The sequence below is a fragment of the Epinephelus lanceolatus genome, chromosome 16 (genome assembly GCF_041903045.1).
Source record: "Epinephelus lanceolatus isolate andai-2023 chromosome 16, ASM4190304v1, whole genome shotgun sequence".
Classification (NCBI taxonomy): Eukaryota; Metazoa; Chordata; class Actinopteri; order Perciformes; family Serranidae; genus Epinephelus; species Epinephelus lanceolatus.
In genome coordinates, this window is record NC_135749.1 from 33,782,246 (window position 1) to 33,854,334 (window position 72,089).

The window sequence follows — 72,089 nt, forward strand, 5'->3', positions numbered from 1 at the left end:
GTGTATGTGTGCTGTTGGTTCTGCTATCCCCATCTTCATGATGTTAAATGTGAGGGCCTTTCGGTTAATTACCAAAAGGATTTAGATTTAATAATGCAGTCTAAGAAAAAAATATAAAATTCTACTCCCCATGTTTTAGCATTAGCTAGATTTTTGAAAGATTGACTTTTAATTGTCCAAGATAATTTCAACTTCATAGCCTATTTGTTTACTGTTAAAACAAATTGTTTGGCCCCTCAAAGAAAAGCTGTTATTCTGCACAAGCATTAAAGCCTAGTCATGCGTCTTGAGGACATTAGGGGTGCTACAGGAGGAAAAATCTACATCCACAGCTTTGTTTTCCAAAAGGGCTTCACTGAGTGATGTGATTCATGACCTATAAGTGTTATGCTGTTAAACAGACTACAGAGGGAGCTAAAAACCAGACACCACAGTTCATGATGTATGATGATAGCTCCAGAAAAGGTAATGTCACCAGAGAAACAATGCTCCATATCCATGTACATATATATGTTGCACATGCAATAAAAAGTAGGACATATCATTAACAATCCCAAGTCAATTTTTAGTTTATTTTTATACACAGCAGGTCAAGACAGCACTCTTTTAATTTACGCAACTATTCCAACCAAGAGCAAGCAGCGTGATGATGGCAGCAAGGAAGGGTTCCTTTTAAGACGCTGAAACCTCAAACAGAACCAGACTCTATGTGGGTGGCCACCTGCCTGGACCGGCTGGGTTGAAAGAGACTGAGACAGAGGGACAGGGATGCACAGCAATCAATAATAATAGCAATAACCTTTGATATAAAAAAAGATATGATGAATAATATCAATAATAGAATGATATCAATAGTAGCAATAATAACAGTCAATAGAAATATGACTAATAATAATAACAATGACAGTGGTCACCAAGCAGGACCACAGCAGCAGGCGCTACCACAATCCAGGTGTCATTATGATCCAAGAAACCTGTATGGTGAGAAAGCACAAAGACTCCAGGGAGGAGGCCGAGTTAGTAACGTGCATTAGTGGAATATGAACATCTGCAGATGGAGAAACAGAGGACGTCAGAGGAGCTCAGCTGGGCAAACTAGTGCTGCGTTCAGATGGAACTTGTGAGATTGTGTTTACAATCATGTACAGGAAGATGTGAACTCGGAGCTCTCGTAAATTTCCATTTACGAGATCATTAAAACCACAAGATGGGGGCGTTCAACAAAGTGAACCCCATTTGAACGCAGCATAGGCCTATAGCAGCCTAACTGGGAGATGATCCAAAGCAAGAATGAGCCAGTCCTAACTATAAGCTTTATCAAAGAGGAAAGACTAAACCCTACTCTTAAATCTGAAGATGGTGTCTACCTCCCGCACTGAAACTGGAAGATAGTTTATCAGGGATTTCATACCATAGATACGGAAACTAGAATTTTAAAGCTTATCACATAAAATCTTCTGCATACATTATGCAGTATTCAGAAATCTATTTTTAACTGGATTTTCACGGCTACACATCTGATAAAAGGAAATCCTTTGGGGTTTGGACAGAACTGAAAACAATTCTATGTATCATAACAAACAAGAGTGCTTCTCTTGCATTCAGTACAGGGTGATCACTACTACAGTGCTGTTATCTGTCACCAGGATGAGTGACTTTGAGGGTAAATTCTGTCTTCCCATGACCCTCTCCTCTCGCTCTCTTTCCTCTGTTATCATGCTAAAGTTAATCCTAATTATGTATGCCGTCTCACTGGTGCAGCATGAGACCAGAGCTAATGCCATTTTACACAGGAACATTTTCAAAGCTCATCTTTTGTTTTGGTATCTAATCATGTTTCATTGCTTTGTGCTGTCACAGGCAAACAAGGATAGGTTTAATTAACAAGTGAGTGTGAAATGTATGCATCTATCCAAACTGGTCGACTATGGCATTTCTGCATGACACAATTTTTACTTAAATGTGCATCTTTGACACAGACAGCGTTTGTTTGTTGAACGATCCTGTTGATGTTATATTAATTATAACATGAAGCATCCCTCCATTTCTCCATGCTTGTGTGACTAACAATACAAAAACTCAACAATTCTGTCTTTTGCTAAAGAATTCTACGTCCTGTGCAACACAGTATTCATTGTTATTATTGCATCAGCAGTAGGAGATGTGGACCGTGGCAGCGGTTCCAGCTGAACAGTAATAGCTGTGGGTTGGGGTGTGTTGCATTGTTGGATGAGATAGATAAGTGCCTGACCTAGTCTCTGCGCTATAATTCATCTGTGTGTCACAATATGAAAGAGGCTTAGGCAGAGGAGAAGAATGACGATTAGGGGTGTAAAGATTCATCGATTACATCGATGCATCGATTTATTTTCCTACAATCTAACTGCATTGATAGAGCCTTGGCAAGTTGTCCCTCACTGATGACGATATCACTGTGAAATCGATTTACAAGGTCAAAAATCGATTATATCGATTACTAAGCATTTGTGTGTTGTATTTAAGCACGACAACGTTTATATACATGTATTTTTATCACTTCTAATCGTAAAGTCGCTCGATTCACTTCACTCTCCCTGATTGTGACGTCATTGGCATGTGCTGGTAGTGCCGACTCAAAACAAAACGAAGCATGGCTAACAGCAAAGAGGAGGCGGACGAGCTGGAGATTTTCAAGCCAAATTTGAAGTCCAGTGTGTGGAAACACTTTGGTTTCTGCAAAAAAGGAGGTGTTCTGGACAAGTCGGTGGCTGTCTGTCGAATGTGTAAAGGCCAAATCAAATATAGTGGCAACACAACAAACCTCTCCAACCACTTAGCAAGGCAGCATGGGATTATAAACGACGCAGCAGCAGAAGCGGCACAAGGTAACTTTAACGTTAAGGTGAATGTTTTTGCCATTAATCGTTGTGTTTACTTATTTATATCCAAAATTATTTAATCCCTGATTCTCTTTCAAGAAAAAACTCCCCTGCACTGTCCACAGTACTCAGGTATGTATTTCACAGTCACACTTGTTCAGTTTTTGGCAAAACAAAAAAAGTTACTGAATCGATTTCTAGCCCTGGAATCGAATCGAATCATAAACACTGGCCTTAAGCTACTGTACTCAGGTGTGTTCCTCCTGTCTGTGTCTGCAGTACACTTTCAGTTTATTGAGATGCATTTAGACACCTGTCAGTGTGTGTGACAGGTTCTTCTCTGACCACCTGTTTTTTTGTCAGCGCACACACAAAATGAACCACAACGGGACTGTGAGGAGATATTTACAGAATTTTAAAAAAGCTACTGGATCAGAATCTTACAGAATTTCTAAGTAAAAGAAGGTGGTCTTTGAGATATCTTTGACGCTCTGATCTAAAGGGAGGCTAGGATCCAACGTACTACCAAAATTTGTGGAAGAAAAGGTCTTTAGGAGAGTCTCACCCTCCCTAACCCTTTGGCAATGTATCATCAAAATACAGTTTATGTTTCCTATTGTTTATATTACAATGTTATGGCTGAGAGCTAGTATCAGTCTGAATGTTGCATTATTTCATTTATTTTTTCATTTGTATTAACCAGTGAAAAATCTGATTAAAAAATCTTCTACTAGTTTGAGCTACAAGAGTTCAAGAGTGCACAGTCTATGGTCAGACTTTCTACATAAATCTCTGTATCAAAATGAGCATTAGCATTCCTGACAGTAATGATGAGTGGTTTGGAAAGGTTTAGGTTTGCTAGTTCTGCCTGTGACTCTGTTATATGGCTCACTATCCTGATGACATTCACATCCTTCTGACTAACAACTAGATATGAATGCTTGTATTAGACTTTGATTAAGTGAGCTCAGGCTTTTGGATCCATGAAATAACATAATCAGATCATCAGAAATGATCATAGTACAAGTAAAAAAAAGAGTAATCACAGGAAGTAACAAAAGCTTTCCTGGTGTTAAACTGCATAGAACCTCAACGAACTGCTCTACCCTAGTTTTCAAAAGTTCAGTTCAGGGTGAGGAAAATTCCAGCCTAATAAAGACGGAGGCCACAAACTGAGAAGAAAGTGTGCTAATGAATTTTACATGTTCTTTTAGACAAAGACTATGGACATTATTCAGGGAATTCAGATAGAAGACAGTGAGGTTGTCCAGAAATTTAACAGTACCGTCCAGCCACACAGTGTCTGTTAACACATCTCGAGATAGAAACAGCTACTTGTAAAGCAACAAAAACTTCGACAAAACATCTGCAAACTACATTTGATTTGTGGCTGCTGAGGAACAGATGCTCTACTTCTAAAATGTTTCCTGTGGGCACTCAAAACATGATGGAGCAGGAGCTCAACCAGAACACAACGCAGCCAAACATTGTGGACATGGATGTAAAAAATTTTTTTACTTTCCTTAAAAGCTCTCTAGTACTGCTGTTGTTAATGCACCTGACACAGTATTAATAAAGCTGATACAAATATTATGACATACTACTTCTACTCACATAAATCGCAAGTAGAAGTAGTCAGTCGTACATCTTAACTTTTTGTATTGTGTTATAATGAGGTTAGTGCTGCTGTTGCTTATGCAGCAACAACAGTATTATCAAAGCTGATACAAATATTACTACATACTACGTCTACTCATGAATGAATGAAATGTATCATCTGAACTTTTTGTGTCGTGTTACAAGAAAGTCCGCCTGTACTGAACTCTTAATAACAGAAGGAATGGTCTTTAACAGGGTCTAACCCTCACTAATCCTGACCCTTTGGCAAAGTTTTATCCAAATATATGTTGCAAAGTCATGATATAACAAGACATTAGTTTAACAAGATAATAAACAACTCATTTCAGGAATTGTTTTATATATTATTATATATATAATATGTTTAACACAAATAATTACGCTACTAATTAGAAACATTATGAGAGAATAGTTTTCACATCTTCTAAAGTCTATGACTGCTGCTGATGTCAAAATTCAATAACTGTGAGATGCATTTTAAGATCTTTATTAGACTATTGTTTTTAGATTTTAATACATTTTGTGAGATTGCAAAAACAGTATTTTTAAAGCTGACACAAATATTACTACATACCTCTTCTCCTCCTGAATGAATGAAACATATCACCTTAACTTTTTGTGTCGTGGTATAATCAGTTTGTCTGTGTTCAACTCGTTATAATAGAAGGAAAAGGTCTTTAAGAGGGTCCCTCCCTAACCCTAACCCTCAACAATATTCCATCCAAATATTTAATATGTGACCTATTGTACATATGTCATGATATAACACATGTTTAACAAGCTATTAAATGCCCATTTGAAGGGAGTTGCTTTCAACTGTACATAATATATGTTTAGACAAAGCCAAATAATCATAGTAACAATCAGACACATTAAGAGAAAATAGTTTTCATGTCTTCCAAAGTCTGTGATGTCTGCACTACAGCAAAAAAAAGGATTTGAATGGAACATTGCCTACACACCCTCTTAAAGCTCTTTCCTTCATCTACAATGTCAAAACAAAAGAGAGAAACATGAACTATTTTGGCTGATCAAAATAATTTTGAAAATAATCTTGAATTTGATGATCACTCCTGATTCTGACACAAGTGTTACCTTTTAAATCCAATACACTTTGTAGCATGCTATTTAAAGATCTTTTTTGATTTTTTATTTTATTGAGTTTTCTATCTTTTAAAAGCTATTTTGTTGTTATGCAACAACTACAGCATTAGTTAAGCTGATACCAATATTACTAGTGAGATTGCTACTCATGAATAAATCTAATGCTCCATCTAAACTTCTGTTGTGTTATACTGCAACAAGTGCTGCATTAATTGTTCATCTTTTCTACACTCGTCTGAATTTTGTACCTGTGAAAGATTTCCAGGAACTCTACAGCGAACTCAAAGTGTTCCACTAGTTTCGGCCCCAGGAGTTCAGCAGATATGAACTCTCGGCTTGAACATCTCTCTGATAAGTGCAGACTGTGAGATTCATAAATTAACATCATCACTTTAAAACTCAGCACTCCTGCCCTCTGTTGGCTGACAGCAGTGTAACATGCTGTCATGTAACACACCTAATACATGTTATAACTTGTTCAGTTAATATACTGATTTAATCAATTCCAGATCCCACTTGGTGAAACACAGGATTCAAAGACCAGGTGAACATCATCAGTAGACCTTCCTAAAGCCTCAATAGATTTACTATTAGAAAGAGTTTAAATACTTAAACTATTTGTTACCTATTTTGTAAAGAAAAAATATTCTATGGTGGGTTTTTTTTTAGAGTTTAAGTGTCAGTGAGTGTCAATAAAATCACTTTTATATTCAGATAAATTTGTTTTAAAGAAGACTTTAAACATAACTACAAAGTTAAAGCAATGAAAGCATTAAAGGAATACTTCATCTGAAAAATGACTATTTGTATATGAGTTACTCACCATGCCTTACACTGAATTTTGTTTCTCTAACATGCCTTCTGAGCGAACAGAGAATCCAAAAATCAGTCATCCACGCCATGATCATCTCCACCACTGCCTTAAATGCAGCAGGTGGGAGACCGCCAGGCTGAGGACCATCGATGGGGGGCCAGAGGAGCTGGGCCATGACGTCATCATACTCGACATCATCCACAGACTGCTGGAGGGGTCTAGACAGGGTCCCCTGCTTTCCTGAACAGTTTAGAGAGACAGAGAACGGTCAGGGGTAAGAGGGTAAGTAAAGGACCAGGTCAAACTAGCTCAAGTCCTTTCAGACTGCTGCTGTAATGTTGCTGGTTTCCATGTGATCACAGGAGGAAACAAATCTATCTCACTTCTAAACAGCCCCTACCCTTATTGGGCTGCTCTATTCTGGGTTGCAAAACACACACACACACACACACACATACACACACACACACATAAAATACATAAGAAGAATAGAAAGATAAGAATAAAAACACACAGCAGTGAAATGATAGTCTAGTCCCAGGACTAGAGCTGTTACTACAGTAGATATGCTTATGATAGGAGCAGAGGGGGGACTCGAGTCACGAGTCAGGGTAATTTCAGGACTTGAGACTTGCTTGACTAACACTGATGAAAAACTCAACTTGACTTTGACTTGGTATTCATGACTTGAGACAGATGACTTGAAAGGACTTGACTTTTTAATCTAATATTTGTATTTATGTTAGATATTGATACGTGACGTTCAGTGACGGACTGGGACCAAAAAGAGGCCCTGGCATTTTTGACACAGAGGCCCCATGGCAGCGCATCAGCCAGCCAGGAGTGAAAAAATTTCAAATTATTTTACAAAAAAATATGCATTTTTACATCATTTTAGATCATCATTTCCTTATTTGTGCAGGCGTGGTGTCTCATATCCCCCCTCCCACATATTACTAGGTACTATGACTGATGATTTTACACAAAAAACACTACCACTGGCGGAACGTTTCAGAGTGCCACAGAGACACAGACTGTTCCACAACTACCATAGAAACTCACACACTCACTCACTGCCTTGATGCACAATAGAAGAGGAGATATACAGACACAGTCATTATGAATGATAAAATTGATTTGTGGCTTGCATGGGAGCATGTGGAAAGCTAACCGTATGATGAGAATGCAGAAATTCAGAACACACACCGCACAATCAACTCACTACAATTGCACTGGTACAGTAGACAACAATGCACAGCACACAAGATAATAAGGCAGCAGCAGAACCCCCATAAATTCAGGCAAGTTCAAAGACCAGACTAATAACCTCAGTTAATAATACTAGCTCTATGTCTACCAAAACACGAAAATCTGAAATCAAACACCACACAACTTCATCCTAAAGGCTTAGCCTACTTCCACCATTAACCATAGGCGCCCCCTCTTGGACAGAATACAGCACAACCATATTATAACAACAGAAACCTAAATCTTACACCAACCACAATGCATATTACAATAGCTTCACCAAAACATGAAAAGAGCACTGCACAGCCACAGTGCACACTTCAATAGCTCTATCAAAAGCACTAGTTAGAACAGAAACAAGAAGAACCCTATGTGTTATAAGCCATAATAAATGTTACAGCAGCCACAATGCATATTACAATAGCTTCAGGAAAACATGACAAGAGTACTGCACAGCTAGAGTATAAAAATAAATATGTGTCTGTCAGTGTCTTCTTTTAAATCTCTTCTTACTCACATTTATCGTATGGTCTTTTCTTAATTGATGGTAATTAATTATTGTAACTCTTTTTAAATTATTTGATGTTTTATTGTTTTATGTACTAATTGTTTTTATTGTGTAATTGTTTTTATTGTTAAGCACGTTGTAACTCCGTTTTGAAAGGTGCTATACAAATTAAGTTATTATTATTATTATTATTATTATCATTATTATTATTATTACTATTATTATTATGTCTTACCTTTAAGTAGCCTAGTTGGCAGGCTGCGAAGGAGTTTGCTCTTCTCTGAGGCAGAGGCCGTACTGCTAGCTGCATTTGCTGCAGAGGTGCTCGGTCTGTCGCCGCCGGGTAAACACTTTTTTGTAAATATTTTCGAATACTTTTCACTCTCCACGAGCATAGCTTTCCTTTTTTCGCTCCTTTTCTCCGCTCCACCCTTCTCCACCCGTCTTTTCGTGCCTCGATCCATTTTCTTTTCTTGTTGTGATGTTCTTGTTGTTGATGTTGATGTGACGTTAAGTGATTTACCCATCATTCATTCGTCACTTGTCAGATGTCAAATGTCATCACTCAATGATCGCGAGAAAATGCTTGATGACCAAAAACACTTTATATTACCGGTAGCCCCATTTTACTCATATTTATTTAAAATTATATTTAGGCTATACTACTTATATGTATATTGTGGCCGATAAAAATGTTTTGGGCCGCCAAGAGAAGATGTATTTATTTATTTTTTTATTTATTTATGTGTTTTTGCCTGGTGGTCGCCAGACAATGTGATGGCCAGTCCGTCACTGGTGACGTTTTGTTAGTAAAATGTGATGACGCATATGGCAGCGGGAGAGGAGCCGCCAGCTGATGCTCTGTCCTCCTGCCTGCAGCGCTCCTCAGAGGAATGGCAGTATGTACAGCAGCATCATGAGCTTCACCGTGTGCTTTTATTCACTTCTATCTGCGTGACACATGTGAGTTAAGTTTTTAATAAGTCATTCAGTATTGAAGGTGCTTTGCAACCAGCGACACACTGTCAGCTCCAGGCCGTTACACACACACAGTCACCACTGTGAGAGCTGATACATGCGCTGCCAGCTTTATGTGCTCAGGCTCTGCTCTGATTTGTACGAGCTTTAGATACTGCCACAGTGTGTAACAACTGTTCCTGCCTGCTGTCCCAACACAAGTTCATTACCTGTCAGTGTGTGTATGTGCGCTTTGCGTGCGCATCCGTGTGCCATGAGATAGTTTCCACAGTGACTTCTTTTGGCCTCCCGTTCCTGCTTGGCTCACGTTTGGGGTTTTAACAGTGTGATATTATCTCACCTGCTCTCTGACAGCAGCATGTAGGGCTATGTGAGTGGAGTCTTTCACCCTGACCAGAGGGCTCGGAGCAGGAGAGGAAGTATTTCAATTCTTTACTCTAGTAAAAGTAACTAATACCACCCTGTAAAATACTCTGTTACAAGTCAGAGTCCTGCATTTTAAATGTTACTTCAGTAAAAGTAGGCTGTAAGTCTAGTCAGGAAAATGTTGTTAAAGCATTACAAGTTAAAATGTCCCCTATGACTGTTGTAATCTATTACTATATATATGATCTCATTAGATGATTCTGACTCGTGCATTAAGATTTTACTGATGTAGCTGGTTGAGGTTTAGCTCATGTTGAACTATTAACTAATGATTATTTTCATTATGGGTTAATCTGCTGATTATTTTCTCCATTAATCGATGGATTGTTTGGTTTGTAAAAATTCTAGAAATAGTGAAAGATAGCGTCACACTTCACCAGAGCCCAAAGTGACACCTTCATAGTGTTTGTTTTGTCCAACCAACAGTTCAAACCTCATCATGAAAATTATTAGATCATTTTTTTAAAAGCAAAAACAAAGTGACATTCAACACCTCACAGTCCAACTGTACTTGAATATTTTCACGTTTTGAGTACCAAATCTTAATTTGTGAACTGTCACATAAATGTAGTAGAGTAGTGGCATGATCTGATGATTACAGAGAGACACGAGTGCAGGTATAACCCAGGGCAGAAGTCATCATATACATTGGGGGACAAGTCCCCCCCAATGTTCAGATATGCTCAAAATGTCCCCTGAAACTGAAAAACAACAACAACAAAAAAAAACCATTTCTTTTTTTTCATTGCAATTCTACAATAGGCAACCACATACCACCATCCGAAATGCAGATTGCCCCCCCCCCCCCACCCACAATGTTGACTCCATGGCTACAGCATTTGTCAAGCAAATTAACACACTAATGAAAAAAGAGTAATTATATTTCTCCTAGACTGGTTCCCAAAGTAGCCTACCGCATTTCGTCGAGGAGGTTGTAATCTTGTACAGTGTGACTGACTTCAAAAGTCATTTCAGACTTTCAAGGGGACAGGTGGAGGTAGGCTTATCTAAAGCATGTCAAGACCAAAGTATCATCACTGATAGTTGCATGTTTTTTGAATAATTTTCTCTGTTAACCAGGACCTTATGACCACATTGGGACCTTTCTATTCAAACACACAACAAACAAAATTACCCGTGTCAACCAGTGTTCTTGCCTGTCTATACACTCTGTCCAACCAAGAGTCATATAAGGGTGTGGCAGACAGATTCAACATCTGTAAATCTACAATGTCAACCCATCTCAATCAGTTTTGTTCCCTGGTGAATCCACATCTGTAATTCATGGCCCACAGGAGAAGCAATACGCTTATCTCAGTAACAGTTTCAATCAGCCAGATTTCCAAATCCAATCTGTGCTGTCGATGGATGTCACATTCCCATCATAAAACCCCACTGCAACAACCCCATAGCCTATTATAACAGGAAACAGTTCTATTCAGTCATCCTCACCGGCTTCTGTGATGTGAGCAGCATTTTTGCCATGTTAATGTAGGTCACCCCAGGAGTTGGCATAATGTGAGAGCATTTCAACACACAGATGTTGGGCGGCTACTCGAGGAAGATCCCCAAGCCCTGGTCCCACAGGGAATGCACATCATTGGCGATTCAGCGTACCCTCTATTGCAACATCTAATGAAGCCCTACAGGGATAATGGGCACCTAACGGCCGGGCAGAGGCACTTCAATAGGAAGGTAAATGCAGCTCGCGTGGCAGTTGAGCATGCATTTGGAATTATGAAATCAAAGTTCAGGAGGCTCAAGTGTCTGCACATGAAACAGTGGCACACATCAGTGCAACTGTCACAACATGCTGCATTCTCAATAATATCTGTTTGAATTCTGGTGACCAACTAGATGAAGAGGAGTAAGGTCTTCTTCAAGTCGGAGTGGACATTGATGATGTACACCCACCACAACGCAACAATCACATGCATCTCATTATAGAGACAGGATTTGTGCACTCATTTAAAGACAGGATACACTTTTACATTCATCCCCTTTTCTTTGCAGTCTTTTCTTTACAAGTTATGAGCTGTGTGCAGTATGCCACAGGGTGATGTGAGGCACCTCAGATCAAATGCCAAGTTTATCATAGAAATCAAATACTACAAATGTCACAATGTCCTAAGACATTAAGTTAGTTACCCTTTGACTGAAGTGCCTCTACATCATCAAGACTTCTGCTGTGCCTCCAAGTGGCAGCTCATGGTAACTGGGTGTTAAGAACCCAGGCGAAATCAGCAGGGGATCTCGGAGTATCAGTGGTCCCCAGAGGCAGTCATTTCATGGTTGTGAATTTGAACGAGCCAACCACTGCTTCCTTTGTGGAGTGTTTCAGTTTACAAACATTTTTTCAGTTTCTTCCCAACATATCAAAAACACAGACACATAAATTTTATTCAACATTTTTATTTGGTATTGCTTTCTTTTAGTAAGTCAATTATTTGTTCTTGCTGCCTTCCAGTGTCTTTTAATTGGGTAAGTATTTGTCCCATGCATGAGATATTTTTTTTCTCAAACTTTCTTCTTCATCTCTCCTTCAGTCTCTTCCATCTTGCCAATTCTGGCCTCACGAGTGACTCCAGAGCAGCTGTCCTCCACTCAGCATGGGACTCGTAAGTGTCCTGAAATTATTATTTATTTTGGGCTTTTTTTGGCAGATGGGTTTGTTGTCTGCATGGCAGTCACGTTGTTCAGGAGTTGACTGACTGAGTTCAGATGAAGTTTGACTTGGAAAAAGTAGTGTGGAAATGATGGTGCCTGGTGGTGCACTCCCCACCCAGGAGCAGAGCTGGGTAAGGGTTACTTTAAAAGTAATCAAAGTAGCCAGTTACTTTACTGCGTTACTCCCTGAGAAAAGTAACTCAATCATTTTTAAAGTACCTTTGAGTATTCTACATTTCCTATTGAGCAATGGACCACAGGGCGTTTAGCCTAAAGTTTTTGTCTCCAAAATTAAAGTTATGGACCACTTGCCCTTCACTGAGATCCAGTTCTCCCATCACAGCCGTCACTTTGACCAGTAGAAACACAGAACGATCTGCTGCCGTAGACAACTGTATGACTACAACATCCCAGCGTTTTTAATATTTCCTCTAGGGATGTTACCACACAGAGTAAAAGGGGGAAATGATGGTGTGAAACAGCAGAGGCACTTTGTCAACCCGCTGAGTTAACGTTACTGTCATAGGATCAAGCTAGCAAACAATGGTACATCCTCACGGTCGGACATAAAGTAATAACATTAACAAATAGCGGCGGGGCTTTTATGCACCACAACTGCAGAGGCTCCCAGCTTCATTTGAAACAAACTACATTATAGACGGTCCGTTATTTATTAATCCCTCTGTGTGTTTATATATTTACTTTTTATCCACTCCGTTGTCTTTGTAAAGTTAACATATTGCACTGTCATTTCAACCTCAACACTTCCTGATTTTCCTTCATATTAAAAGCCCCTTATAACCTCGGCTGAGAGAATCCCTCCATTTTCTAAATAGGCTTTTATTGTGAAACATTTGTAAGAACTTGGTTGTGGAGGATACAGTAGCTTGAATGTTTGCGTATGGTACTTCAAATGTAGCTCCTGCCATCTGCTGACGCTTTTAGGTGACTACAACAACATGTCGGCTGGCACATGAACAGACACAGTGACTCAGATGATAGTAAAAGTAATAAAAATAGGACAAGAATAACCTGATGACATCACACACGTCGTGAAAGACGACCGGGGATAATTGGTGAGTACCATCGTGTAGTGTGTCATGTCTGTCGGCCAAGTCACGGCACGATTTTATGATTCCACAATCGTGTAATTCAGAACGGGCAGAAAAGTCGTGTAGTGTGTACCAGGCATAATGCAAGTCCTGAGTCTGACCTGTCTGTCAGCGAGTCCTTCTCCACCGTTTTTAGACTCCATCTTAATTAACGGCAGCATTTCTTCTACCACGTAGCTAACCACAAGCTTCATGACTTCTTTCGGAATGATTGGTTTGACATTATCTTCGTTATTAGAACCAAAAGACAGTCATTGCTGTTTTGGAGCTGAAGGACCAGTGTTCTAAAAGTAATGGAAATAACTGATGGCTTATAGAAAATGTACTCAAATATTTGATTACTCAAACAGCAAACTAACACGTTAGGTTACTCGTTACTGCAAAAACTAATCAAAATTACTTTGTAATGCATTATACCCAACTCTGCCCAGGAGCCACTAAATATTTCATCCATTTGCTGTAAGAAAGGAGAAAATTTCAGTTAAAATAAGAGAAGCACAAGTGTCCCAATGTTTTGAAGTCATACAAAGTGGAATTTCCTAAAACAACATATTTACTTTACACAGTGGTCACAAGTTTGTTTATCATAACTTGGGATTTGAACTTGAACTGCTAAGGAGAGAATAAGAGAAAAATTAGGCAGATTGTAGGCCTTGGAAGTCATATTGTCATATGACCCAAAATGTAAGAAAAGGAATCTGGACGCACTTTGTGTCGTTCGGGCCCATAGGGTTAAAGCTTTATTGCACAGAATAAGACTAATGGCCTACAGTGTTAAATATTGCAATAACACTGAATGGTCTGATTTAATGAAAAAGATGGTGTTTGTTGTCTCAATTAAGAGCCAGTCATGGTGGTAGCCTATCTCAAGATTCAAGATTCAAGATTAACTTATTGTCCCACCAGTGGGAAATTTGCCTTGGGCCTGTTCACCCCTGCTGCAGCCATAAAACACACTGGTGGTAACACAACATAAAAACAGGTACTAAATAAATAGTGCAACATAGTAAGTAGATAAATAGTGCAGCAGGCAATAAATAGTACAACATAGTAATGAATAGGAAATTAAAACAGTAAAGAAACATTATAAAATAAACAGCATACAGCAATTTAAAACAGCAGCCGTAGTGCTTGTATCTTGGCTTTATCTGCCACTGCTAACAATTTTAATAGAAGCAGAGACAAAGGAGTTTTTGAATCTATTGAATGTGCACCGGGGAACTCTGAACCTTCTTTCTGAAGGTAACAACTCATACTCTGAGTGCAGGACATGAGACACATCATCAATTATTATGTTTGCCTTGCGCAATGTGGCCTGTTCGTAAATGCTCTGCATGGATCAGTGTTCTCTGACGCCCATAATTTTCCACGCAGTGTGGATTAAACGCAACAGCTTATTTCTCAGATGTGCAGAGAGGTTGCCAAACCGAGCCGTAATGCCATATCTGATTAGGATCTCCAGAACTGCCTGATAGAAGATCAGCATGATCTTTTTGTCCACTTCATGAGCTTGTAAGTGACGCAAGAAATGCAAGTGTTGTTGCAGTTTGCTGCAGAGGCAATCAACATGTGTGCTCCAGGTTAGTGTTATCAATAAAGACACCAAGATATATATTGCCCAGGAGTTAACCTGGGCAATAGTTAGGTTGTGGATGACCACAGGCCTGTGGTCACTAATACCCCGAGGGTCAAACACAATCTCTTTTGTTTTGTTGGCATTCAAAACAAGATGATTGTCATCACACCATTTGACATACCTCTGTATTTCCAAAAAATATTCGGATGCGTCACATTTCTCTTCCAATAGAGATAAAATAGTGGTGTCATCAGAAAATTTAATAATGTGATTTCTCTGATAGACACACACAAAATAGTTTAGTGTTAATATGCAATAGACTATGTGCAGTTTATGATCTGTGATATGAATCTCAATTAAACGTCACCATCAGCCACATGTTTTCTATTAACAGACTAAACCTTCAGATCTGAAAATCAAACTCTCTCCCATTCATCAAAAATAGAGAGTTTATATGAATCGTCATCTTGTTGAGTCCACATCTAAACCAATCAGCTGTTAGACCAGGTGAGAGCCAGGCATTTCCCATCATGCCCTGGGTCTTGCAGTCGGTGGAGAGCAACTGCAGTGCCTGGCTCTAAAAACTGCGGCTGCCTCGCTCTCGCGATTTTATCGCCGTCCACTTTTGTAATACGTCAGTGCAAGTTGGGATGAAGTCGGATACAAGACTTACCGGCATGCATTGCGCGCCGATCACTGGTGATCGAATCTGCGCAGGCCTGGCTCATCTCAAATGAGCCTAATGTCAAACAATCATATCTGTTTAACACAAAATATACATCAACGTTACAATAGTCATGAAACTGGAACTCTTTTGATTTTTTTAACTTGGAAGGTTCATCGTTCCAGTGAGATCCGAGCACATTCTCTTCCTGGAAAAGATCACACTCTAACTAACAAAGTCTCTGAGGTGAGCAGGTTTATGTCTTTCATAGACTGAACAGGTGAGTCTGTCCTGGCCGGGACATCTGGGGCAGACTGCTGCTCAGGTGGCTTAGCTGAAGGAGATCCGTCTCCCTCGCTCATCACTAGAGGCACTAGGCCTACAGAGCCTTGTTCAGTGTGCTCCAACAGCAGCAAGTCTTTCTTGGGCTCCAAGTTTGGCGCTGCTTCTGTCAGTGTAGCTCTAACTTGACCCCCATGTCTCTTCATGGTTTGACCACTTCCCACGCTGACTGTGTATGACACAAGACCTGAAGAGCTCTGGATGACTGCTGGGATCCATTCAGGGCTGTGAGAGTAGTTTGTGATGAGAACGTGTAGAAGCGAAAATCGGTGCCTGGAAGTGGGCCAGATGGCTCCCGACCTCGTCTTCTACTTCTCTTGCAGATTGTCCTCTGAGTTGACGTTAGCAGTTTAGGTTCAGTTGGCTACACTTAGAGAAACACTGGAGTCAAATAGAATCTGGTGCAACCGAGTTTAATGTGTTCACAAGCAATCAACACATACAACTCTGAGTCAGGCTCCGGAGCAAGACTGAAGTTTCACTTTCTGCACTCTCCCTTTTATGCTGGTGAAGATTCGAGAGAACCCTTTTCCTTTAGTCCTTCCTACCTGCGGTCGAACCTATTGGTGGCAGATCTTTTTCTTTTTAGCCCTTTTTCATCTGGTCCAAATCTATTGGTGGCAGGCCCCTTGGGCCCTTGTCCAAACATGACCTAATGGTGTAATCCCTGGGCCTGGAAATCCCCAAATTTTCCCACCATTAGATTCGAGCCTGGTTTCACTTTATTTTTTAAAAACATATGAAGCCTGGGGATTTTCTCTATACAATCCCCTATGCTTTCATGCAATGTGAACTCATAGAATGTGTGTCATGCAATACAAACGTTAGAGTGTGTGTGTGTTATTATTAAACAGTACATGGTGTGGTATATGTGTGTTCTTCAATGTGAATACATAACCTTGTGTTATGAATACATAGACTTGTATAACAGTGTTTTATCACACATAGATGCATAACAAACAGTTTTATAGGAACTTATACATAAAACATGGTTATATAGCCTTTACTCTTAATCAACTTATGCAGTATAACACCTTTACCTGATTAAAGATTAAATCTTACACTACAAACGTCATGTCCGGGTGTGAAACTTTTCAGTTTCCTGTTTGTGTCATGGGTCTGCACCCCCAGCCACCTGAACAACGCCATCATTAAGTTCGTGGATGATACCACCATAGCGGGTGAAAAGGCTGTCAGTATGGTACTCCATGAACAAGCTCATCCTCAACATCAAGACAAAAGAGCTGATAGTCGACTTCAGGAGGAGGAAATCTGACATTCAGCCTATTGTCATCAATGGGGACGGAGGGGAGATGGTCTCGGACTTCAGGTTCCTGGGCACTTACATCAAGGAGGACCTGTCATGGACAACAAACACCACAACACTGCTGAAGAAGGCACAACAGAGACTATATTTCCTAAGGATACTCAGGAAGAATACCTTAACAGTTTGTCAGACTAGTTTCCAGCATAGTCAGACAAGCATGAACTGATAAAGCCTCTTGGATAAGAGGTGAAACGTCTTGTAAAACAAAAACTAAGTCCAGTTGCGTTCGATTCAATTGCCTCAAGGTAACTATGACCTGGATGAATGAGAATATCCACAGGCACCTGCTGCCGTGCAGCTGGCAAACCAGCTGCACGGCAGCAGACAGAAAGCAGGGCAGAGGGTCATTAACACTGCCCAAAAGCTCACTGGCTGCCCTCTTCCATCTCTTGAGGACATTTACAATACACGCTGCCTCAGGAGAGCCCACAGCATCCTCAGGGACCCATCCCATCCTGGTCACCACCTATTTGAACTGTTGCCCTCAGGGAGGCACTTTAGGACCATCAAAGCAAAAACAAACAGACTGAAAAACAGCTTCGACCCCAGAGCTGTCATCACACTAAACTCTGCACAATCCTGAAAACACTTGAATATTCGCTAAATACTCTACTGTGCAATATACAGGCCTCTGTGCAATATTATTCTGTCTGTGTCTGTTATGCTGTCTGTATTCCTTTGGTGATATTTCTTATTTATAGTTTCTTTTATCATATGTCTATAGCTTTTGTTTTGCTGCCTTGTTTTTAACTTATACCTTTATTGCACTGAATCTGAGAGCTGCTACCTCAATTTCGTTGTACTCCTACAATGACAATAAAGAAATTCTGATTCTGTTTCTGATTCAGTTGTTTCTGCTGCTCTTAAGTTTTAGCATCAAGCACAACAAAATCCAGAACAGATCTGAGTCTCTGTGACATCATCAGCTCTGCAGGTGATGCAATAACTGAACAGAAACCTAGACAGTCTGGTTGGCAAAGTCTTTCCTTTCATCTTTTTCATTCCCTTCTTGAAGGTTTGGATCGCCCTCTCCACCAACCCATAAGAGGATGGGTGGAACGGTGCCGACCTCACATGACGAATGCCATTTTTCTTCATAAATGACTCAAACTCTGCACTTGTGAAACAGGTACCATTGTCAGACACTAACATTTTTGGTAGGCCAAAAATAGTCCACATGAATTCTGGACCAGGGCGACTCACCAGCCTTGCCCCAGTAAGGTAGGGCCATCCCCTTTGACCACAACAATGGGCAGCTTAGCACTTTGCTGCTTGTATTTGACTCTGACAAGAGCTACACCAACCACCTAACCAGGGTCTCCTGTATAAGTCTCCAACTTAATCCTGACTGGCCTCACCTGAGGATCTTTTCCCATTCATTTTCATACTCACAGTATATGGGTCTATTTTTCTCAGAAGCACTTCACGCATGTGACCCAGTTTGCACTTCATGCAGTGTTAATGTGCCTTCTTCTGAACGATCAATGTTACTGTCCTCCTGCTGCTCTTGCACTTTGTGGGAACGGTAGTTTGAGCTCCGTCCCTTTTTACTCTTAACATTAGCTGACTTTGTATTGCCTTTGTTTTGCATTGTCTTCTTACAACATGCTCTGGTGATGTGCCCTACTTTTCCACATGCATGACACATTCAGATGCTGTGAGATGTACTTTGCAACGGTAACACTCCTTCGTAGCTCCCTTGAACTCTCCAGCCTCATGTGAGCCTTTGTTTACCTTAAAGCACTTTGCTTTTGCACTGGGGTTTTGCAGATCCTGGGCATTGTTGTTCACTGTCTCCACTGCTACAGCAGTTTGACAGTGCTTAATCAAAAGTCAAGTCCACTTCTGCCAGGAGCCGTCTTTGAATCCGGTCATCATTAATCCCACAGACGATCCTGTCTGTCAACATCTGCTATAAGGTGTCACCATAGTTACAGTCCTGTGCCAGCCAATGCGATTCTGCCGCATACTCCATTACTCATTCATTAGCCTTTCGAGTTCTGGAATCAAACTTGTACCTTTGCACAATTTTTGTGGCTTGGCTGAGAAGGTTCCACATCAAGCTGTATATTGGTGCTCTGACGGCACTGATCAGGACGGCTCTCTGCTTGTCTCTGTTGTCAATGTCATTTGCCGCCATAAACATCACTATTACCGTATTTCCTCAAATAGTAGCCAGGGCTTTTATTAACAAAAAATTTGTTTGGGACCAGGCTACAAATAGGGGCAGGCTACTGTTTGAAGGAGGCTTTTTTTTAAAAAAAAAAAAAAAAAAAAAAAAAAAAAAAAATCACAGCCAAATTTGAAAATACAAATACTGTATTTTTTTTTAAATTGAAACAGCAGAAATATTTATGTAAAATTTTCTTTACAGTAAAAATGTAAATTTTCTATATAGTATTACAAATAAAGTACTGTATTATTTACAGTAACAAACTTTACTTTAACAGTAAAAATAGTTTTTTGTGTTTTTGTAAATCACCACTATTTACTATTGACTACACCACAGTGTACTAGTTGTCCTGCCTTGAATCAGTGAATCATCTCATCCTCTGTCCCATCTGCAGCCACCGTGATGCCACACACCTTACATGACAACATGCCACATATGAATTTTAAAACTAGGCTACATTCATAATTGTGACTTTTTATCTCACATTTTTGATTAGGAATGGCAATTTTTTTCCATTACTGGCAAAAATGGGCTTCCATAGATAAAGATGGCTACAGTAAAAATATCAGTGCAGGGCAAACCCACAACACTCACACTGAATGATCGCTTTATGAGGTCCATGTCCAGCGATGCCCAGGCTGCTTGGACCCAGCTCACGATGGTGCGTTTGTCAGCTGCTCTCGTGTTCCCTCCTTTTGTGAAGGTCTTGTTGCCGTCCTCTGCCAACCAGGCGTCATATGCCTCGACATTTGTTCGGAATATTTCAAAACTTCTAGCTTTAAATTAACACTGAATTTGCGTCTTGTCGGCATCTTATCTGTTTACAATCAGCTGGGAAACTGTGCATGTGCCTGGAAGGGGTTTATGTGTGTGTGGATGTGCGTCTCTGTGTCTGTGTATGTGTGTGTAATCCAGCTCTAGCGCTCTACAAATGCCAAAATGTCAAATAAACACCTCCGGTTTATAAAAGAGGCCAGTGTTTATTTATTAAAAATCGTTCTAGACCCGATTGGGTCATTTTTTTTATAGGGTGCCATTTGTGTCCCCAATATAAATTAAGCTGTATTTTCACTAAAGTTGGACAAATACTTATTTAACTTGTTTTTTTGTATATTATCAATTGTCATCTATTATAAATTCAAGGGTACAGGCTCCCAAATTCTATTTTTTTAATTTAATTTACTTTTGTTAAAAGGTTGTTATGGAATTTTGCTATGTCCCCAGTGCGGTTCATTCAAATTCAATCTAGAAAATAACTAATAAAAGTAGAAAAAAATCCAAAAAAATTGTTATGATTTTAATGTCCTGGATAAACTATCTTTAATCATGTGTTGTTTTTTAATCAAAATATATTTTTTAAATAAAAAAAATAAGGTTTTATATTCGTCCCCGGTGTCACTGTCCACTCTGTTAAGTTGTGTTAAGCCTGGTTCACACTACAGGATTTTAAAAATCTTAAAAGATTTTGAAATCAGGTTGTATCACACACATAACGAGAATCTTCACAGATTATCTTATCTAAAATCTTCATTGCGCACTCACTACAAGATTTGAAAATAATGACCAGCACACACTACAGGATTTCATCAAGATTATCGGACCAGAGAGCGGATGTACGTCATCTCACAAGGAAGCGGAAGTCAACAGTACAAAAACAAAACGATGATGGAGACGAGTGGTGCGGTGCTGCTGGCTGTAGCCATTCTGTGCAGCGAAAAAGGAAAGAGGAAGAAACGTGTCTGGATGAGAAAGTGGTTGGGGAGACGCGGACAACAAGGGTTGTCAGTATTACAAAGAGAACTGGAGGTGAGAAATTAAATTCATCCGTCAGTTTTAATATCCATCAACAGTAACGTTAGCATGAGGCTACCGGTAGCTACCGTTACCGTTAGCTTCAACGGTCAGGATGCTAACCGATTTTGCTAGCTCGTTCAAACCATTACTCCTCTTACAAATGTCTTCCATCTCCGCTGTCCAACGCACCCTGCTGCTCTGCTGCTCCTTCGCGGTCGCCATTTCCGTCTCTCCGAATCTGGGTCAAATCAGCCCGAGAATCCTGTAGTGTGAGCCAGGCTTTAGTGTCCCTTTAAGAAAATTCTCCTATTTATCAATGACATCACTCTTCTGAGGAGACATCACGCCAGTGGCGGGAAATTCAACTGTGGTAAGCTTTTTTATTTTTGACCTCTTTAAAAATCAGATTTTGCAGTTTTATGAAGTAAGATCAGTGTGGTTGATCATAACGTGTCCACTCTGTTCAGGGCTGCCCCTGACCAAATTGGGGCCCTAAGCGAAATTTTATTTGGAGGCCCCCATCCCAAATGTATCATAGGTACAAAATGACCGTACAACAACTTGCCATTTAACTTGACAACCTTTACTGGCAATAACAAATGTACTGTAGATACAGTAGTTTGGCTGTATGAGTCAAATAAAATAAAAAATTCAACCTGAAATAAATAAATAAATATTAAATAAAAATAACTTCAAACTGAAATAAATAAATAAACAAATCTGAGTCACAAATAGCCATCAATTACTCATCTAAAGAAAGTAACTTCCACCACCTCAATCCCCCACCCTTGATTAAACACTGAAAATAAAATAAAAGAGGGAGACAGGTTTTTCCTATTTAATCTTATTTTGTTATATTTCTCCCTCTCCCCTCTCTGGAGGCGTCCGATCTCCCTCAGCCCTTCGCCTCTCCCACCTTAATTAAACACTGAAAACAGAAATAAAATACAGAGACATTCTTTTCTATTTTCATCTTATTTAGCTATATTTCTCCCTCTCCTCTCTCTGGGAGCATCCGACCTCCCGGCCCGCACATACCCCCGAGGCTCGGGTCTCCCCCTCCGTGGAGCCCGCCCGCCCTCCCGTCCCCGCACACACTCCTGAGGCTCTTTTGGACAACATGTCGACAACTCTTCACCTGCTGCAGCTCTGCAAGTGCCTGCCGGCGCACCCCTCTTATTGTTCAGATGTCGAGTGCTGTCAATCATTGCAGCGACGCATGGGCGGTCAGGTCTCTTCTCTCCTTCCTCGAGCTGATTCTACGCGCGCCTCACGGTAGCACATGTGTGCATCCATTGCGCATATGCGCAAAATGTGGCCCCCCATGGAAGATGAGGCCCTACGCACAGCGCGTGTTCTGCGTTTAGGGAGGGGCGGCCCTGACTCTGTTAGCTATATATCAAAGAAATTAATCAAATTGAATCATTTCAAAAGGTTTTTGTGTAAAATTATAGATTTCTCATCAAGTATCCAAAGTCACGTTAGCTATTATGCTAGCAAAGCCAGGCTGAGGGCTAACTTTAGCTCAAAATGTCCACTCTGTTAGTGTTCACTCTGTTATCCTTATTCAAGTAACATGGTGGACACCAACTTAACGGAGTGGACATACTGTATGTATTGTTGACTTATAGATATTTAACCTCCTGAGACCCTGGGGGAAAAAGGTGTTTTAATTTCTTTTCCTTCCTTCCTTCCTTCCTTCCTTCCTTCCTCATTCTTTACTTCTTTCTTTCCCTCCCTCTGTTCCTTCCTTTCACCCTTCCTTGCTTCTTTCCTCCTTCCTTCCTTCCCTCCCCATTCTTTCCTTCCCTCTTTCCCTCCCTACGTTCCTTCCTTTGTTCCCTCCATCCTTCCTCCCTCTGTCCTTCCTTCCTTGCTTCTTTCCCGCCCTCTGTTCCTTTCTTCATTCCTTCCATCCTTCCTCCCTCTGTCCTTCTTTCCTTCCTTCCTTTCTTCCTGTCCTCTCGAGTGGGCAAAATGAATTTCTGGGTCTCAGGAGGTTAAAAGATTGAAGCACTGATTATGTGTATTTTATATTGTACATGAATATGAATAGGATAGCCTGTATATTACCTAAATGCAATCCATGCCTTTGTTTAGGAATGTCACCCGCACTAAGTCCAGCTGAAACACAGCGGCGTTACAGAGATGCTGACCGTGATGCTGACCCTGAGCGAAGACGGCTTTACCTTGAGAAATTAAGAGAAAAATGGAGGAGGGACAGGGAGGAAGGCAAAAGAAAGGGTATAAATGAATTGTCTGAGAGAGAGAAAAGGGCAAGGAGAAAGAAATGGAGAGAACCGAAGAAAGTCATCAGGGCCAGAGCCAGAGCAAGGCAGACACAGGACACCCCCCCTGCAACTCCAGAGAGTCAGCCAGAGACTGTGTCATGGCCTTCAAGGTTAGAGCTTATGACAAGAAATATTCTGTACATTGAAAATATGGTTGATTAAAGTCTTTTGTCTGCTGTTAAATCATGTATTTCACACCAGAATGTAGAGGTTTTATTATTTGTTTTCACTGTTTTAGGCAACGCCTTAAAGGTGAAAGCAGAGCAAGAAGTGGAAGGAGAAAGCTGAAACAGCAGATAGCATTTTTACAAGCCCAACTAGATAGAGAGAAGGAAAAGTGGAAAAAAAGATGCTCAAGAAGCAAGGCCAGCTCCTCATCCCCACACACAATGGTGAATAGGATGCTGCGAAATCAGAACGTCACTCCACGTGTCCGCAGGACACTTACTTTCCACTCTGCCTTAGTTGCAGATATTGCTCAGTCTTATAAAACCTCGAGAAGAGAGAAAGTGAAGCAAATGATCGCCAGAGTCACATGTGGTAAACTACTAAAAAAGTACAGACTGCAGTCTTTCGCTTGGAGTGCTCTTGGATTCTCCAAGAAGAGGGGGAAGTCCTTCGGGAATGCAGAGCTGACCACTTTTCAGAGAAAGAGGACTTCAGGGAGAGCAGAGAGTAGAGCAAGTATCCATACCTTCTTCCTTCGTGATGATGTCAGCCGTTTGACAACTTGGCGCAAGCAGACCATAACTGTGAGGAAGAGGAGGATGCAGAAGGGACTGCTTACTGACACTATGAAGAATTTTCATAGGAGATTTGCATCAGAAAACTCAGACAATGTCTCATATAGTCTGTTTTGTGCATGTCGGCCATTTTGGGTCGTTGCCCCTACTGATGCTGATCGGGCCACATGCCAGTGCAAAACCCATGAGAACCTCCAGTTCATGGCTGACACCCTTTATAGTCAAGGCATTGTGGACTCCAAGAACCTAGAGGAGATGGCTGACCGCACTGTTTGCGCCACAGGAATTAAAGTCTGTGCCTATGGTGACTGCAAAGAATGCCGCAGCACCACTTACCCAACTTTGAGAGCCACCACAGAAGAAGCTGTATAAGTGGTACAATGGTGTGCTGAAAGAACAGGGGAAGAAGAAAGGAAGGTCATAACTGTGAAGAAGATGGTGCAGAACACAGAAGCAGATCTAGTTGATGATTTCCAAGATCATCTTTACCAATTCCATCAGCACCTATTTAACATCAGATGGCAATACACTGCTTACAGACAACTGCGCGAAAGCCTCCAAGCCAACGAGTGCATGATACACATCGACTTCAGTGAGAATTACTCCTGCAAGTATCACAATGAGATCCAGTCAGTGCATTTTGGGGGATCTCACCAGCAGGCCACCCTGCACACCGGTGTACTGTACACCAGTGACCAGACACCAGTTTCATTCTGTTCAATCTCTCCCTCAAGACGACATGACCCACCAGCGATCTGGGCCCACCTAGATCCTGTCCTGAAGATAGTGAAGACCAGATATCCACAGGTGGAGACACCTCACTTCTACAGTGATGGCCCTGCCACACAGCATAAACTAAAGGGCAACTTCTACCTCTTGTCTACTGAGCCATTCAGGCATGGTTTCAAAGACCTGTCATGGAATTTCTTTGAGGCCAGCCACGGGAAGGGAGCTCCCGACGGAATCGGAGGGACACTGAAGCGGGCAGCTGACCGGATCGTGCACTTGGGGGAAGATGTTCCGGATGCCTTCATACTATTCCAAAAACTCAAGGCACTGGATTCAACAGTGGAGCTCTTCTTTGTCACTGAGGATGAAGTGGAAGCAAAGACGGAGGTGAAGATCTCTCTCTCACACACACACACTTGCACACACATACACATACTTACACTCACACTTGCACACTTGCACACACACACACACACACACACACACACACACACACAAGCACACATACTCACACTCACAACCTGCGTTGTTGTCACTTCTCAGCCTTTTGTGGCTCTCTATGCATTGATTGTTGTGTTTGGTAGAATATCCTCTCCTATGTGCTGCCATTCTTGGCCAGGTCTCTCTTGTAAAAGAGATCTTTGATCTCAGTGGGACAAACCTGGTTAAATAAAGGTTAAATAAAAAATAAATAAAAAAATATCTCATATCTATTCTCACCTCAGGTCCCTGTTCTGACTGCTATTAAAGGCACAATGAGGATGCACCAGGTAATCAGCCTCATACCTGGGCAGATAAAGTACAGGGACATTACTTGTTTCTGTCAAAGGCTGAATAGTCGACTGGATTGTGCCTGCTTTGGCCTTAAAGTAGCTACTCTGGATGGAGCAGTGACACCCCAAGTGCAGACACCCCCAACACAGACACCCCCGACCACGAACAGAGAGATTCCATGGCGACCAGAGGAGGTGGACAGCAACTACATTGGAGCGTGGTGTGTTGTCAAGTATGACAATGACATGTACCCTGGCATCATCATGGATGTTGAAGAGCACAGCATTAAAGTTAAGTGCATGCACAGCAATGGGGTGAATAAATTCAAATGGCCAAGTCCACGTGAAGATGTAAGCTGGTATGCAGATGACCAACTTCTCTGTCTTATACCAGAACCACAAGCACTCAATAAGCGCTCCGTCCAACTGGAGAAGTCTACATGGAAATATCTGGAGGACCACTACATAGACTAAAAATGTGGCTTATAGTCTTTGTGCACCAACACAGGTGTTTTCACTTATCTGCCCGATTAGCCTGATTTGAGTGCAGTGTGGTAGTGTCAAGGATGTAATTGATTGACGTGTCTGAACCTCTATTTGTTTTTTGTTGCACTTTTAGAGAGTGAGAAGTTCCACAGTGTCATTTTTATTGGTTCTTATTCTTGAACTTTTTGCAGGTGGTTTGGTGCTGGGATTCCAATATGTTTCAGTTTCTTTGAGTTCTGCCCAACAGACATTCTCCAGCTGTTCCTTGGCCTTCCTGTCCTTGTTCAACCCCCATTTCCCTCCTTTTGTTTGTTTCAAGATGAATTTGATACATTGCACTGTTTGTTGTGTTCAAATGTGCTCTATGAAATTTGCCTGCAAAATGCATTTAATCACATGCAGGTTTCGTCATTGGCTGTGTTTCGTCCACTCTGTTATAATACTGTCCACTCTGTTATGTTGATATTTTTCCATCATAGTTTCATGAAATAAAAATATTGTATTTGTAATGACATAATGATATGGAGGGGTTTGATTGTACATGCTAGAAATTTTTAGTAATTTGCATCATAATTCACTTTTCTTATGAAATTAACTGGAGGAATATGTTCCATGATCATAATACGCACTTGTTTTTCTAAATAAAAGCTTATTTAAAATAACATGATTGTAAAATAAACTATCTGACTGAAGTGAGGGACATACACTTTCTTTAAAAATATAATTTCAAAAGGAGTCATGCAGTAAAAACACATTTAAAATGGTATGTCTATGTCCTTAACAGAGTGGACACATCCCATGTGTCACATATTGTTAAAACATGTTGTTATAATGTAGTTTTTCAGTAAGTTAAATGTGTTCTTTTTTTTAAGGGAACATTCAAATCTGGGTGAATCAAATATTTTTTTTTTGTAGTTTTGACGTCCAAATGGCACCCTATAAAAAAATGACCCGGTTACTAAAAGAGGCCAGCTGCTAATAGGGGCCCGGTTTTAAATTGAGGAAATACAGTATTTCACAATACTCTTTCCAGGTTTGATTTTTTGAGTCATACACTGCAAGCATGCCAGTTGTACCCATTTCTTCACTCTTTGTTTCCTCTCCCCCTTCTCCAGCCGGAAAAAACACAGCCGTCCTCTGCCCCACTGTTAACCGCAGCATGGCGTTAGCTTTAGCAACTGCTAACTGACTCGTCGTAACTGAAATGAAATGTCCGCAACATTTCAGGTTCTGTCGGGAAACTTTACAGTTCAAGGAGTGTGGCATACATGACATTTTCTGCTCTTGTAACATTCTAGCGACATGAGCTGCCAGACTATTGGGAAATAATAGTATGAATGTTAGGATACCAACCTCAGTGCAAAATGGTTATTTATCAAAATGGTTCACACAGTTAGTCCTTCAGTCATTCCTAATTTGTTCCTTAGTGAGGACTCAAAATGTTGTGTCCCTTATTGTGAAGTATCACCTGTCAGGCTGACATGCAAAACAAAGAAAACAACATGGTAAACATTAAACTTACTTGTTTAATTTACATACATAGCCCGACGTCCATGCAAAACATATAATGTATTATGTCCATTGTACTCATCAAGATGTTCTTTTGTCAGCTGATTTTCTTTTATTCCACCTGTGCAAGCAGGTTTGTTCTTGTGATGAGTAATCTATTTATTATGGGATCTTTGGCCAAGACAGCTGCAGTTACAGATACCTTGTGTTAAACATGTGTTATCAGTGGGCCCACAGGGAACCTGCGCCTGCAGAATTCTAGTGGCAACTCCATAGTTCTCCCATTTGATTTAAAATATATACGTATAATTAAATGCATACACCTATTTCTTAAATTATTATTGTTTATGACATGACAAGCAAAACTAAAAAACAAACCAAAAATCAGCTACATTCTGCAGATTTTCATTATTTATCACTGTAACAGTAAAAAGAAAAATTGGTTCTAGTCATCAGCTAGAGGGAACATCTGACCTTATTTCTTGCTTGTTCTTACTTGTCATCTTAAACGGTTTTGTAAAATGTGAGTCAAAATAAAAGCTGGTTGTGCAGGTTTTTTTGTTTTGTTTTTACAATGGCGGAGTCAGAGAGGGAGATACAAATCGAACTGAAACAACTTTAGTTTGTGTGTAATTTGACAGACCTTTATAATCCACAGTTCTGGTATTATCAGGAGAATATTAACAAGTTGTCACTGAAACTACTGCTGTGCTGCAGACAGTGCCCTTTGTAAAGCATGCTGTACTCACTGACAAGTGCTTTATAAATAAAGCTTTACAGGTGAATTGCATCAAGTCCAATGGGTCAAATTTTGTGTGTTATATGATACACTGCCTGCTTCTTCTAAAGGTCTCTGTCTGTGTTTGTCTGCTAAAGACACATGAACACATAACAGAGGCTCAAACTACCACACAGAGCCAGGACAAGGAACAAGTCTCTGTTGAATAAACTGTGGAGAAAATATGCTGTCATGCTGTTTATAACATCTGTGTGTGTGTGTGTGTGTGTGTGTGTGAGAATTTTTTTTAGTGGTTACCTGTAGGGAGTCACTCACAAGTCAACATGCCTTAACATATTCAGAGAACGCAAACACAACCAACAAATGTCTTTTGACTGAACGAAAACATAAACCGACAGACTCTTCTCAGACACACAGCTCTTCTCCTCTCTAAACAAGATGAAGAAGATGATGACGATGCTTCTCCTCTGTCATGTTGCATTTGCAGGTAAGGTCATGATACATGCTAAGATCAAAAACTATAGTTTTAGTTTGCTTTATTTGCATGACTATAATTACTGTATATGTGCAGGAGGGTACTGTATGTGTTCACAGATACTTGTCTTTTGGCTGTCAGGTGAAATTAAATGTATGAGCTAAAGATAGCCTAGATGATGTGTTCATTAAGGTTTGGTTACATTAAATGGACTTATAAAAATTATATCAAACAGCATTTACAATCTTTTCCTTGGGTGTCCTGTACTGATAGTAACTGTAAGCTATTTATACACTAAAACTCTGTATCTGCTGTGTGCGTGCAATTCAGTTCAAGTTTAAGGAATACCATTTAAAGCAGCTGTGCGGAACTTTTTACCATTAATAAAACTGTCCCTAGTCTGTATCACCCCCCCTTGAAGATCCGCATATTTATTTGAACCCAACAGCGACAAAAAAGCCTTTCTCTATATGGCTATTTAGCGTAGCCTCGCTCGGGTCGGACACACAGCGGAAGTCAGCAAACCAGAATACGGCACCCGAGGCAGAAGTGATTCTGCTCGCCCGCAGCGGCCCGCAGCGATTAAACCACAGAAGAAGGAGCCATGTTTACAGTGCTCTTCGAGTAAGCAGTACGCAGCGGGCATTGCTGAACACATAACACCTAACAGTTTTATCAGAGATGTATCTATGAGGACTTGGTTGTACTTTTGATGTCATGGCGGATAACGAAGGAACATCATGTAAAATTATCTGTGACTGTGACCATGAACACAAATATACAGCAGGCAGTTGTCCTCAGTTTATAAGAAATTCAGAGCTACACCAGAACATTTATGAACAGGTCTTACTTTACTACTAATTTGTGTGTAACGTTAGCATGCTAGCATGTTTCCACTAATTACTTGGACTGACCTAACATTAGTAGCGTTAGCTTTGCAAGCAAAGGCTGCAGGTAACAGCTTTGCTGTGTTAGGATTATGTTATGTCTTCACTGTGTATCTTCACATAAAAGAATACTCCGACGATTTGGGAGTTATGCCCTTTCTCTATCATTTTCATATTGAGACAACATGATCGATATCTTTTTTGTGTCTGTACATCCAGTGGCTGGGTCTCAGCGGCTAGCATTGTGCTTGTAGGGGATCAGTACGTCCTGCGCTGTGATCCGCGGAGGGATACACCGGTGAGCAGGCACAGACGTAGCTTGTAAACAAAACTCAGCTGTTTATTTAGCCTAGCGATATCTCCGGACTATAGTAGCTGCAATGGACGACTTTGAACGCGAGTTTCTTGTAGCGGACACAGATCCAGAGCCATACCTGTTTGAGCCGGAGTACACAGATGAGGAACTCCATGTGTTGCATGCTGAGCAGGCGAGAAGAGAGGCTGAATCCTCTGCTCCCATTTTGCTGCACACAATGGGATTCGGTGCTACCATCGTTGGGGAGATATATCATCAGGAGGAAAAGCGCCGCAGAGAGTGCATCACAAGGAATGGAAACTTTGCAGCAATCACTAATCCTGGCGTGACTGAAACTTTTTTTCATGTTCCTAAGATGAACTGGAAAAAACACCCAGGCCTGCAGGAGCTGATGGACAGCTTTCAGTCAAGTGAGTAATATCGTCCATGTTGTCTCTTTGTTTGCTTTTATCGAGTGACCTAGCATACCTGTCCCAGAGCAAGCTGCAGCTGTTGCTCACTGGTGTATCCCTCCGCGCAAGATGTAGCCTACTGACCCCCTACAAGTGCCATGCTAACCGCTGTCTCAATATAAAAATGATAGAGAAAGGGCATAACTCCCAAATCGTCGGAGTATTCTTTCCACATAATAATGCGGACTCAGCAGATGACTTGTTAACTGTTTATTCCTCCTTACACCGAACGTACACGGCTGCTTCTCATTGTTTCCAGTAGCACAACAACGGTTACTACATTACCCAGAATAACTTGAGGCTCACACTACTACGGTAGCCTTAGTAGCTCAAAATACACAACAGATTAGATTAGATCAGAACAGAAAGACGACAGGAGAATTTACTGAGTAATTTTGCTGTTTCCACTAATTACGTGGACTGACCTTACCAAAACAAATGCATGCGGTAATTGCCGGCTGCAGTCGGAATTTTACGACACCAGGCTGGTGGTGTCATACCACTTCGACCAAAGGGGCGCTATAATCAACGAAAACGAAAAGTTCCGCACAGCTGCTTTAAGTAAGGGGAAGATCTAATGATGAATTTATGTAACTCAAGTAACGACTTAAGTGTTTGATTAGTAACTGTAATGTGATTACTACATTTAGGGACAGTAGTGCCTTACACTACTCGTTACTGAAAAAGCCATTTTTGGCTGTAATGCGTTACACCCAACCAGGGGCGGATCTAGAAAAATATTTATGGGGTGGCAAGAGGGGGGCAGGAATTTTTGAGGGGTGGCAACATATGACAGATGTATATATACTGAATTTAATCACAGTTGTCACAGTTTGATGAGAAATAGTATGTTCACACTACATAAGGGCACAGGCTGCCATTTACAAACTCATACAGACAAACTTAATCTCATGCAATCAATGTCTTGCATTTGACGTTTCATGTGAAACAGTTCATATTAGGAATAAGTGTTGAAGGAGGTTCAACAAACTCTGAGTCTAACCCTGACCTCTGAGTTGATTTACCCTGAGATGGGAAACTCTGAGTTACCGGTTCCAGAACAGCTGATTTGAGTTAGTTCAGTCAACTCTGAGTATGTTCACTCTGAGTTAAGCCGACAATAAAAAGCCATCATTAATGGAGCTACGACTCCACGATTCGCCATGGCAACAGGTAAATAAAAGACAGCGCCTCCATTTTAATCCAGTGGATGTAGAAAGATTAATGCATGTGTAGCAGATGGTGCATGTTTATCTTTAAAAGAAGAGCCTGAGTCAGAGCGAGGAAAGTGTAAATAAGTTAACCATAAAGTTAATAAAAAAAGTTTTATTAAGTGTTGTCCGTTTATTCATCATTTATCAGACTTACATTTCCTTAATGAAGATAAAGTGGTGGAATCTGACTGTGTATCAGGCTGTAGATATACACTGCCTGGCCAAAAAAAAAGTCACCACCTGGATTTAACTAAGCAAATAGGTACGAGCCTCCTATTGGATAATTACTGCATGGGCGCTTATCTTTCAGCTGGCAACAAGTTATTTAACCCCAACTGGTGCAATGAGTTGCTTCTCATTTCCTAAACAACCATGTCGAAAGACACATCCCGTGGTCGTGGAAAAGATGTTAGTCTGTTTGAGAAGGGTCAAATCATTGGCATGCATCAAGCAGAGAAAACATCTAAGGAGATTGCAGAAACTACTAAAATTGGGTTAAGAACTGTCCAACGCATTATTAAAAACTGGAAGGATAGTGGGGACCCATCGTCTTCGAGGAAGAAATGTGGCCGGAAAAAAATCCTCAATGATTGTGATCGGCGATCACTTAAACGTTTGGTGAGATCAAATCAAAGAAAAACAACAGTAGAACTCAGGGCTATGTTTAATAGTGAAAGTAAGAGCATTTCCACACGCACAATGCGAAGGGAACTCAAGGGATTGGGACTGAACAGCTGTGTAGCCTTAAGAAAACCACTAATCAGTGAGGCTAACCGGAAAAAAAGGCTTCAATTTGCTAGGGAGCATAAAGATTGGACTCTGGAGCAATGGAAGAAGGTCATGTGGTCTGATGAGTCCAGATTTACCCTGTTCCAGAGTGATGGGCGCATCAGGGTAAGAAGAGAGGCAGATGAAGTGATGCACCCATCATGCCTAGTGCCTACTGTACAAGCCTTTGGGGGCAGTGTTATGATCTGGGGTTGCTGCAGTTGGTCAGGTCTAGGTTCAGCAACAGTATGTGCTCAAAGAATGAGGTCAGCTGACTACCTGAATATACTGAATGACCAGGTTATTCCATCAATGGATTTTTTCTTCCCTGATGGCACGGGCATATTCCAAGATGACAATGCCAGGATTCATCGGGCTCAAATTGTGAAAGACTGGTTCAGGGAGCATGAGACATCATTTTCACACATGGATTGGCCACCACAGAGTCCAGACCTTAACCCCATTGAGAATCTTTGGGATGTGCTGGAGAAGGCTTTGCGCAGCGGTCAGACTCTACCATCATCAATGCAAGATCTTGGTGAAAAATCAATGCAACACTGGATGGAAATAAATCTTGTGACATTGCAGAAGCTTATCGAAACAATGCCACAGCGAATGCGTGCCGTAATCAAAGCTAAAGACGGTCCAACGAAATATTAGAGTGTATGACCTTTTTTTTTGGTGGTGACTTTTTTTTTGGCCAGGCAGTGTATTACATTACATTATATTAATAATATATAATAATATATTTGTTCAGATTTAATCTGATGGGGAAAAACACAGGAGGCAGCAACTGAAAAATAGGAAGATTTAAAACATATAGGTTAGGCTATAGATCAAAGACATAAAGACATGACTGTAAACTCACAGTCTGACCCAGTAATAATATGTTTGGTGATTTGCACTTGAAAAGATGTTGAGGTTAAAATACAGTAGATTTTAAAATGTTGCACATCTATTTGTATCTTGACTCAACAGCATTCAGTGACTTTATTTCAGCCACAAATGTAGTAAATTTAAAGACACTGAAACGCTGCAACATTGCTCACTCAGAAATATTAACATATAATCCCCAATATTAGGCTATAGGAATTATGTTCCATCAGTGCGACCAATGACATCAGTGATAGAGATCATTGGTCACTGACACTTCGGGCCCTGTTTAGATGGTCTAAAGTGGATGGCGGAGGGCGCATAATCCATGTTGCAAGTGTCATAGCTATTTAGATGCCGGCGCAGTTGTCATTTTCACGCCCTGCGCCCCCGTCATCTAACTAGCAAATGAACTTGCGCTTCTCTGGGTGTGTTGGTCTAAAAATGAGGAGTGGTCAGGTGCAGTCATGGCGCGTTGCTAGTTAGATGACAGGAAAAGAAAATGCGCCAGTGACCAACAAAAACCTGGTCTAAAGTCAAGGTGCAGTATTTCACTGTTAAACAAGTTAGTAATATGCGTCTCTAGGCGGGTGCACAACGCACGTGCACTCTGCTCAGACACACACGGAGCAGCCACACATATGCAAGAGATAACAAATAAAAATATGATTACAATGTGAAAGGTTATTATTGTGCACATTAAAATATTTATCAGAAACACGTCTTAATGGTCAGTCATTAATCAGAATGATCTAATCACAGTAATAATGATCATCATAATCCGGGCAGTCCAAGCTGGCAGTGTCCGAATATACGGAACTGCGAGCAGACCTCCACGGGCTGATGATGCATAGCCTGTAAAATGAACTTGTCTTTCCCAAATGAATTGTGATCATTTTGGCATGTAAATCACAAAATCAAAGATGTGAAAACGTTTGATAAACTTTATTTTGACATAAACACAACAATAACCAGGCAAATGTATAGCCCTACAAGTACAAATGTATATTTTAAAAAAAAAGCTTTTAGAACGTAGAACTGTAGATCATCTTGTCAGGAGGAGGAGGAGGATGCACAGCCCGCTGCACAGCCGGGGGAAGCTCCGCAGCCCGCGCGCAGCCAGACCAGACGGCCCGGGTGCAGCCACAGGACCAGCCCTTCCTGCACCTTCAGGCGGGGGGGTTCAGGATGCTGGAGAGGGAGCTGGGCTCTCTAACCTCCCGGGTTAAAATAAAATTGAATAACTTACAATTTATTGCGTTTCTGCGCTGTGCGCACTCTCTCTTTCTCTCTCGCAGTCTCACTCTGTTTCTTTTCTTTTGACTTTTCTAAGATGACAGATGCTGAATATATACTCCCTATCTGATGCTGTGGCTGTTTGTGGTTGGCTGAGAGGGATGTGAACTTATTAGATTGCAGCTGTGTTAATCAAGTCAGGTTGGGTTTCCATTACGCATGCCAAACGTGCCAAACGGTGCAAAACGGTGCCAATCCCCTTTGATCTGACATCAGATGTGACGGGACAGTAGATATAGAGATACATTTATCGTCTCCTCAGCTGTAAAACGCTCACTCTTTCCAGTTGGTAGGTCCGCCATCTAACTAGCTCTCCCCCGTGTGCTCCAATCGCCTCTTTTAAAGGGAATGAGAGGTGACACTGTGATTGGCTTATGGAATGATACGCCCAAAACACACCCATGACTAATTCACAGAGTAAGTCCAACCCTTTTAGACTCTCTGCCATGGCGCACAGTCTGAAAAGGCGCTGTCTAACTAGCAAGTGACTGGGACACGCCCATGCACTGCACGCCTGGCGCTTTGTGTTTTAGACCATCTAAATAGGACCCTACCTGTCTAAAGCTTCATACCGATTTTTAAAATTTTAATAATTAGACCTACACATTATGTGCAATAAACATTTCGGAGCTGCTCTAACAGACTGACAGACTGACAGTCTGATCCTTGTGCACAGTGCACCCTATGCCACCCCGGTAGATCCGCCCATGCACCCAACAGTGTTTATTACATAAATCTGGGGGATCATGAGATGATGGTCATAATAGAGAGGAAAGAGGCAAAATAGAGTTCTGTGACACAAATCTGTATTAAATGAGACTGTTTTCTAATCTGTGCTTTTTCATTAAATATTGGATAATTTTACCTCTTACAGCCATGAATAGTATTTTGTTGTTGTTGTTGTTTAACTTTAAGAGTTTACCTATAAATTAAGTCATTTGAGATGTTTAGGCAGGCCTCCAGGAAGTGCACCACACTTTGAAGCCAATTTGACATAGTGGCCAAACCATGTAACTACAACTTCTGGGTCCATTACATGATGCCATGAGGCCCAAAAAGACTTCCCATAGACTTAAATTGGGAAAACAGTATTCACTGTAAATCAGTGCATACATTTTCTTTGAGCATTTCAACCCCTGGGAAACGTTTCATTTCACTGTTGGGAATTGATCCATTTGGTACAATAACATTCTGAAAGTCTACAAGAGCCACACTGGGACTCTAAGTCTCTGGTGAACCTGCTCTCTGGGCCAAATAGTGTGGAAGAATTTTTAATACCCTGAAAGTTAAACTTTATTGACTTCATGCGCCATCATTGAGCAACTTTCACAGTAAAATGGAAAAACAAGCTCCGCCTCCAGCACTGTATCCAGTTCTGTTTATCCATAGAGGAAATGTATCTTTGTCTGACAGACTTCTGAAAAGTGATGGGGGCCCCGAATAAGAAGAACAGCTGTTTTGTAAAGTTGTAAACCAAAAATTGTAAAATTTACAGTGCATTGTGGTTTATAAGCTTATGTTTTTTAATGTAAATATATCTGTTACTGTTAATAACCACTCATTTTCTATGTACAAAATTACCATTAACATCAATAATCTATCAATAAATCAATAAATCAGCTCTACTTATCAATACTATTATCCCAATATGAGGTACTGTGAATTAAACGTATTAGTAGCAGACACAGATGTGAATAATATCACTGAAGTGAGATTTATGAGAAAAGGGGAGAGGAGAGTGAGAATAAAGAAATAAAAAGAGGTGAGGGACAGTATGTTCATATCAGTCCGTTCCCATTCCCAGGTCAACAAATACAGACACTTTGCCATGCCCCTCAGCGTCTGATAGGGACACACAGGGCACCCTTGAGTGTATCAGGCTGTTCTTCTACACTGTTTCATGTTTTCCTGAAAAAAGTAATGCACCAATATGTACATATCCTTCGTAATTATGAGCCAGTAATTCAAGGATGCAGTTATGTGACCAAAGTGCTGACAAAAGTAAAGAATAAAGAAGGAGTGGATCCGTAAGGGGGGAGGCTGGAGAGGTGGAAAACCCAGGACTTTCCCCGGGACACCTGTGCTCAGAACCATGTGAACTTATATCAAGGTTATGGCAAGGTATGTCCTTGCCATGTTTCTTCTTCTAACCCTAACCTCAGTAACTTTAAGTTAAGAGCATAACTTCATGTAAAGTACATAACATCATTTGTAGGTGCTAATTCATTGGATATCCTACAAACCAGTGACAGACTGGCCATCTAGCATTTGGGCAAATGCCAGAACGGCCGCATGGTCCTGCGGCCGCCGGCCACCAGGCAAAATAAATGAATAAATAAATAAATCTTCTCTTGGCGGCCCAAAACATTTTTATCGGCCACAATATACATATAAGTAGTAGCCTAAATATAATTTTAAATAAATATGAGTAAAATGGGGCTACCGGTAATATAAAGTGTTTTTGGTCATCAAGCATTTTCCCGCGATCATTGAGTGATGACATTTGACATCTGACAAGTGACAAATGAATGATGGGTAATGCACTCAACGTCAACGACAACATCACAATGAGAAAAGAAAATGGATCGAGGCACGAAAAGACGGGTGGAGAAGGGTGGAGCGGAGAAAAAGAGAGAAAAAAAGGAAAGCTATGCTCGTGGAGAGTGAAAAGTATGCGAAAATATCAGATTTATTTACATAAAAGTGTTTACCTGGCAGCGACAGACCGAGCACCTCTGCAGCAAATGCAGCTAGCAGTACGGCCTCTGCCTCAGAGAAGAGCAAACTTCGCAGCCTGCCAACTAGGCTACTTAAAGGTAAGACATAATAATAATAACTTAATTTGTATAGCACCTTTCAAAACGGAGTTACAACGTGCTTAACAATAAAAACAGTTACACAATAAAAACAATTAGTACATAAAACAATAAAACATCAAATAATTTAAAGAGTTACAATAATTAATTACCATCAATTAAGAAAAGACCATACGATAAATGTGAGTAAGAAGAGATTTAAAAGAAGACACTGAGAGACACATAGTTATTTTTATACTCTAGCTGTGCAGTACTCTTGTCATGTTTTGGTGAAGCTATTGTAATATGCATTGTGGCTGCTGTAACATTTATTATGGCTTATAACACATAGGGTCCTTCTTGTTTCTGTTCTAACTAGTGCTTTTGATAGAGCTATTGAAATGTGCACTGTGGCTGTGCAGTGCTCTTTTCATGTTTTGCTGAAGCTATTGTAATATGCATTGTGGTTGGTGTAAGATTTAGGTTTCTGTTGTTATAATTTGGTTGTGTTGTATTCTGTCCAAGAGGGGGCGCCTATGGTTAATGGTGGAAATAGGCTAAGCCTGATTTATGGTCCTGCATTAAATCAACGACGTCGCTACGTCGTAGGGTACGTGGCTACGCAGAAGGCACGCCATAGCCTGAAGTGCACCTCCCCAAAAATGTAACTACACGTCGAGGCAACACAGACCCAGCGCAGACCGAGAGGGCTGTGATTGGTTTGCTTGGTAGCAACGCATTTCCGGTTCTGTATTTCCAGATTGCGCCATCCCTGCCATCTTTAAACATCTTCTGTTGTGATGTAGATGTTGCAGTATTAAGGCCCATTTATGCTCAACGTTGAATACGGATACGGATACGGACGGAGTTGTCTCTCCGTGCTCCGCGTTCATTTCTCTGTGACCGGAAAAGCCGGAAGCTAAACAAAGACTCAACTAGAGACGACGATAACCATTCAGGGAAGGAACGCAGCCTCCTACCGCACTGGCGGTGAATTGCACCGCGACGAAATGGAGTGACGGAGAAGTTTGAAGGGTTCACGACGGCGTCACGGCAATGACGTAGGTACGTCGTAGGTACGCCACAGGACCATAAATCAGGCTTAAGCCTTTAGGATGAAGTTGTGTGGTGTTTGATTTCAGATTTTCGTGTTTTGGTAGACATAGAGCTAGTATTATTAACTGAGGTTATTAGTCCGGCCCTTGAACGTGCCTGAATTTATGGGGGTTCTGCTGCTGCCTTATTATCTTGTGTGCTGTGCATTGTTGTCTACTGTACCAGTGCGATTGTAGTGAGTTGATTGCGTGGTGTGTGTTCTGAATTTCTGCATTCTCATCATACGGTTAGCTTTCCACATGCTCCCATGCAAGCCACAAATCAATTTTATCATTCATAATGACTGTGTCTGTATATCTCCTCTTCTATTGTGCATCAAGGCAGTGAGTGAGTGTGTGAGTTTCTATGGTAGTTGTGGAACAGTCTGTGTCTCTGTGGCGCTCTGAAACATTCCGCCAATGGTTGTGTTTTTTATGTAAGTATGTGTAAAATCATCAATCATAGTACCTAGTAATATGTGGGAGGGGGGATATGAGACACCACGCCTGTTCTTTCACAAATAAGGAACTGATGATCTAAAATGACGTAAAAATGCATATTTTTTTGTAAAATAATATGAAAATTTTTTCACCCCTGGCTGGCCGATGCGCCGCCATGGGGCCTCTGTGTCAAAAATGCCAGGGCCTCTTTTTGGTCCCAGTCCGTCACTGACAGTGAATATCAGACACATGCACACATAGACCCCAGGTGGTGTTCAAGCACCTGCCCTTTTGCCCTCTGACTAGATAAGTGCCCTTTTTTGTTGGACATTTATTATTTATTTTGTCTTATTTTAAATTTGGCCCATGGCATGTGCTCCGGTTCCCCCACCCCCCAACTGCCCTGTGAGCAGAGTAAGACACCAAATTACATTCCCACGTCCCGTGTCATTATAAACCAAAACCGAACTTGAAATCATGTTTAGATCTCCCATGCTGCAGCTGTGATCATTAATTTAAATAAATCTGTAATGCATATTTTTATTTTGATTTGTTGTCTTCCACCTGAATTTTGTTTTCTTTTTCATAAATCAATACATTTCCACTATAAATCAGTGCAGACAATGTTACCAGAACGTGGAAAATAAAGAGTTTGAGGCTCAAAATTTCCTGGGAGAGGAAATATTTATTCATATTTATGATGGGTGATGATGATGTGTATATTTAAACTAAATGTTCCTCATTTGTCCTGCAGTAAAACACTCCCTGAAGTTTTTCTTCACTGCATCTTCTGGAGTCCCAAACTTCCCACAGCTTGTGGGTGCTGCAGTGGTTGATGACCTTCCAGCGGGTTACTGCGACACCAATATAAAGGTCATAGAACCAAAACAGGACTGGGTGAAAACAGCATTAGAAAACAATCCGCAGCATTTGGAGTGGTACACTCAACAGTGTCTTGAGCAATTGCCACACGCCTACAAAGCCAGGATTGACAGCTTGAAGCAGCACTTCAACCAAAGTGGAGGTACAGTTTGTATTTTAATGCTCTGTATCATAATTGAAAAGTAAAGTGACCCAAACTCATTCCCAAAAGTCAAACCAGAAAAGTCCACTCATTTCAGCACTGGTTCCCAGCCTGGGGGTCGGGGCCCTCATTCGGGGAAGCCAAAGCTTCACACAGGGTCACGAGGCCTTCTTGATCTAAAGGGGTGTAAGAAAACTTTTCTTTTGAATATACAGTAGGCCTTTATCTCAGCATTTCATTCATTTCTGTGAGGAAAAGTAAATTAACTAGTATTTTTAAAGTTTAGATTATGATTCATGTTATAAACTCTCCCAGGATAAGGGTATGGTAAAGACCTGAACAGAAGCTACACTGCTCATTAAAATGAAGGGAACACTTAAATCACACATCAGATCGTGATGAACAAATGATTTGTGACATAACAACTGTCAGTGAAAAACTAAAATCATCAACCCACTGAGGGCTGGATTTAAAGTCACACTGAAAATCAAAAGCCCCTTTTCCACCAACATTTCCAGGAACTTTTATTACCAGGAATTTATTTACCTGGGTAAAATAATTCCTGGTAATCTGTGTGGTTTGCGTTTCCACCGCACCTCAAAGTTCTGGAAAATTGATTCAAATTGGCATGATGACATATATGATTCAGCGTGTGTCCTGTATTTGGCTTCGCCAGCTTGGCTGGTTACATGCTGGTGTAGAGAGTTGGGGCTGTTTGTCTCAGCCTGCAGCTCAGTTTAAAAGTATTTTAAGATAAGTGTCAAACTAAGTTAGTCTACAGACAGACAGCTGTCATTTGAGCTTATTAGTTACAGTTCGCTATCAGCTGAACTAGCGTGCTGTCCTTGTGTGAGACATTAGTGTCGGTGGATGAGAGACTGTGGGCGGAGCATATTGAATATCACTGTCTACATGTTAACATGTTCATGCTTGGTGAACACATGTATTGATAAAGCAACTCGAGTCATTTTCGAGTTATCTTCACTTTGTTTCCACCACGGCCGCTCGGCTGTTCACCAGTTACCATGACGCGTCAGTGTATGTGTGGATGTGTGTGTGTGTGTGTGTGTGTAGATTTATTTATTTTATTTATTTAACCTTTATTTAACCAGGTATTTAACTATACAAGTCAGTTGAGAACAATTTCTCATTTACAATGACGACCTGGGCAAGAGGCAGCACAGAGAGTCAGACACATTCAATCACAGTGAAAGAAAATCAATCGGACACAGTATATAAAAAAACACACAATACATAACAAAAGTATGAGCTAAAAGTGGTAGCGCTGGTCTAGTCTCGCCACCAGACAGTCAGAGATCTCCACCTTCTGATAGTCTGGGGACACTCCTTTCTAAAGTTTGTTTAACACACTGGAGAAAATGTCCGGCAACAAAGCAACGCCTCTTGCATTTTTGAAAAGGACATGCCCTCCTGGAAATGTGCGCTCTCCCTTCTCTCGTCCGCAAGGAGCTTGAAAATGGATGCAGAGAGATTTAACCACAAGATTGTGGAAATGAAGGACTTACAGCAACTTTGTTTAAAACTTTTAACGCAGGACAAAGCCATTTTGTACTGCTACACGTGTTTCTAGTCGGACTATGTTTACGAGCACAAGAGTTCAGCGAGCCACCAAAGGACCGCCCTGTGGATTTACTATTGGTTCTGCTACGTAGGGAGTTTTTTTAAACTCTGAAATTGTATCCGCCCATCTAAACACAAAATCAGGGAGAAAGTCATCAGTCTTTAGTTAAGCAAAGCGTCTAAAGACTGACTTGTGAGTCTAGCGCTGGTCCAGAGAAGTTAAAAACATGTGCAACAATCACAGATTATTGTTGGGTGTGTGTTTTGGAAAGAGGAGAATGAGATGAATGTGTTCAGCGAAGGCACATGCCGGTTAGCGCTTATCAATACTACGGTCTTTGATAATTTAGTCCCTGGGCTGATTTAGTACCTGGTTTCAGTACCCATCCAAAATTTAAAAAAAAAACACAAACGAAGAGAAGCTTGTAGAAATGAAATAAAGTTTGCAGACACACTGACACGGAATTGCGGAATGCTGCGAGTGTTTGTTCCACCAATCAGCGTTCTTCAGCACACAGCCCCGCCCCTCAAGAATTCCGGGTAATCTGAAAAGTCCTACCCCCCTACTAGGTACTTTTTTCAGGGAAAGTCTGGGGTCGAGGGAAAGTTTTTTACCTGGGTAATTTCAGTGGAAACGTGCAGAGGTTTTTCAAAATCTCGGGTAAATGAGAAAAGTTCCTGCGGTGGAAAAGGGGCTAAAGTCAAAAACTGAAATCACAGGCCGATCCAATTTGTGAATTTTATCAGAGCAACTCATAATGTGACTCAGTAGTGTGTACGGCCCCCGCATGCCTGTATGAACTCCTGACAATGTCTGGGCATGCTCCTGATGAGTCGGTGCGACAAGTGTCCTGGGGAATCTCTTTCCAGACACTGGATCAGGGCGTCCTGCACCCAGAGGAACCCAGGGCCCACTGCACTAGCGTAAGGTCTGACTATCGCTCTTCATCCCGGTAGCTAACAGCAGTCAGGGTACTGCTGGCTATGACAATGAGGTCTGTGCGACCCTCTAAGGATATGCCTCCCCTGACCTTTAAGGTGCGGACACACCAAACCGACATCAAAGAACTAGCGGCGACGAAAGCCAACTGTTGCGTCGTCTACGTCGCCCTGTGTCAGTTGCATTTGAACACACTACACGGACTAGATCCGACGGCCAAGTGGCACGTACGTTCTGCGCCTGCATGAGAGAGAGCAGAGTGAGAGAGTGGTACATCCTGACAGCCGAGGGGTTTCCTATCTGTACAGCCGAGCACCGCAGCACCTCCATGGACTATTACATCCAGACAGTCCCGGTGTTTTCTCAACTTCACTCAGCTGTCCAATAAACCCGCTGCTTCTTCCCACTTTAACCTGAATAACAAGCCAGGGCTCGGTGCTCCGGTTGGATCCAAACGGAGAGCCGGGGCTAGCTCAGAGACTAGCAGAGGCTAACTAGTTGTGCTTCCCGCCGGTCATGCTGCGGCTAACGCTCCGCTAGCCGCTCCCAGCTAGCCCCAGCTCTCCGTTTGGTTTCTAACAGAGAGCCGGGGCTAGCTCAGAGACTAGCGGAGGCTAACTGGCTGCTTCCCTCCGGTCATGCTGCGGCTAATGCTCCGCTAGCTCCTCCCAGCTAGCCCCAGCTCTCCGTTTGGTTTCTAACAGAGAGCCGGGGCTAGCTCAGAGACTAGCGGAGGCTAACTGGCTGCTTCCCTCCGGTCATGCTGCGGCTAATGCTCCGCTAGCCCCTCCCAGCTAGCTCCGGTTTGTTATTCAGGTTAAAGTGGGAAGAAGCAGCGGGTCTGTGGGCAGCTGAGTTAAGTGGAGCTTGAGGAGGAAGCACCGGTTAGCCCCAGTTTCACGACAGGCAGATTCACTCGCTACAGGGGCGAGGAAATAAAACCTGAACAGCCAACCAGAGTGATCTTTCTCACCGAGAAGCCCCACCGCCAATTCAATATGCTCAATCGGCCGAAAACCTGCCGATGCCAAAGTGCCGACGGTGCGGGACACACCGCAAAAACTAGGCCAACAGACACTCACCGACAGTCCGACTTTGGTCGACGGCTGACCATCGGCTTGGTGTGTCAGGGCCTTTACTGATCCACCACCAAACTGGTCATGCTGGATGATGTTACTGGCAGCAGGCATCTTGCCTGTCACATGTGCCCAGTGCGAACCTGCTCTCGTCTGTGAAGAGAATGGGGCACCAATGGCAGACCTGCCAATTTTGGTGTTCCATAGCGAATGCCAACCGAGCTGCACAGTGCTGGGCTGTGAGCACAGATCCCACTAGAGGATGTCGGGCCCTTATGTCACCCTCATGGAGTCTGTTCCTAACAGTCTGGTCAGAAACATGCACACCAGCAGCCTGCTGGAGGTAATTTTGTAGGGCTCTGGCAGTGCTCCTCCTGTTCCTCCTCACACAAAAGAGCAGATACCAGTCCTGCTGCTGGGTTAATGCCCTTCTACAGCCCTGTCCAGCTCTCCTTGTGTCATGGCCGGTCTCCTGGTATGTCCTCCATGCTCCTGAGACTGTGCTGGGAGACACAGAAAACCTTCTTGTGACCTCATGTATGGATGTGCCATCCTGGAGGAGCTGCTGAGCAACCTGATTGGGCTGCAGGTACCGCCTATTGCTACCAGTAGTAACAAGGACACTAGCAGAACACAGATCTAGAGAGGAGTCAGTCAGGAAGGATAAGGAGAGTCTTGCTTTTGCCTCTTCATTGAACCTGTTGTCACTTTCATTTGCACCAAAGCAGATGAAACTGATTCACAATCACTTGACAAATTGATATCCCTGAAGTTTAACTCACTTGGTGTTTTACAATGACCAGAAAGTGTTCCCTTAATTTTTCGAGCAGTCTATATGTACAGAGCCTATGGTCTGTGTGAAAGGGCCAAACATCTGGCCAATGTAATTTGACTGGGAGGATAGCAGAGCGTCACACAATGTACAATATGTTTAAGATCATCTTTCCACTGGAGGTATCATCTGTACATCACTGTTAATGACAGTCTCTGTTTCTCAGGTATCCACATTTTCCAGATGATGAGTGGCTGTGAGTGGGATGATGAAACTGGAGAGGTTAATGGTTTTATGCAGTATGGTTATGATGGAGAAGACTTCATATCATTAGACCTGAAGACACTGACATGGATCGCTCTGAAACCACAGGCTTTCATCACCAAACTGAGATGGGATGCTGACAAAGTCAGACTAAAACACCATGAAAACTACTTAACTCATGTTTGTCCTGAGTGGCTGAAGACTTATGTGGCCTTTGGAAAGAGCTCTCTGCTGAGAAAAGGTAGAATCACATGACCTGATGTAGTTTCATTAACATAACAATGTTCATACAACCTGCTCAGAATGAACTGCTGTTGTATTTTCACTCCAAACTGTCTGACATTAACTTCTTTTTGACTGTTTTCTGTGGCAGTAAAGTTTGATTTAGCTCTCACCAATCAGTAGAGACTGACATGTTGGAGTGCTCTGACGTTTCTGTCCATCAAAGCTGAGACTGTGGTAGTTAGTGCACAGCATGAGTTAAGTAAGTTTCAGAATAGACATAGCCTATTGTTGTTTCATTGAACATTGCTATGAACTGCTTTGTTGTAATCCACAAAAACAGGCGGATCCTTCTTCTCTGACTGTAGTGAGTTTTTTAAATGGTGGTGGAATTCCCTTTTCTGTCTATATACAGACAGTGTGGAGGTAGCTAAGGTAGGTGTAGCTGATGGGTTGTTATGTAGCACAGTCGTATATTTTAATGCTCATAAGATTGTATGGGCTTATACATGTCAGGGATTTTTTCTGACAGAAAAGTTGTTTACATTTTATCAGCCCGACTAATCTGTTGTGTCTTTAGTTAAAGGGGCAAAAAGCGAAATCATTTTACCGCTAGGTTTGCTGTTGTGCACTGCCTGTACCTCTGCTCTCCACCTCCACCCCCCCACTCCCCACTCACCTCGTCTAAACTTAGTTTAGCAGTTAGTGACGTCTTTCACTCACTCTCGGACTCTGCTGTGTTTAGCTATTCCCCAGCCTACTTCAATGATGTTGGTCCCTGTAATAAAAGTAATATATTTGCTGAGATGGAGGCGAGGCTCAGTGACTGGAAGAGCTGGTAGAAGCGCTCCATAGCTGTAAGTTACTCCAGTAGCCGGTGGCAGCCGACTCGGCTAGAGCCATCGCCGGATCCCGGCTAGTGCTCACACCGGGAGCTAACGCTAACGTTCCTCTTCTCCGTGAGTGAGAGTGATGTTTTAGCCTGGCTACATTTTACAATGCTAATTGCAAATTAGGGATGCACCGAAATGAAAATTTGTAGCCAAAGCCGAAGCCGAATAAAATTAAACGCTTGGCCAAGTACCGAATACTGAATACCGTTGTTTAGTTTTTCATTAGTTTTTGCAGATGAACCCCCTCCAGATTAGTGTTGTCATGGTACCAAAATTAGGACCCACGGTATGATACCAGTGAAAATATCATGGTTCTGAGTAGTATCACGATACCACAGCGAAAATGAGGCAGATGTGCCTTTTGTCATTTATAAAAAGATAAATCACTTTTCTATAATACATCAATGATATTTCAAAGGAATGAATTACTTATTGACTTATTCATACTTCAAAAACAGCATCAATAAGTGATTAACATAGGGGGGATCAAAATAAAAGATATAAATAAAATAAAAGTCAACCAGCCACCCTCCTCCCTTGACAAGTAAAGAACAGTACCTTCATAAGTAAAGAACAGTCCCTAAAGTGTGGTGAGGTTTGTGGACCGTTACCTGCCACAAAGAGAGAAATGTGAACGGCTTGTTTCTCCTCTGACACATCACATACCTGTGTGCCGCCACGGCTCGGCTGTCCAGGTACTTTTGGGCAGTCATGACTCCAAGAAGAGGACATTATTGGAGCCGGACTTCTCCGTTTCCGGTAAGCCTATGGCCGCCGTATTTGACAGGAATACATTCCTGTCTGTGTCTGTGACCCCCGTTCAACCCACAACCGGCGAGATTTCTGCTGCTGGTTGAAATCTGTACTTGCACAGTGTGCTGAATGATTTATTTTGCTCGAACAAAACTATTTTTAGTCGCAAATGCGAGTGCAGTGACGGACGGAGTAAAATATCTCCACACTGCCGACATTTTAATCTGTCCGTCACCGCACGCTGTTTGATTGCGTTATCAAAACATGCCGCTATTATTCGGCCGTGCTTTTCACTTATTCCAGCGAATACCGAATGTGTGTTTTTTTGCAATATTTGGCCGAATATATTCGGTTACCGAATATTCAGTGCATCCCTATTGCAAATGTTAGCTGGGCTGCCGAGCTACTCACCTAACACAATCGTAACGCCTGACCCATTGCTGGGACAGAGCCGCTATTAACTCAAGCTCCGGACATTAACCCATGCTACGATTGTAACATTAAATTTAATTGAATCGACATAGCGACATGTGCCTAACGTTACTGTAACACTAATTAAAACAGACATTTGACTTTATGTTGTACCTGTCCAGGAGAAGAAGAGCTAGCTCCGAGTCAGATTGTAGCCCCTTTAGCTCTTGCAGTGCTCTCCACCTTGGAAATGCAAGGCCAATGTTAATCCGGGTTCTGTTCCTTTCTTTATCCGACAACTTCTTCGCCAACGACCATTGTTTCTTTAGAAGTAATATCAGATCCTGGTCGTCTTCAGGTGAACGTTTCGTTCTGCTCTCCGCCATTTTGCTTTGAAAATACATGCTGCCATTGCTCACTGGCTGTAGCCTTTTATAAGGAGGGAGGGCCAAGGGCTCAGAGAGGAGGGAAGAGGCGACGATTCACATGAACTTACATGAACGCGCAGCCGGACCGGCTTGTAAACAAGGGGCTGGAGATCAACAGAGAGAGAGGGTGTGTGGCTTCATGCTATACTCCAGATGAAATTACACCTCTAGTTCCTCACATAGCAATTTTTTAATTCCTTCAATCTAGAAATGATGAATTTCTGCTTATTGCCCCTTTAAATTAAAGGAACTCTACAGAGTGTTTGACCTCTAGTCGTGCTGTAGAGCAATCTTACGTTTGTATCATGTTGTCGTTGTGAGTCACATCATGCTGCTGGTTTAACAATGGGTGTAATAAATAATGCATTCAACACATTTGTTAGAACTCAAAGATTCACACAATGCATTATGGTGAGAAACACTGGAAATATAACTGTTGTTTGTTTACAAAGAAACATGGCCCCCAGAGGAAAAACATTTCAGTATGATTGACGTCATAGTCTGTTTTATTAGCAGCATTGTTGATGAATATTTTCTTCTTCATTTTTTATTTTGCCCAGAAGAATTTTCATACCTTCTGTTGTTGATTGAGATCACTTTTAGATTGACCAGCAACAATTATCTACCACTGGTATGAACAAGCATCCAGGTTTACTGTGCACACGCCTTTATTTGCTTCTCTCTGTGCAGACCTTCCCTCAGTGTCTCTCCTCCAGAAGTCTCCCTCCTCTCCACTCAGCTGCCACGCTACAGGTTTCTACCCTGACAGAGCCATGATGTTCTGGAGGAAAGATGGAGAGGAGATTCATGAGGGCGTGGAGCTCGGAGAGATCCTCCCCAACCACGATGGATCCTTCCAGATGAGTGTTGACCTGAACCTTTCATCAGTCCCACCTGAAGACTGGAGGAGGTACGACTGTGTGTTTCATCTCTCTGGTGTGAAGGACCACATCGTCACCAAACTGGACAAAGCAGTGATCAGGACCAACTGGGGCAAAACTGAAGGTAAGGGTTTTTTATTCAAATTTTTTTGTTGTTTCTGTTTGCTGAATGATGTCATTGTTTGACTCTCTTGTCACTTTAGCTTTTATCATCTGCTCGAGATTTGTTAATCATCTGTATTATATTAATTTATCTTCCTTTTCCAGGATCACAGGTCAACATGGGTAAGAATGAAATCAGGAGTGACAGATGTGAAAAGGATACATTTAATTGACTTCAGTTGTCCTGCAGTTCATTATTCATTATTATTCACCTTTTTCATGCTGGACACACTGAAAATCAAAGTAAAAAAAAATTACATTCACAGGCTGATCCAGCTTGTGTGAATTTTATCAGAGCAGCTCATAATGTGACTCAGTGGTGTGTATGGCTCCTGCATGCCTATGTGAAGTGATAAGTGTGGCCATGCTCCTGATGAGTCGACGGATAATGTCTTGGGGCATCTCCTCCCCGACCTGGATCAGGGCATCAGTGAGCTCCTAGACAGTTTGTGTCAGATGCACCCATACATAATGTCCCAAAGGTACTCAATTGGATTAAGGTCAGGGGAACGAGAGGGCCAGTCAATGGCATCAATGCCTTCATCATCCAGGAACTGCCTCGACACTCGGGCCACATGAGGCCAGGCATTGTCCTGCACCATTAGGAACCCAGGGCCCACTGCACCAGCATAAGGTCTGACAGTCGCTCTGAGGATTTCATCCCGGTACAGCAGTAAGGGCTATGACATGGAGGTGTGTGGGACCCTCCAAAGATATGCCTCCCCAGACCATCACTGACCCACTACCAAAACTGGTCATACTGGATGATGTTACTGACAGCAAAACGTTCACCACGGCATCTCAAGACATTTTCACGCCTGTCACATGTGCTCAGTGTGAACCTGCTCTCATCTGTGAAGAGAATGGGACACCATTGGCGGACCTGACAATTCTGGTGTTCTCTGGTGACGCCAGTCGAGCTCTCCTTGTGTAATGGCCGGTCTCCTGGTATGTCCTCCATGCTCTTGAGACTGTGCTGGGAGACACAGCAAACCTTCTTGCAACTGCACATACGGATGTGCCACTCTGGAGGAACTGGACTACCTGTGCAACCTGATTGGGCAGCAGGTACCGCCTAATGCTGCCAGTAGTGACAAGGACACTAACAGAACACAAAATGAGAGAAGACTCAGTTAGGAAGGATAAGGAGAGAGCAACTGTCTGTGGCTACCACATGTAAAACCACTGCTTTTTTAGGGGTTGTCTTGCTTTTGCCTCTCCATTGAACCTGTTGTCACTTTCATTTGCACCAGTTAAGGTTAACTCACTTGGGGCCCTATTTAGATGGTCTAAAGTGGACGGCGGAGGGCGCATAATCCATGTCGCAAGTGTCATTGCTATTTAGATGCAGGCGCAGTTGTCATTTTCACGCCCTGCGCCCTCGTCATCTAACTAGCAAATGAACTTGCGCTTCTCTGGGTGTGTTGGTCTAAAAATGAGGAGTGGTCAGGCGCAGTCATGGCGCGTTGCTAGTTAGATGACGTAAAAAGCAATTGCGCCAGTGACCAACAAAAACCTGGTCTTAAGTCAACGGTGCAGTATTTAGCTGTTAAACAAGTTGGTAATATGTGTCTCTAGGCGGGTGCACAACGCACGTGCACTCTGCTCAGACACACACGGAGCAGCCACACATATGCAAAAGATAACAAATAAAAATATGATTACAATGTGAAAGGTTATTATTGTCCACATTAAAATATTTATCAGAAACACGTCTTAATGGTCAGTCATTAATCAGAACGATCTAATCGCAGTAATAATGATCATCATAATCCGGGAGGTCCAAGCTGCAGTGTCCGAATATATGGAACTGCGAGCAGACCTCCACAGGCTGATGATGCATAGCCTGTAAAATGAACTTGTCTTTCCCAATTGAATTGAGATCATTTTGGCATGTAAATCACAAAATCAAAGATGTGAAAACGTTTTGACATAAACACAACAATAACCAGCTTCTGTGGACTAAAAACGTAAACTTATAGCCCTACAAGTACAAATGTACTTGTATGGGGGGGCAGGGGTGTTCAGGATGCTGGAGAGGGAGCTGGGCTCTCTAACCTCCCGGGTTAAAATAAATTGAATAACTTACAATTTGTTGACAGCGTTTCTCTTTCGTGCGTGCGCACTCTCTCTTTCTCTCTCGCAGTCTCACTCTGTTTCTTTTCTTTTGGCTTTTCTAAGATGACAGATGCTGAATATATACTCCCTATCTGATGCTGTGGCTGTTTGTGGTTGGCTGAGAGGGATGTGAACTTATTAGATTGCAGCTGTGTTAATCAAATCAGGTTGGGTTTCCATTACGCGTGCCAAACGGTGCCAAACGGTGCCAATCCCCTTTGATCTGACATCAGAAGTGACGGGACAGTAGATATAGAGATACATTTATCGTCTCCTCAGCTGTAAAACGCTCACTCTTTCCAGTTGGTAGGTCCGCCATCTAACTAGCTCTCCGCTGTGCGCTCCAATCGCGCCTCTTTTAAAGGGAATGAGAGGTGACACTCTGATTGGCTTATTGAATGATACACCCAAAACACACCCATGACTAATTCACAGAGTAAGTCCAACCCTTTTAGACTCTCTGCCATGGCGCACAGTCTGAAAAGGTGCTGTCTAACTAGCAAGTGACTGGGACACGCCCATGCACTGCACGCCTGGCGCTTTGCGTTTTAGACCATCTAAATAGGGCCCTTGGTGTTATACTGTGATCATTAAGTGTTCCCTTAATTTTGTAGATGAACATGTGTACAGTAGGTATTAATAAATGGATGGATGGATGTACTTCTGCTCTAACCTGCCATGGCTATATGGTCTTAGACATGTTGTTGTTTTGGTTTAACAGAGGAGCCTTCTGACCTGACCATTCCCATCACTGCTGCGGTGGCTGTTCTTGCTCTCATCGTCACCACTGCCACTGGATTCATCGTTTGCAAAAAGAAGAAAAGTGAGTTTTTTTGAAGTGGTTTATTTATTTTTTTTCACTATGGGCTCTAGTTTCGCAGACCGGGCGAGGCGAAGGCGCAGCGCACCTTCGCTTCGCCAACTGGGTGTGGCCAGGCGGATTTTGTAAGTTTGGCACACCGTGCGCCTGGCGCAGCTACTCCTCTTTCCCACCTCCGTCCCTCCTACCGGCGCAAGTCGGAAAGAGGGAGGATAGAAGGCGTGGAGTGGGTTTTACACACATCACACCAATCAAATGAGCCCCTCTCCTCGCCCTTAAATGCGCCGCGTGAAGGCGTAATGAGAGTTTACTCAATTCGCCATGGCAGAAGAGAGCAGCAGCGTCAGATGGCCAAACTTCTCACAGGAGGAAACTGATGTTTTGGTCCGGGAGGTCCAAGCTTACAGTGTCTGAATATACAGAACTGCGAGCAGACCTCCACGGGCTGATGATGCAAAGGTAGCCTGGGAGGAGGTCACCACAATTGTAAATCAATGTTGCGTTTCTCTCGTGCGCGTGCTCTCTCTCTTTCTCTCTCGCAGTCTCTCTCTGTTTCTTTTCTTTTGAGTTTTCTAAGATGACAGATGCTGAATATATACTCCCTATCTGATGCTGTGGCTGTTTGTGGTTGGCTGAGAGGGATGTGAACTCATTAGTTTGCAGCTGTGTTAATCAAATCAGGTTGGGTTTCCATTACGCGTGCCAAACGCGCCAAACGGTGCCAATCCCCTTTGATCTGACATCAGATGTGACGGGACAGTCGATATAGAGATACATTTATGTGCTGATTGCAGATAGTTGCATTGAATAGTGGTTTTGTGGCTATTTATTGCATCGTTAATGTGCCTGATATTCTGGAAACCTGCCTGTGAGGTTTTTTTGTGACATGTACGCACTGTCCGCCGGTCAGCCAAACTTCAGCTAGACGTGGTTTCAGTTGGCGAGCTTTTAGCACACTTTCGGCGGAGCCTTTTGGTACGAAACTGTCACCGCGCCAAGCTGCATCTGTCGACACCTCCCCCTGCTGCACCGCCACACCCATCTCAGCGCACCTCGGTCTGCCAAACTACCAAACTGAGCGCGCCTCAGGTTGCGCTGCTCAAAACTAGCTCTGCGCGGGGTTCGCCACCCTGCGCTGCGCCGGGAAACTAGAGCCCTATGGGTTAAAAAGGTAAAAAAAGAGTCAGTGGGGAAAAGGTGACAACTAAAATGATTTGTCGTCTCTTCTTCCTCTCTGCAGAAGCACAGTCTCCACGCCGTAAGTAGACTTTGTTTTTATTTTATTTCTATTTTATCTGACATTAACCTATTCACCAGAATGAACTTTGGCATTGTACATGTCTGCAAACCTCGAATATGTTGCATTTGTACATTTCATATGTTGCAAAAATATTGAAACAATGTTTCTTTACATTTCAGCTGTGACAACTCTGTGGTTAATGTGTGGTTAGGTTTAAGCACAAAAACCACTTAGTTAAGGTTAGGAAAACATCATGTTTTTGCTTGAAATACCCAGTTTGGTCAATGTAAACACGGCGGGAAATGTCACGCCGTCTTGTTAAAACAATACCCACTTATGTTGGTCTTTAACAGTGGTCTGTGGCAGCCATCCTAGGTGTCACAACACCCATCCCATCCTCCTCCTGATGGGAAACTCAGTTCATACACATGTAATATAAACAACAGCATACATATGAAACAAACAAAATGGATCATATCCGTAGTTTGCAGACACATAAAACACAAACTTTATATACAACAGAGCATTCTCCATTCTGAATGACCAGCCTCTGCAACAGTTTCAACCTGATCTCACAGAAATACATGAAATGCCCACGACCTCTTAACACCGCATTCCGTGGTGGCAGCACGTAATGGGTTGAAATTACATGCTGGTACCACGGAAACAATGCCAATGTAAAGTCAATTAGGATCCATTGTCGTGGTGGACACATGGAGTCCCTGATTCAACAACGTCCTGTATACACACAAAAACACGGAAGTGTTCTTGATATTAAAACGGCAAATATATTCCTCTGTTATAATTTCCCACCAATAATAATAATAATAATAATAATAATAATAATATGATAGTTCAGCTGTACTAGATATTTGATATATTCAGTAGATTTACTGTTTTTTCGACACTATTTGACAACTCTAAAACCGGAGTCCCAAAAACTGTTTCTAGAGAACTTGTTAAAATATCTGAAATTAACCATTCTTAACATATTTCATCTAGGTGCAGTGTCATTACTAGCTCGGCTTCACTAGACAGTTCATATATTCAGTAGATGTATCTTTTTACGACCCTATTTTACAACTCTATTTTACAAACCGCAAAATCTTACTGTCTCAAAAACGCTGTTTCTAGCATATTAGCTAAAATATGGAAAATTAGCCGACATCTTTACTTTTTCTTAACATAGTTCATCTAGGTGCAGTGTAATAACTAGTTCGGCTTTACTAGATATTAGATATATTGGGTAGATATATCTTTTTACAACCCTATTTAGAACCCTACTTTGCAAATTTAGAAGAACTACAACTATGTTTCTGATATGTATCAAACTGCATGGCGCGGTCCTAGGGAATTGTAGTTTTTGAAAAATATAAGTGTTTTTCATAGATTTGGAAGTTGTAAATACTGAATTGAGAGTACACTGTGGACTTTAAGTGGATGGTAAACACACTTGTGTAATCAGATTTTAAACATCTAATTTCTAAATGGGTGAACATTTATTTTATCCATATTTTACCCATATCTGACAGCACCCTCAGTTGTTGACTACACTCACATGATAGCTGAGGTCAAGAGCTCTCTATAACAGTTGGTCCCATGTCTGTACCCCCTTTAGTTGCTGAGTTATAAGCCCTCAAACATGCACTGAGGTCAAGGTTCAAAGGTCAATGGCTGAAAGCAGGAGCCATGTAGAATCTTCATACTGACATATGTCACTCTCCAGGTTGAGACCTTTCCAATGATGTATTTGGTTTAGCTCTATGACAAAGTTCAGATTTTTTCATTTTTTGGACACAAGCCATGCCAGGTGTAGTTTCAGAGAGCACTTTGATGGCCCAGTGTATAAAATGAGTTTTGTTTGTTTCTTTGCTTGTTTTTTTCTTTTTTACTGTAGATAGTTACTAAAATGAGTCATCCTCAGACAATACAATACTACTAAAAAGTAAAACCAATAATAACAATAATGAAATAAGCACAAATAATATGGTTCTGTGGCGCTGGCTTGGGGTCCGTTCTCCCTTGGTGGAGTGGAGGGTGGCCGGGTTGCTGGGGGCTGACGCCTCCCTCCATGTGATGGTGTTTCCTCTCTGGTTCTTATGTGCTGAGCCTTATTTTTCTCTTCTTATTTATTTATTTATTTATTAGTGGCGTTTGGATTCGGTTACGGCAGATGGACGGCAATTTGAAATGGAATGAAGCCCACAGATGGCAGACAGTAGCTACAAAACAGTAGTCGAACGCGCCCCATCCGCCCACAGCACAATGCTCTTAGAGCCGGCACGGAATTTCAGCCCATTACGTGCTGCCACCATGGAATGCAGTGTTAAGAGGTCGTGGTCATTTCACGTGTTTCTGTGAGATCAGGTTGAACAGGTTGTAGCAGTTGTTTATTGAAGGCAGTTCAATGCAGGATGAGTGGAATAACAGTGTCTTTTGTCTTACAGCTCCTGAAAACCGCTCTGAGCTCTCTGACAGACTGAGTCCAGATGGGAGGGCAAAGCAGTCATTGCTGTGACTATTCACATCTCCAGTTAAACATCACCTTAAATTTTTAAGCTTCCTATAACAAACCTTTATATAATAAAGCCATTGAAAGCTTGCTTTCAAATCTTCAGTTTTTCCTCTATAACATTACACTGTCATGACACAAAGCAACAATTAACTTTAAAATTAACTTTATAGATGTGTAGGTTAACAAGGAGGAAGTGGGTGTACTCTCCTGTATATTCCAGTGTTTCTTTGGCTGATAAATGGCTATACTGTAAACAGCCAGAAAAACAGATGGTTATACCCCGTTGACCTGCGTATGCCCTCCACAACATCACTGGTGAACACTGATGTCACAAGCCAAAAACTCTGTTTTCCCTGTTTCTACATGTCAACACTGGAAACAGAATCTCTGAAACTCTTCACCTTGGACAGAGTTTAACAAAAATCTGTTTTCAATGACCTCAAACCCAGTTTGAATGTGGACAAAAGGCCACAGCACAGAGAAACGCCTCTTTTGAAAATTACCCCAATATATGTGGACTTTACCCAAGTTTTCAGGGCCTTTAAATAAAGAGAGGTGATTAGGAGAAAAAACAAGATGTTTGAGGCACAGATACTACTTGATAATAAATAAATAATAATAAATAAAATGCTGAACACAGAATTAAAACAAAGAATGGCACTTTCAGAGCAGCTGACATCCTCGGCCTAATCTTGAGGATGTGGCTATATGGAATTAAAATATTTATGGTTTTTGGTTGGTTAATATGCTGTTAGTGTATATGTGTGGTCATCCTTTCTGTATTTTAGGTTTGTGCACACACAGTCAGTTCAAGGTACCCACCCACTTCACTCTATCTGTACTCTATCTAGACATGTCTATAGTTTGGCTCTTATGTGCAGAGGGTTTGAGATATACCACTGTAAAAAATTTCTGCCAATAAAGTAAATATAATTTGCTTTGTTTGAAAACTTGACTGCCATGTCCTGATAAAAAAATGTTAATGTGTTAATATTCAGTCTGTATATTTCTTTGAAGTGTTGTAATACTTTTGCTGGAATCTCAGCTAACACTAAGTGTGTAAGGATGTGTGTTTGATAGCCTAACATATTGTATTTTAGTTTAGAGTCATTATTTCAAATAAAATTACTCCAAATCTTAAATAGATTGATGCCTGTATTTTTTCTTTTCGTCAGAAAAGGTAAACGTTACATCTTCTGAATTATGAATAAGATTTTAAAATTACTAGTCAAACTTTGGCGCAAGTCAGATGTTTTGTGGACACGCTTCAGTACATTTTAAACCAGCAGTGTAAAATTCATGTAAGTTCATTGGTCACACACAGCCCAATTAGATCCCCAATGAGCCGGAGCAGTTAAACCATTGCACAATAATCTATAAATAACAACACCTCCAAATGATGAGCAGTCTGACATGTCTTAAGGAAAGTAAGTGCAACTTCAACAATATGTCTCAGTTTTTCCACATTCAGTCAGTCTTATGCTCACTGTCATTACATGTGCATTTTTCCATTCACTTCCACTGCTGTGTAGTAATGCTGGCATCACCACACCAAACTAAAGTGGAAGCTATAGAGGAAGCACATGAAGTTCTGTTTGATTTCGCTTTATTAAACATAGGATGTTTGTGTTACTAACACCTTTCAAAAACTACGTAAAGTAACTTAAAATAGGTATTTGCAACATGCAACTCATCCCAAGTCTCCACATGTTGCTGCTTTGTCAGTGGGCCTGTCATGTCTACCTGTTACACATTAGATATCTGGTATGCCACTACAAACACAAGAACTTCAAAAAGAAAAATGAAAAAAAGCATGCAGTTAGGTTAAAAAAAATAATCATAGTTTGGTTCTACATTCATAGGAGAAGTGAACAGCAGGCTCCTGGGTGAAAGTCTAGGGTTTGTTGGACCCCTCCACCACCATTTCATCTTATGTTGTTACCAGCAGTGTTTCAACCTGACACTAAACTGATGCTGCCCATCTTACACTGACAAAGCTGTGGTATTTGATGACTTCAGAATGAGAACGGGCTGGTATTATATATGATTCATATGTAACCATATATAATAATATCAGGAAAACCATAATGTGGTGTGACCTGTAAGTGCTGTTCTTTTATAGCTATTGGAAACTGGCCACATTGTGCTCATTCCTCAAGACACTAAAACTAATAACAGGAATAGGACTTCAGTATACTCCTATTCTTTACTGTTTAAAGACAAAATAAAATCCTGTGCTTAAGCTGACAACAGTTATTCAGCATAATCCATGACTTGAAAATCTGTTTGTACAACAGTGAAAGACCCTCAAAGGGCTTTCTTCACTGCATCCTCTGAGGTCCCAAACATCCAGGCAATATACACTGAACAAAAATTTAATGGCAGCACTTTTGTTTTTATCTCCTATTTTTCACAGGTTTAAGTAAAAAATCTGTGACTTTTTCAAATCACTTTTTGGATCTTGTCATTGAACTTCCCTATTTGCATGAGCCATGACTTAAAACTTCAAATGCTTCAGATGTCAAAGTCACATGATATCGCAAAGTGAGGAAAAATGCAAAATAAGATCTCTTATTTGTCCATCGTATTTCTCCTGGACATCACGTAGCTCAATATGGCATCAGTAAGATTATGACCATTTTCTCATACAGTCAGGTCCATATATATTTGAACACTGACACAAGTTTTGTTATTTTAGCTGTTTACCAAAACATATTCAAGACATATAGTCAAAATGGGCTTAAAGTACAGACTCTCAGCTTTAATTTGAGGGTATTCACATCCAAATTGGAAGACGGGTTTAGGAATAACAGCTCTTTCATATGTAGCCACCTCTTTTTCAAAGGACCAAAGGTAATTGGACAATTAACTCAAAAGCTTTATCATGTGCTGCATGGCAGCACGCATTTCACTTGCTTAAGACAAACCTTAAGGCAGAAAGACCCACAAACAAGCCACAACTGAAGAAAGCTGCAGTAAAGGCCTGGCGAAGCATCACAAAGGAGGAAACCCAGCGTTTGGTGATGTCCATGCAAGGAGAAATGTTTTTACTCTTTGCATTAAATAAGTGTGCATGCAAACTCACTGTCAGATTCATGACAGTCCCGCTCGCGCACTGGCCAATTTTCTTCTCACATTGTGTGTATGTTGGTGAATCAGAATCATTCTAAAGTGACCTGACGCTAAGCCCCGCCCCTTTGTGATGGTCCAACAAGCTGTCAGAGTAAGCATGGAGCCCACACTGTAGCTAACTGCACTCCCTGAAGAAATATTATCATATTTTTGTAAAAATGAAATAGTGATTCCAGAGAGAAGCAGACAGAGGGGTCTGCAAAATGTGTTTGAAGGATATATCCAGGATGTCAAACTGACTGAGCAGCAACAACAGGTTAAAAAGACAAAGATAGTTAGAGGCTAAAGCCAAACTACTGTAAAGGCTACAGATCACAGTGTAAATGTGAACCACCACATCACTGGTGATCGTCACAGAAGACAATGAATATTGAGGGAAATGTTGCAGATATTGAACCAGCTGTGTGGCATTGCAGTGTGTGCAGATTAACAGTGAACCAGTTGGCTTCAAATGAACATATGTGGAATTTCTATAAAATAAGAATTTGGAAACTCCGATTTCATACCTGAATTTTTGTTTTTAATACCTGATGAGGATGACAGAGTGTCAGTTTCACAGTTATTTAATACATCTGACCAATGCATTACTAAAAAAACCCTGATGTTAACAGAAGTGAAATCATCACTCAATTCCAGTAAGAACAGAGACACTCCCACCATTATGCCAAACTTCGGTAACACTTTATATTAAGGTACTGTAATAAGCGTTAATGCTTAATAAGCACCAATTAACCAACAGTTAATGAGCACTTATAAGACATAATAATAATAATAATAATAATAATGTAATAATAGATAGCAATAGTAGTAGTTTTTTGTTAATATTAGTAGAAGTAGTAGTACTACTACCAGACCAGTACTAATAGTAGTGGTAGTAGTAGTATTTGCATTATAGTCTATAATAATAGATAGTAGTATAATAGTAACAGTAGTAGTTTTTTTTTTATCATGATTATTATTATTATTATTATTATTATTAGTTCTAGTAGTATTTGCATTAATTGCATTTTAATCTTATTGAGGCTAGTTTTTACATTAATTCCATTATGTAGTTTACCATTAAGACCAAAACATATCTTAATCTGCTTGTATGATGGATTTCTTGTCTGGATTTCTTACCATAACAGGGTCAATGCTGAAATTTGTCACCAAGGCAGCACCCAGCACATCATCAGGGCCATCAGGCAGCATCTCTACAGATGCAGCTGCACCCAGCACATCACCAGGGCCATCAAGTAATCTCTACAGGTACAGATGCTACTATCACTACTCCAAGTGCACAACCATTTGATCCTGCTCTTTGGCCAGCACATTTATCAGATACCGAATGGGTTGAATTTGTGCAGCGAGGGCCTTTTAAGGTAGTGTCAGATTTCACTTTCCCTAAGACAGATGGAAGTTTTCATAGTAGTCTGTCCTACCGGTCACTTGCAAATGGAGACAAGGTAACAAGAAGTTGGCTTGTGTATTCAAAGCACAACAACTCTGTGTTTTGTTTCGCTTGCAAACTTGTTAGTGCTCCAGACATAAAACTGACTACAGAGGGCCTTAGTGATTGGTCTAATATTAATGCTGCTCTCAAGAGTCATGACAACAACCCAGAACACACAAAGTCAATGCTTAAATGGAGGGAACTTGAGCTTCGTCTGAGGAAGGGCCAGACAATTGACCATCAGGAACTAACTCTACTAGAGGCAGAGAGGAACAGCTGGTGAAATGTCCTCACACGTCTTATTGATATTACACTGTCGCTTGCCTCAAGAAATCTGGCTTTCAGGGGCTCTTCACAACACCTTAATGAGCCAGATAATGGCTCTTGAAGGAAGTTGAGCTGCTAGCAAAGTTCGATCTTGTGATGGAAAATCACCTTGCCAGAATAAAAGATGAGAGCACCCGCACTCACTATCTTGGCCAGAGAATACAAAATGAACTGAAACAGATAATTGGTGACAGATTCCAGCAAACCACTGTCTCCTGTGTGCAAGAGGCAAAATACTATTCAATTATCCTTGACTGCACCCCAGATGCAAGTCACAAGGAACAGATGTCATACTGCGCAATGTGTCATTGAAACCCAAGCCAGGAGTTTAGGAATACTTCTTAGGATATCTGGTAGTTGAGGAAACTACTGGCCTTAACCTATCAAATGTCATACTGGACAAACTTGAAGAACTGCAGATTCCGTTTGAAAATTGCAGAGGTCAGGCCTACGACAATGGGGCAAACATGAAAAGAAAGAACCAAGGTGTACAAGCAAGACTGCTCAAAAAAAAAAACAAGAGCCCTGTTTGTCCCTTGTGGAGCACATACCATGAATCTTGTAATAGCAGATTCAGCAAAGTCCTCCAAGGATGCTGTAGGTTATTTCGGCTATGTGCAGAAGCTGTTTACATTCTTCTCAGGAGCCACACAGCGATGGAGCATCTTGACTAAGCATGTCAACGTGACACTGAAGTCCTGGAGTGATGTTAGATGGGAGAGCAGACTTCAGAGTATCGCAGCTGTCAGACATCAAGCCAAAGAAATCCGGGATGCTCTCCTTGAGGTTAGGCAAACTGTGAATGACCCAGCTGCTAAGGTAGAGGCTCAGGCTCTGGCAGAAGAAGTGGCTTCCTACAGGTTTTTGATCTGCTCAGTTGTATGGTTTGACATTCTGACCACCATAAACCAGGTGAACAAGCTGCTTCAGTCAAGTTCAATGCAACTTGACATTGCTGTCAAACTCATTGAAAGTGCAAAAACCTCTCTCTCCGCATACAGACAGTCTGGGTTTGCTGATGCTCAGACATCTGCCAAGGAACTCTGTGAGACCCTTAACACAGAGCCAGAACTTAGACAGAAGAGGCTGAGGAGTACTAAAAGGCAGTTTGCCTATGACGCTGCAGATGAGCCCATGAGTGATGCTCTGAAAAAGCTTGAAGTGACATTTTTCAACACTGTTGTGGACTCTGCTCTCACATCACTGCAAGACAGATTTGAGACATTTAGTCAGGTTAAGGAGAAATTTGGTGTGCTGCTTGATTTCAGCCAGCTTAAAGGGATGCCCAAGGAGACCTTGCAGAAACACTGCACCAACGTAGAGAAGACATTGACTGCAGCGGGAGAGTCTGATATTGATGGCGCAGATATGGCCCAGGAGATCAGGAACCTTCCAGAGCTGCTACCACAAACAACTGCTCTGGAGATGTTGTCTTTTCTCCATGAAAATTATTTGCAGGAAGTGTATCCAAATCTCTGGATTGCCCTCCGCATTGCAATAACTCCCCCTGTTACAACAGTTAAATTTTGCTTAGGGTCCCAATTTGGTCAGGGGCAGCCCTGTAAACACTGTTTAGTATTTTAGCTCTATCTTATTACTTTGAAAGTAAAATGACACAATAACTTTGTCGTTAAAGTGCAACTGCCATCACTTTAATTTCATGCATGTAGAATCATCAGCTAAAAACAGCAGCCCTTTTTGTTTATGTTTCCCTATTTAATATTATATTCATAAAGTAATATTTTTTATTTTCTCAATAATTCTTTCATATGCACAATACTTTATGCTCAGGCCATACTGGCTGCTTGTATCTGTGTGTGGTGACTTGCTGAATTGCTGTGGCTTGCTTGCCTGTGGTGTTGAAAAGACAGTATTTCCCTAATTTCCCTCAGGGAACCTGCCCAAAGGGATTAATAAAGTTCTAGCTTATCTTATCTTCTGCTGTCTACTGTTCCTGCCAACCTTATCTTTTTACATTGAGTTTCCAAAGAGTTTCATAGACAGAGAGTGAAAGAGTAAAACTGCAGTGGGAGGTGTCATATTTCTGACAATGTTGATGTGATTGTCAACACATCATTTTCAATGCGTATGCATGAACCTGAATCTCTGGATGAACGTGTGTCACTTGCATGTAAGCCACACTCCAGCTGTTAAGTGCTGTCTATCTGTCTGTCTGCCTCTCTCTCTCTTTGAACAAGGTGAAAACTCATACTGTTTTTTGGTTACAACTCTTTTTTCCTCTTCAATACTCTTCTGCAACTGAAACACTGTCTGTGTGGGGGAAGCAGCAATTCAGCAAGCTATCAGGCACAGGTACAAGCAGGGTATGTTGCTGACTAGCCTGTTAACTGGACCTCTGCATCTCAGTTGCCACAACACACCTTTTGCTCCTCCATGAGTGTGACAGCCTCCTCTGGGACCCCCTGATCTCGTAGGAAATCTGTCACGGTGATTGACATTTTGGCCAGGTCCAAGGAACCAGTGTTCTGGTGGATTGTAGTCCTTTAAAAGTGTCATGTTACATAATTGATTTAGTCAATTAACACCTTTGTTTTAACAATATTGTAGGGATGATTATTGGCAATTTGTAAAATATTAACTAAAATGTTTTTAGAATTTCAAATTAAGTTTTTGAATGAATAATCATCAGTTGTGTAGATATAATGAAAAAAGAGTAGGTGATAGTGATAAACAGATATTAGAACAGAGCTGGAAGAAGTTGTAAACAGTCATAAGTGTCATCCCTTTTCAGCAACAGTCTGCCTTAAAGGAGCTATATGTAAGAAATCTAAAGCCAATAGTTGTAAAATCCTCCTAATATGTCACAGAGACTGAGGAATAATGTTCATATAACATACTGATCTCACCGACAACAATAGTACAGCCAGAATATTTGCATTTAAAAAACATTTTTACAGTCCGCAAATCATGCTTATGTTTTGAATTTGTGTTTTGGCCTGTTGTGCCACCCACCGCCGTCTACCAGTCACGCAGTCAGTAGAGTCTCAGCATCAGTTACAGTTACGACTGAGCGATAGCAGCACGGCAAGCAGCATTAGCAGTGTCCCGGTACATAGCATTAGCAGCCGGCTTCTCCTCAGCTGTATCCTGGCAGCAGCGATAGCAGCAGAGAAGCTGAACTTGCTCGAACGGTCCGCTGGAAAACCGAAGATCAAGGACGCGGAGACGCGGCCCTAACTGCCCGTGGGCAAACAAATCAGGATTATAATCCTAAAGGGTTAAGATGCTTCTTCATAAATTAACTTATGAGAAATGTACATAAACAATTGTAACATAAACCAAACAAATCCTAACTCTAAACAAAGTATATACTATAAAGTAATGTTATGTAAACCTTCAAACTCTCATGAACAATAGAGGATTCTAATAATACTAACAAAGTGCAAAGCAACAAAAGTGCAATAGTAACAAACCAAACAAACATTAACAACAAAAAATAAGACCACAAGACAAATTCTGTGTTCATCCATCTTACATCACATGAATTCTCCTGTTTTGGTGATTGGTAGCAAAAAGTTTAATAAACTTGTCCATGTCAAGTGACTTTGCTCTTCTAGCCTCAATGCTGAGGACACCCAGGTTGCTCAGTCTGTCATCTGCCATTGTTGTGCGCAAATGGGTCTTGATGAGTTTAAGAGCTGAGGGAGGGCTATGGCTATCTTGCACAGACGAAAGAGCTCGTGAGAAACATCCTTATGTGGTTCAAGGAACACTGCAAGTTCAACAATACCAGACAAGTTCAGCATTCCACTTTGCTGTTTCCTTTGCAAAAGCCTCCTTGTCTGGTGGAGTTCATGACTGAGCTCTTCAGAGTCACTTTCATAAATTTCTCCCAGGCGAAAGACTGCTTCCTCTTGAAGGAAACTTGTGCTTTTGGGGTCCAAAGCTTGTATTCCTCTTATTATATCACAATTGTCTTTGGAGAAGCGCCTGTCTAACTCTCCAAGTATGGTGTCCACAATGGGGTAGAAGATTGTCCTCCTAAAGGAATCCTTGTCACCATCGTTACATTTGCGCTGACCCAATTTTCATTATGGGTTAATCTGCTGATTATTTTCTCCATTAATCGATTGATTGTTTGGTTTGTAAAAATTCTAGAAATAGTGAGAGATAGCGTCACACTTCACCAGAGCCCAAAGTGACACCTTCATAGTGTTTGTTTTGTGCAACCAACAGTTCAAACCTCATCATAAAAATGATTAAATAAAAAGCAGCAAAAACAAAGTGACATTCAACACCTCACAGTCCAACTGTACTTGAATATTTTCACATGTTTTGAGTACCAAATCTTAATTTGTAAGCTGTCAGATAAATGTAGTAGAGTAGTGGCATGATCTGATGATTACAGAGAGACATGAGTGCAGGTATAACCCAGGGCAGAAGTCATCATATACATTGGGGGACAAGTCCCCCCCAATGTTCAGATATGCTCAAAATGTCCCCTGAAAATGAAAAACAACAACAACAACAAAAAAACAACTTTTTTTTCATTGCTATTCTACAATAGGCAACCACATACCACCATCCGAAATGCAGATTGCCCCCCCCCCCACAATGTTGACTCCATGGCTACAGCCTTGAGGTAGCCCCACCTTTGCTCTTGCTCTATTACAAACTCCGCGGTGGTTCCAAAAAGAGGAGCAGCTTCGCCTTGGCTGTTGGACTGTGTTGTATACATGCATTTAGAATAAAACAAAGAGGAGCAGCTTCAGCAGTGTGGAATAAACTGTGGCGTCGTTAGGCATCATGAATGTTTATGAACAGCTCCAGACTTCTCTTGCAGCGAGTTACCGCTCACACGGAACTCAGCATATCTCCCTCTCCTCTCTCGCCGTGCACATATGGGAATCTGTGTCGTGAAGTAATTTGATCATAAACCTTTGGCTCGACAAAAAAAAGCTACATATATGTGAATGTGCAGTAGTTCTGGTATCATAACAGCCTGTCACAGGTTACAGCGTGATGATTAGAGGAGAAATGGCAAAGTATAAAGGCCTCACCTGTTCATTTATATATGTGGATCCCAGGGTATATTTTTTGTATTGGGGAGCTGTTTAAATGTGTAATTAGAGGCAGATTTTATTTTGTTGAACTATAAATAATCTATATACAGAATCTGAATCTCACTCAGAGTTAATGAATATTTGAAGCTAAACTGTCAGGTTGACATGTAAAACTATATCACTTATTTTGTTGCAATACTCATTCATTCATCTTCTAACCGCTTCATCCTCTTGAGGGTCCCGGGGGGGCTGGACCCTATCCCAGCTGACATCGGGCAAGAGGCAGGGTACACCCTGGACAGGTCACCAGACTATCGCAGGGCTGACACATAGAGACAGACAATCATTCACGCTCACATTCACACCTATGGACAATTTAGAGTTACCTATTAACCTAATCCCCAATCTGCATGTCTTTGGACTGTGGGAGGAAGCCGGAGTGCCCGGAGAGAACCCACACTGACACGGGGAGAACATGCAAACTATAAACTATATATATATATATATATATATATATATATATATATATATATATATATGTATTTAAAGGCCTAATATATATATATATATATATATATATACATATACATATATATATATACAGTACAGGCCAAAAGTTTGGACACACCTTCTCATTCAATGCGTTTTCTTTATTTTCATGACTATTTACATTGTAGATTCTCACTGAAGGCATCAAAACTATGAATGAACACATGTGGAGTTATGTACTTAACAAAAAAAGGTGAAATAACTGAAAACATGTTTTATATTCTAGTTTCTTCAAAATAGCCACCCTTTGCTCTGATTACTGCTTTGCACACTCTTGGCATTCTCTCCATGAGCTTCAAGAGGTAGTCACCTGAAATGGTTTCCACTTCACAGGTGTGCCTTATCAGGGTTAATTAGTGGAATTTCTTGCTTTATCAATGGGGTTGGGACCATCAGTTGTGTTGTGCAGAAGTCAGGTTAATACACAGCCGACAGCCCTATTGGACAACTGTTAAAATTCATATTATGGCAAGAACCAATCAGCTAACTAAAGAAAAACCAGTGGCCATCATTACTTTAAGAAATGAAGGTCAGTTAGTCCGGAAAATTGCAAAAACTTTAAATGTGTCCCCAAGTGGAGTCGCAAAAACCATCAAGCACTACAACGAAACTGGCACACATGAGGACCGACCCAGGAAAGGAAGACCAAGAGTCACCTCTGCTTCTGAGGATAAGTTCATCCGAGTCACCAGCCTCAGAAATCCCAAGTTAACAGCAGCTCAGATCAGAGACCAGATGAATGCCACACAGAGTTCTAGCAGCAGACCCATCTCTAGAACAACTGTTAAGAGGAGACTGCGCGAATCAGGCCTTCATGGTCAAATAGCTGCTAGGAAACCACTGCTAAGGAGAGGCAACAAGCAGAAGAGATTTGTTTGGGCCAAGAAACACAAGGAATGAACATTAGACCAGTGGAAATCTGTGCTTTGGTCTGATGAGTCCAAATTTGAGATCTTTGGTTCCAACCGCCGTGTCTTTGTGAGACGCAGAAAAGGTGAAGGGATGGATTCCACATGCCTGGTTCCCACTGTGAAGCATGGAGGAGGAGGTGTGATGGTGTGGGGGTGTTTTGCTGGTGACACTGTTGGGGATTTATTCAAAATTGAAGGCACACTGAACCAGCATGGCTACCACAGCATCCTGCAGCGACATGCCATCCCATCCGGTTTGCGTTTAGTTGGACGATCATTTATTTTTCAACAGGACAATGACCCCAAACACACCTCCAGGCTGTGTAAGGGCTATTTGACCAAGAAGGAGAGTGATGGAGTGCTGCGGCAGATGACCTGGCCTCCACAGTCACCGGACCTGAACCCAATCGAGATGGTTTGGGGTGAGCTGGACCGCAGAGTGAAGGCAAAGGAGCCAACAAGTGCTAAACACCTCTGGGAACTCCTTCAAGACTGTTGGAAAACCATTTCAGGTGACTACCTCTTGAAGCTCATGGAGAGAATGCCAAGAGTGTGCAAAGCAGTAATCAGAGCAAAGGGTGGCTATTTTGAAGAAACTAGAATATAAAACATGTTTTCAGTTATTTCACCTTTTTTTGTTAAGTACATAACTCCACATGTGTTCATTCATAGTTTTGATGCCTTCAGTGAGAATCTACAATGTAAATAGTCATGAAAATAAAGAAAACGCATTGAATGAGAAGGTGTGTCCAAACTTTTGGCCTGTACTGTATATATATATTTATTATTATTTTTATTTATTTATTTTAAGAATATTGTTGTCACAAAAATACCCTAAACTATCGTGATATTATTTAAGGGCCATATCACCCACCCGTATGTCGAACTCTGGTGTTGACTCTGAGCTCCTCAACTTTACTCTTTAAGAAGCGGATGTTACAGAGAAGCATGGAAGGCAGAGGTGGTCTGTCTGCACTTCTCCGAAGTTTAGGCATTTCTCAATACTCAAGTTCAGCAGTTCGGACTTGTGGACTTGGCAAGTTCGGACTTGGCAAGTTCACGCGAGAGTCCGGACTTCCCAAGAACCGAAGGACGGGAGTACAGTCATTTCTGCTTTTGGAACAGCAGCGAACTTGATGATGTCACCACCTCTGCTCGCCTTGGCTGTTGTACTGTGTTGTATACATGCATTTAGAATAAAACAATTTAAACACAGCCCAGCCCTGCGGCTTTTCATTGTCATTGTAAGAAATTAATATATATATAACGTTTCAACATATATAACTGACACACAAAAACATATAAATAGCCAAAACATTTTCATAAAATGTCTTATAAAACCTTTTCCCCGCAACTGGCTTTTGATCATATTTAATCTACATCCAATTCCCGCACCACCTTTGTGGAGAGCTGGTGGTTAGTGTGATGGTGAGCACTGGTGAGTTGGAAATCAATAACTTACAACATATAAAACAAACTATCTGAAAAGTATAGCTATCAAATAAATGTAGCTTGAGTAGAATGTACAGTATTTCCCTCTAAGTATAAAGTAGCACAAAATGGAAATACCCAAAGTACAAGTACATCATATTTGTACTTAAGTACAGTAGCTACTTGAGTAAACATACTTAGTTACTGTCCATCACTGCATTTGTCTCATCATTATGCTTTCAGTCTACATTTTTATGTAGACTTGACAGTTTACTTGGTACACTTAGAAAAAACAACAGCAGTTTAATATTCAGTCTAACATTTTATTGAAGTGTTGAATTGTAGATTGTGGTGCTGTTGAACTGTACTGGATTACACTGACAGCAGTTTCTCATTTAGTCGATCCTCACCAATAAAAATGGGATCAAACAGGTCAGATGTGAAGAGGAAAATTTTATTCAGCCACACTTCAGACATCAGGTATACAATTCATATCAGATAATCAATATTAAAAATGCTGTTGAATAAATACTACCATAAATACAATTAATCTTTAAATACAATAAATAAACTACAATAAATTCTTAAATTAAAATTAATTAATTAATTTATTTATTATTGTATGGTAAAAAGACATAAATAAGCAAAAAAATACATACAAAGAACAACCCTTAAATGTTACAACATTTCTAAAAAGAGAGTCATGTTTTTAATTTTTTTTTACTTTTAAAAATAGGAACAGGGCCAAAGTCCCATGCGGCAATATGCACAATTGCATGAAGATGTGCTTATCCTTGCCGCATTCTTCTCTGGGGCTGACCTGAAGCCAGCCTTCAGGCTCTCCAGGGAGAGCATCAACATGCTCATCCAGATGCTCATGGCCCATGGATGGAGCCATGAGGTGGAGGTGCTGGTGACAGTTTACTGGCTTGCAAATTGAACAGACAAAATAAGTTATGCACCTTTGCCATTAACAAAAACTATTTAACCAGGAACAAATAATATATCTTATACACTGAGACTGAATATTGCCCATTAGACATACCCCAAACAAATTACATTTCATATTTAACCACTACAGAGATATCAGCAACGAATTTTGAAAAGACTACCTGAGAGAGGCTGCTCTCAGTGGGGCAGCCTGAGCGCTCATGAACACGTGTTTATTATCTATGAGCTCTGACACTGCTGTCATCTAGCGGGACCTTACATTCAAGTGGGCTCTATACATCGACCACGAGTTTGAAGTTTAAACTACACATAAAAACACTACATTCCATGACAGAACAGTAAAATATCGGTAATTACGACTTACAATTGTGCGCCTTTCCCTCACTCGCCATTTCCAGTGATAGTGGCGAAATGCATGGTGGGATACCTGGCTGTCTGAAGTCCACACACGTCTGCTCCGATGCATCCCCAGTAAAAGGGGCATGGCAGGAACACATCCAGGCATTTGGACTGAACTTGGTTAGATGTGAACTCTGAATTGGAACAGTACATGGGCTGTGACTGATGATGTGTCACAAGTCCACAAGAACACAAGTCCGCACAAGAGCGCATACTGAGAAATGGCTACCGTCTTACTTCGCTGCGTCTTCCTCTCATTTGCATCAGTCCCCCACAGCTCTCCACCGGATGTCGGTAGCTGGGGTGGGACAGCAGGAGTTGGTCTCGAGCGTAGCGCAAGAGCACTGCTGGCACGATGTCCCGGCCCTCTGGCATCGTGTAGCATGTTGTGAGCCAGAAAATTAAGTTTAAAAGTGAGCTAGCATTTTAGCCATTTCGTTAAATTTTGACAAAAAAGTTGTTGTGTTGCATTTTAACTCAAACAAATGGAATGTCCACAACATCTCAGGTTCTGTCAGAACACTTTACCATTCAGGAGTGTGGCATACATGGCATTTACAAGTCCCATAACATTCTAGCACATGAGCTTTCAGACTATGCTCGCTCTGATTCTTCTTCTGGTACAGATTATACACACATGATCGCTACCTAGTGGACCTTTTAGGCATAACCCATATCATAGTCAACATCAGGATTAACTCAGGCAAGTATTTATCATTAGGAAATAACAGTGTTAATGTTAGGATACCACATCTCCTCCACCTTTAAGTCAACAACTTGTTACTTCTAGAAAATAGGCTTGTTCGAGATGAACAGCGCCTCACCTGGAAAGTAGACGAGAGCAGGCGGCTGCAGCAGTGGGGGCGGTGACAAAGACTGCGGTCAAGTTGAACAGTTTCCAGCAGCCTTGAGAGAATATACAGGAAGTCACAGAAATACGTACATCCTGTTGAACAGATCTGTAGGCTACTTGTAGTTTTCAGACAACAATCAGATACTTTTCAGCATGGCTGAAGATATCACATACACGTTCATCACAGCGGATGAAATTGAAGCAGAGGAGTTACGTTTCCACGAAGATCGACTTGAACGGAGAAGGTTATTTGTTTTGTCTTAATATTTAAAACAAACCAGAGCTGATGGCCACTGTTAGGCTACAGGTCATTTAGTCTAGTGCTTTGCATTTTTTATAATCGGCACATGTTGAAAACCACATTTTGTCAAGTTATCAGGTAATGGGTTCAGAAATTCTCCTACATTTTAGGCAAATTAACACACTAATGAAAAAATCAAACAATCTGGCAACTTTATTGTCCAAACTTGAAAACAAGGTTGTATTTTTATTATTTCATGTAAAGGTGCCATTGTGGAGACAGGCCTACATGATTTTCTTTGGTCAGCAATGATCTTCATTTAATAACTGCTTTCTGCAAGCCCAATGAGTTCTTTAGAGTTCTGTATAGAATAATACGCATTATATTTCTCCTAGACTGGTTCCCAAAGTAGCCTACCACATTTCGTCGAGGAGGTTGTAACCTTGTACAGTGTGACTGACTTCAAAAGTCATTTCAGACTTTCAAGGGGACAAGTGGAGGTAGGCTTATCTAAAGCATGTGAAGGCCAAAGTATCATCACTGATAGTTGCATGTTTTTTGAATAATTTTCTCTGTTAACCAGGACCTGATGACCACATTGGGACCTTTCTATTCAAACACACAACAAACAAAATTACCCGTGTCAACCAGTGTTCTTGCCTGTCTATGCACTCTATCCAACCAAGAGTCATATAAGGGTGTGGCAGACAGATTCAACATCTCTAAATCGACAATGTTAACCCATCTCTATCGGGTTTGCTCCCTGGTGAATACACATCTGTAATTCATGGTCCAAAGGAGAAGCAATACGCTTATCTCACTAACAGTTTCAGTCAGCCAGATTTCCAAATCCAATCTGTGCTGTCAATGGATGTCACATTCCCATCATAAAACCCCACTGCAACAACCCCATAGCCTATTATAACAGGAAACAGTTCTATTCAGTCATCCTCACCGGCTTCTGTGATGTGAGCAGCATTTTTGCCATGTTAATGTAGGTCACCCCAGGAGTTGGCATAATGTGAGAGCATTTCAACACACAGATGTTGGGCGGCTACTAGAGGAAGATCCCCAGGCCCTGGTCCCACAGGGAATGCACATCATTGGCGATTCAGCGTACCCTCTATTGCAACATCTAATGAAGCCCTACAGGGATAATGGGCACCTAACGGCCGGGCAGAGGCACTTCAACAGGAAGCTGAATGCAGCTTGTGTGGCAGTTGAGCATGCATTTGGAATTATGAAATCAAAGTTCAGGAGGCTCAAGTGTCTGCACATGAAACAGTGGCACACATCAGTGCAACTGTCACAACATGCTGCATTCTCCATAATATCTGTTTGAATTCTGGTGACCAACTAGATGAAGAGGAGTAAGGTCTTCTTCAAGTCGGAGTAGGCATTGATGATGTACCCCCACCACAGCCCAACAACCAAAATGCATCTCATTATAGAGACAGGATTTGTGCACTCATTTAAAGACAGGATACACTTTTACATTCATCCCCTTTTCTTTGCAGTCTTTTCTTTACAAGTTTTTATGAGCTGTGTGCAGTATGCCACAGGGTGATGTGAGGCACCTCAGATCAAATGCCAAGTTTATCATAGAAATCAAATACTACAAATGTCACA

General features: G+C 41.4%; 1 protein-coding gene across 2 annotated transcripts; it reads left to right on the top strand.

Annotated features, from left to right (window-relative positions):
- The first annotated feature begins 28,851 nt into the window (after positions 1-28,851).
- Positions 28,852-56,352, top strand: LOC117263023 (major histocompatibility complex class I-related protein 1-like). Of its 2 annotated transcripts, XM_033636161.2 has the most exons (7): positions 28,852-28,986; positions 39,865-40,134; positions 44,730-45,008; positions 48,165-48,479; positions 51,357-51,458; positions 52,696-52,713; positions 55,143-56,352. In XM_033636161.2, the coding sequence occupies exons 1-7, from the start codon at positions 28,938-28,940 to the stop codon at positions 55,211-55,213; spliced, it is 1,104 nt and encodes a 367-aa protein (XP_033492052.2). In that variant the 5' UTR covers positions 28,852-28,937; the 3' UTR covers positions 55,214-56,352. The 2 variants fall into 2 exon arrangements, with proteins under 2 accessions (XP_033492052.2, XP_078032082.1); XM_078175956.1 differs by lacking the exon at positions 39,865-40,134 and having other exon boundaries at positions 28,875-28,986.
- The last annotated feature ends 15,737 nt before the right edge of the window (positions 56,353-72,089 follow it).

Coding starts and splice junctions, on each gene's coding strand:
- LOC117263023 (XM_033636161.2), top strand. CDS start 28,938: ATGAAGAAGATGATGACGATGCTTCTCCTCTGTCATGTTGCATTTGCA. Junction 40,135..44,729: donor GCACTTCAACCAAAGTGGAG/GTACAGTTTGTA, acceptor TCTGTTTCTCAG/GTATCCACATTTTCCAGATG. Junction 48,480..51,356: donor CAACTGGGGCAAAACTGAAG/GTAAGGGTTTTT, acceptor TTGGTTTAACAG/AGGAGCCTTCTGACCTGACC.